The 72089-nt window shown below is 37.7% G+C and overlaps 3 protein-coding genes and 1 long non-coding RNA gene across 7 annotated transcripts; 1 reads left to right on the top strand and 3 right to left on the bottom strand.

Annotated features, from left to right (window-relative positions):
• Positions 1-183: 183 nt before the first annotated feature.
• Positions 184-4971, top strand: LOC104092745 (uncharacterized). 3 transcript variants are annotated; one of them, XM_070195608.1, is made up of 9 exons: positions 184-399; positions 876-1226; positions 1401-2219; positions 2343-2627; positions 2743-2859; positions 2958-3135; positions 3229-3559; positions 3651-3777; positions 4538-4971. In XM_070195608.1, exons 3-9 carry the CDS (start codon positions 1515-1517, stop codon positions 4577-4579), a joined length of 1785 nt encoding a protein of 594 aa, XP_070051709.1. In that variant the 5' UTR covers positions 184-399; positions 876-1226; positions 1401-1514; the 3' UTR covers positions 4580-4971. The 3 variants fall into 3 exon arrangements, with proteins under 3 accessions (XP_070051709.1, XP_070051707.1, XP_070051708.1); XM_070195606.1 differs by having other exon boundaries at positions 185-399; positions 744-1226; XM_070195607.1 differs by having other exon boundaries at positions 185-399; positions 744-1226; positions 1445-2219.
• A 414-nt stretch (positions 4972-5385) lies between these two features.
• Positions 5386-6250, bottom strand: LOC104092748 (uncharacterized). The gene is made up of 2 exons (XM_009598414.3): positions 5948-6250; positions 5386-5817 (listed from the first exon to the last, which is right to left on the bottom strand). Exons 1-2 carry the CDS (start codon positions 6248-6250, stop codon positions 5386-5388), a joined length of 735 nt encoding a protein of 244 aa, XP_009596709.3.
• A 411-nt stretch (positions 6251-6661) lies between these two features.
• On the bottom strand, positions 6662-7726 carry LOC108944523 (uncharacterized). The gene is made up of 3 exons (XR_011413482.1): positions 7564-7726; positions 7459-7494; positions 6662-7298 (listed from the first exon to the last, which is right to left on the bottom strand). It is a non-coding gene; the product is annotated as an uncharacterized lncRNA (long non-coding RNA).
• An 8697-nt stretch (positions 7727-16423) lies between these two features.
• On the bottom strand, positions 16424-35645 carry LOC104092743 (mediator of RNA polymerase II transcription subunit 16). Of its 2 annotated transcripts, XM_009598409.3 has the most exons (16): positions 34996-35645; positions 30548-30616; positions 30234-30322; positions 29066-29178; positions 28728-28829; positions 28551-28635; positions 27004-27600; positions 26240-26858; positions 25967-26046; positions 24969-25051; positions 21675-21911; positions 21346-21517; positions 20760-21241; positions 20366-20542; positions 18298-18675; positions 16424-17171 (listed from the first exon to the last, which is right to left on the bottom strand). In XM_009598409.3, the coding sequence occupies exons 1-16, from the start codon at positions 35307-35309 to the stop codon at positions 17025-17027; spliced, it is 3744 nt and encodes a 1247-aa protein (XP_009596704.1). In that variant the 5' UTR covers positions 35310-35645; the 3' UTR covers positions 16424-17024. The 2 variants fall into 2 exon arrangements, with proteins under 2 accessions (XP_009596704.1, XP_009596705.1); XM_009598410.2 differs by lacking the exons at positions 30234-30322; positions 30548-30616; positions 34996-35645 and having other exon boundaries at positions 28551-28630.
• Between the last annotated feature and the right edge of the window lie 36444 nt (positions 35646-72089).

Consider the following 72089-nt stretch of genomic DNA (forward strand, 5'->3'; position numbering starts at 1 on the left):
ATTTTATATGAGAAATATCTTCTTAGTGTTTGACCTTTTGTGGTAATCTTGTAATTGTGCTGAGTAATAAAAATAACTATGTTGGGCAAATGCTCGTGCACATCACGGGCACGGGCTCTCTAGTATATATATATATATATATATATATATATATATATATATATATATATTCAAAAATAGCCCACATTTGAAGCCCTAACCTGGTTTAGCCCAGGTTGTATATGTTTTGAAATTTTATTTTCACCCGGTAGCCCACAAATATTATTAACGGTGTTTTAGTTTTCTTTTTAAATTTTTCTCTCTCTCTTCTTCTCACGCTTTTTTCACGAAAGTACGAAGGCAACCGTCCTCCATTGTTGTGTCTCAAGTGATTTTTCGAGCTTTCACTCTTATTTTCAGGTAATTTTCATTTCATTTTATGCCTTTTACCACTGTTTTGGTTTTAAATTTTGTTTTATTTTTAATTTTTTGGCTTTTCTAATTTTGATTTTTTTTTTTTTACAATGTTGTGTTTTCCATTCGATTTTGTGTTCCTTCTATCTTCGTTCTGGGCCTAAACTTGGTGTTTCAGTTTGCATGCTTTATTATTTCGACTTTTAGGGTAGAATTTATTTTTTGAGTTTTGTTACAATTTGGAAAAATTGGCCTCTGCTTTGTGTTCATGGCCTTTATTTTTTGTTTGATTTTTGTGTTTTCCTTCACTTGTCTTCACTTTTGTTAAAGCTTTATTTATTTTATTGTAGAAAATGCGTTCGAAAATGTCTGCTTCTAAAAGTCGTATGAAGGTTGCTGGAAGAGGTGTTAAGCTCGATTTTGCGAAAACATTGAGGGACTTGCCCTCAACCCCTGATTCTGAAGCGAATGGGCATGTCCAGGGCCCCGATGATGATGATTTTGAGTCTCCTGCTCCTACAAAAAAGTCGCAACAAGAGAGCAGTCGAATGACTCGTTCGCAAACGAAGAATACTCCTACTCTAGTTAACATTGTTAGAATAAGGAGTAAGAAATGTGGGAGACATGAAAAATTCAAAGAAAAGCTGAAATTTGATTTGGTTGATGAAGATAATGTAGGCCCCAGTGTTAAATTGAAAAAGAGAAAGATCGAGGACTTTAAGCATAAAAAGAGCAAGATCGAAGACGATGGTGAGAGTGGTCTTGATTGCATATCCAAAGAACAAAGGATTGCTACTCACCGCAAATTCAAGGAGAGAACAGCTAAGCTGAAGGTATTCTCTGTGTTGCTATTAATTTTATATATCCTTATACAATTTCATACAAAGTTATACAGCTGTTTATACATCTTTATACAAGTATTGCTACACTGATTTATACATGTTTATACAATATTTTAGTATAGTTTTTGTTCCTGATTTCTTTCTTGTTGTTTTTCCATATGCAAGGTTGGAGACTTCTATATACAATCAGCTGATCATTTTCACAACAGGATTAGTTCCCATACCGAGACTGATATTGTTAGCATTTTGAAGCAATGTTTGACTGACACACAACTTTAAATGTTCTGTGCTAGCTGTTTTGGATACTTCTTGGACCTGCCTCAATTTAAAATTCAAAATCAACTTATTCATTGTATACTATTGAGGGAAGTCGTCCCGGGGCGGGAAAGGGAGTTGTGGGTTAAAACATTGGTTGTTTGTTGCGGTTTTGGAATTGGAGAGTTTGTTGTTATCACTGGTTTGAAGTGTGTAGAAGAAGATGCCACTGTCTATGACAAACCACATATCAATAGGTTACTAAAAGAGTATTTTCCAGGAGATGGAAAAGGGGCTATAACGAGGGGGCAGTTTCTTGATCACTTCAAGAAAAAGGAGTGGAAGTCGGACAAAGATGCGTTCAAGATGGCCTTGATGGTGTTTGTCCATCATTTCATATTCTCAGATGCTAATAATCATGGTATCAACAAAGATGATTTTGATATCATTGAAAGTGGTCAATATCACACGTATGCTTGGGGAAAAAAGTCATTTGAAGATATTTTAAAGACAATGAGGGACAGACAGTGTGACTATTTGACAATGTATAGGCTCGGAGGTTTGCCACTTGCGTTACAAATATGGTTTTTTGAGTGTTGCTCTATGGTTGACAAGCATCTAATTGTTCACGTTGGCACAAATGTGCCGCGCATTCTTAATTGGAAAGTCACTGAAACTCCAAAATATACGGATTTGACTAACGGGGTGAACATATCTAGTATCGACCTAGTAAATATTTTGTACCATAATACTTCTTCATATATGATTTCAGTTTTTCTGTAAGTATGTATAATTATGAATATGTTACAATTTCCTTTTTCTACTATTGTAATCTAGTTTTTCTTATTGTAGTTGAATTATAGGAATATTTCCCCTACTCGTGAAGAGATGTCAACGCAGAACATCGCCACGCTTTTTGAAGTTAATGCCGATGATGTTGCATCAGGGGAGGTGCCTGCCTTTCACACTGATAATTCTGTCTCTGAATCTCCACCTTATCCTCAGAATATGGAGCAACAGTCTAAACGACCTTATCCTCAGAATACGGAGCAACAACCTAAACCGAGTTATGATCCTTCGGCGCACATTGATCAGTTGAATGCTGAAGTTGAGAAGTTGAGGAGTGTTGTTGGAAAGGTGCTGCAGTTTTAGCTTTCTGTAGTTTATCGGTACTTTTTGTATATATATGATTTTATGGTTATAAACATGGTTGTTGATTTACTTTTGTTGTTTTTGTTATTTTTTGTTGTAGTTGACTTATACAGTTATGACACTCAACGGTTATGTAGTTTCTTACTTTGAAAAAGTGTTCAGTTTTCTAAATATGAAGGAAACCAAGCAAACGAGGGAGGAGGTTCCTGATACTAAGGTAATGTTTTACTGATAAAACTAAATCACTCAATAGTTATGCCTTCTCTGAATCATCACTCAACAGTTATGCCTTCTCTTTCTATTATTTTTTATTAGATTCGTCAGTGCGTGTCTGATGACAATACATCTGGTCTCGGCGAATATAATGGCTATCGATATGATGTTGTTCCTGACTTTGTTGAGCAAATGAATCAAGATAACACGCTAGCTGACCAAACAAATTTAGGTGTCAAAGCAATCGAGGGAGTTACTGATGGTGTTGATCATGGTATTCGTTTTGTATTTTATCTTTTTTCTCTGATTTATCTTTTCTTCATTTTGAAAGTTTTTTATTATTGGTTTTCTCTGTCTAAGGGGCAGCAGGTAGATGTCAAGGGTGATACATTTTGGGATGACATTGGCGATGAAGATTTAGCTGCGATACATATGTCAAAAATTGTGCTTCACAGACCACTTGTCATAGACGTAGAAGAGGGCTACATTTCTCCTGAACAGTCGGTTCGACAGAAAATACCAGAAAAATATGCCAAATCTCCGTATTTGCCAGTTTTTGATTCGAGGGCATCAGGATCGGTGCACAAGCTCATTTTTGATATCAAGCATCATTTCACGATCGAAATTGATGATTTTGATCCCTTGTCGCCTTTGGCCAAAGAGTTTTGCGCGTTTGTTGATAATGGGATGGATACGAGGCGAAGGTAGCTTAATTTTCTTTAAGCTTTCATGTTCTGATTTTATACTTGTCAAGGAAGGTAGTTCTTATTACTTTTTGTCTTTTGTGATTTGAAGTGCCAAAAATATTTATACCGATGAAGTAAATAAGCTTGCGGAAGCTTTTACTTTTGGCTCGTGTCATGTGACCACGAAGGATTGGTTCCACTCACTTGCGTATTGTGGTCGACCTTTGATTGACACGGTATTTAATAATTTTTTGTCCTAATGCCTTTTTTTTATGTATCTTTATTGTTTGAGACCCCCATGGTGTATACATAACTTTGTATAATCAAATACAAGATTTTTGTATAATCGCGGTATAAGATTGTATAACCTTGTATAAATATGTATAAATCTGTATAATAGTGTATAAATTTATATATTTAAAAAATCTGCATCATATATTGACTTTTTTTTAGTACTTTGAATCATTTAGTAGTGGTGGTTGTTTTTGTTTTATTTTTCTTGTCTCATCACTTGGATGTCATCTTTTACTATTTGAGGAAGAGGAAAAAATATGGGCCGAATATTGCCATAAAGTTTACTACAACCGACTTTGCCTTTGGTAACAAGATCAATTCACTGTATAAAGATTTCAAAGTGAAGCAAGATCCTTCTGTGATTCTTGAAGGGCATGAAATAGAAGATTACTTAGAGGCTTTTATTGTGATGCAAATGTAGCGTAACACACTGTTAACCACGTGTTCTTCCCTATTTATGTCAAGCGTGGAAGAGCTAAATTGGGCCACTGGGTTTTGGGGTTTACATTCATAGATAGGTGCATCCATATCTATCACTCTAACCGTGGAGCTATTAATGATAGACTTGCTTTGGATGCTGCATTACCTTATGCAATTTTGATACCTTACTTCTTCAAGAGTTCTGATTTTTGTGTCGAGAAGAAGGGCATTGATTGGAACAATGGTGCATATACCGATAAATCCAATTCTGATGCTTTGCAGATTAATCTGGTTAATAATGTGCCACAACAGATCAAATGGTAGGTTAATCTCAGTTGTTTTACTATTTTACTATTTGTGTATCTATTTACAGTAACGTACAGAGAATCTGATTTTTTTTAATTACAATGATTGTGGCGCTTTTGTTGCTGGCTTTGCTGAGTATTTCATCCTGGGTAAGGAAATCCGAAAAGATAATTTTGACATTGAGACACTTCGCACCAGGTGGGGATCTCTGTTGTGGGATTATGGAAGGAAAAAATAACAGTCCGGTGCAATTAGTGGTGATGAAATCACAGGGATACTTTTCAGGAAGAGGGGACGACCGAGAAAGTATTTTTTTTTTCATTTTAATATAGATGACTTTATTTTTGTGTAGTTTGTGGTAGTCATTACACATTGTGGCTGTGAATGAATTACATTTTAATGAATATTTCAGTTGCTTTTTTCTTTAACAAAGTATGTATTTTCGTTATTGTTACAGTTTTGTCAATGTTGCAGGGTTTATACATATGTATATAATTTTATATAAACTTATACTCTCATTTATATATCTGTATACATATAATGACACTGATTGTTTGTAGTTCTGTTTTGCATTTGTACAATCTATTAATATATTTAGCACCATTAAAAACAGTAACACACTATTATTGGATAATCAAAACATGTATAATGAAACATATTTAACATAATTGCAACATATAATGTAAATTGTAATTCTTTATTGACATTTGTAACTCAATTGTTTGTGAAACTTAACTACTCAACATTTGTAACTCTATTATTTGTGAAACTTAACTACTCAACATGGCAACATGTGTAATAGGAAGTGTTATGTTTTCAACTATTTATTTTGGTCGATTCCTATATGTTTTTCTATTGTGACCACTTTGTCCACATACAGAACATGAAAACCCCCTCTTATACTCTTTCTCTGAAGCCGGTTTGAGTCTTTCCTTTCTTGGCCTTCTTACATTTCTTCTCCCTTTAGGTGGTAGGACCACATCTTCCAGCACCTCTGTTGGGATTACCCATAAACTCTCATATGGCATCGGATTCACTGAAAATTCATAAGTTCTAAGAAGGTTATCATTCTTGTAGTAAAAAGAGCAATACTGGCCAGCTTTTAGCTGCTGGTTCTTAAAAACCGCCCAAGCATGCAGACATGGAAGTTCATCCATTTGAAATCTGCCGCAACTGCATGTTCCCTCTTCAAGGCACACTATGTTTCGCCTTACCCCTTCAAGCACAGTATATAACTTCTCCGTAGCAGGCCTCACCTGCAAAAGTTGTTTTTTTAAAAAAAAATTAAAGCACATTATACATTATTATACAAAGTTATACATCCTTATACAAGCATTAAAATGCAAGTCAGCAGTGCCATGCATCATTATATTTGATTCGTTTTACCATCATTTGCTCCGATGCAATCAGATTTTCCCGAAAGAGTTTGTCGTACTTTTTGCCAAGCTCTGTAGATGTCTCCATTGCACTTTTTCTGTTTTTGTTGTTCCACTGTTGTAGCAAATTTTTCATGTACTCTAGAAATTGCATTATTGGTAGCTCCCTAGCATCTTTGTTTGTTGCATTAATTGACTCTACAATATTGGAAGTCATTACCATCGACCTTTTCACTTTGGAGTATGCCCTAGACCACCTTTCGTAGCCAATTTCGAACAAGTAAGGCTGCATCCTCGGATCAATTTTGCACATCTTTGTCATATGGTAGTCAAACTTCTCTATCGTCTAAGCTCTAGCCAAAGCGAAGAAGATATCCTTCAATTATTTATGATGTTTCTTGAATGTGCGCTTGACATTCTGCCACAAGTGAAATATGCAAATACAATGTGGAACTTCTAAGTATACAGCTTTGGTGGCATTGAATATGCTTTCATTTCTATCTGAAACTATACGTATCCCTTCCCTAACACCAAAAGTACCTTTTATCTGGACGAAGAACCACTCCCAAAATTTATTATTCTCTAAATCTATAATTGCATATGCAAGTGGAAGGATTCTTCTTGTTTATACAAAGTAGATATTAGGATTCAGACAATTATACAAATCTTATATACAGTTATACATAAATATACAACTTTATACATACTGCAAATCTTATAAAAACAGCAGCTCTTAAATCCTATACACGTTTATACATAAAACTACAACATTATACAAACTGCAGAAATAAGGTAGATGCAGTCAACTCACCAGCTCCATCCTGTGTGCAAGCAGTCAATATGGTACCCTTATATGCTGCTTTAAGAAAACTTCCGTCAACAACCATTATCAGCCTACAATGCTCCCAACCCTTGATAGATGCATATAGCGAAACAAATGCGTAAAGAAAGCATCCATCTTTTGATTGTGCAACTTTGTAACCGTTCCTGGATTTGTATGCTCCAACATATACAAATACCTCGGCAACTCCTTATATGAATTGCTCGGATTCCCTCTTATCATTGCCATTGCTATCTCTTTAGCTCTCCGTGGTTTTATGTAGCTCACTTTAACCCCGTGTTGCTTTTGTATGTCCTCTATTATATCATTTGGGGTGTAAACTCTTTTTGAATTAACATACTTGTCCTTGACTATACTAGCAATTACACCTGAAGTAGCTTGACGTTGTGTTAAGTATCTTTCACCATAGCCGCATGTGTGATTATTATTGTAACTTCTCACCTTGAATATGTTTGCCTTGTAAACGGGAGAAGATTTGAAACTCCAAGCATAATTGTCATCCACACACATAAGGTGATAACTATGATTAAAGATCATTCAACTTCTAAATACACTTGTATACAAAAACATAACTAGATATATACTAATTTTAATACCTCTATACAAATATATACTACTGTATACATATTTATACATATATATATATATATATATAACAGAATATACAACTATTGTCATACCTTGTTGCGCTTGATCTCTTCACCTTGAATTGGAACCTCTCGCGTACAGCCAAGTTTTTGTTGTCATACCTTGTTGCGCTTGATCTCTTCACTTTGAATTGGAACCTCTCGCGTACAGCCAAGTTTTTCATCACACTGACAACTGTCTTTTTATCTTTATAAACTTGATCCTCCTCAACCAATTCGTTTAACATATTATCTATTATACCATAATCGGTGTTTTCAATAAATTCAATATCAGGCATAATCTCAGTGCTATCAATTGTGGATGCATCTTCAATATCATTTACAGATTTTTCTTTATCTATACAACTGGAACTTGTAGCAACCAAACAACTGGAACTTGTAGCAACCAAACAATTATCATAAATCTCTTTCACAGTCACATACAACGGGTACTCAGTGAAATCCAAGTTTTTCTTCTTTATTTCAATATACACTCGAACACTAGTATCGTTGTAAATCAGGATCGGTGGCAAACCATCCTTTGGGAGAAAGTTAATCTCTAATGTATTTAACTCAGAATCGACTCTAATCTGTTTCAAAATTGCTTCAACTAAATTGTTGTAGCTGAATGTCGACTCGATTATTACACAATCGCTGACAAAATTGATAAACTTGTTGTCATCCCATTCACCACTATGAAGAACGTAAACTGGATAAAGCTCCATCGAACAAAAAGCCGAAATCAAAATTGCAGCAAAAATGAAAATCACGCTGATTGCAGCAAAAAAAATTCACTTTTCGTGTTTGATTTGCTGTTAATTCGAGATAAAGAAGAATTTCTAGGTTTTTTGGAGTTGCATTGAGTGTAAGATCGCGTTTTTGTAGATTTAGGGAAGAAGAATGGAAAGAATGAGAGAAAATCCCGCTGAAAGATAGAAAATTCCGCTTCTGAATCTAAAAAAACGGAAATAACACCCCTTTTTCGGATATGGGCCTGTTATTTTTGGGCTACTCAATTATAAATTGAAATATGGGTTATAAAGTTGAAAAATAGGGAGCCCAGTTATTTTTATATGAAATTTTCCATATATATATATATATATATATTAGTATTTGGGGTTTTAGATCGTAAACCCTGGCTCGAATTTCTTTCTTTGGAACAGCTCGTTGGTCTTCTCTAACCCAAATCAGTAGCTATTTTTCTTCGTAAGCAATGGGAACTTACATCCAAGAGGTGTTAATTACGGATATCCTCAGCAGGCTACCGGTCAAGTCTGATTCAAGTGTGTTTCGAAAAATTGGAAGACATTAGTCACTGAACCTTGATTTAAGAAGCAGCATCTCAATCATGCCAAGAACCACGAAAAAGTCCAGAAAATGCTTATTCAACAAAGCTGCAAAAATGATGGTACATATTCCTTTTACTATTCTTCTTTGTCGCGGCGTCGAATCGTTAAGGATTTAAAGATATCAACGTGTATGTCTGGGTGTTACGATATCCATTCTAGTTGTGATGGGTTTGTTTTACTTGGGATTCATTTCCCTAGGGATTATTTGTTATTGCTATGGAATCCGTCGACAAGAGAGTCAATAGTGCTTCCACAAGAGAACTTTATTCAAGATCATATGTATGCATTGGGATATGACTCAACTACTAATGACTATAAGGTTTTTAAGTTTTCCCTCGAGAATGAGGTAGCATCCAGTGAAATTCTTGCGCTAAAAAGTAGTTCTTGGAGAGAACTTGACGGTAACACTTGTTATGATTCGGATGGTATGAACTGTTTGGCATTTGTCCAAGGAGCATTTCATTGGATTGGTTTTCCAGTGACGTGCCTTTGCCTGGGTGTGATATCTTTTGATATTTCATATGAGGTGTACGGAGAGTTACCGTACCAAAGGAAATGGTCTCGAGGTTTGGCATGACCTACCAAGGTGTAACAGAGTTTGGAGGAATGCTTAGTATACTTTGTGTTTATAATCGCGACAGGACTACGTCTTTTAATTTGTGGGTAATGAAAGAGTATGGTATTGAAAAATCATGGACTAAATTATTTTGTATCAGAGATATCAGGGTTTCTTCAATCATACCAATCCTTCCGATATATATGTTTGCACATGTGAAGTGCTACTCAAGAAGGAACCGTATTTAGGACATCCAAAGGACCGTATGGAATGAGCCATCTAGTATGGCCGTTAGTTGGTGATGAACAGTACGATGAAGATACCTTTCTGCTGATGGATGGATTAGCTTACACAGAAAGTTTGATCTCTCCAGTAGTCAATCACTAGATTATGTTCTTGCTTAGGACTAGTATTTGCTTACGTATGATTAACGCACTTTTAGTAGACTAGCTTGTTACATATTTGGAGTATGTTTTCTTCTTAGTAGGAGACTAGCTTTTGTAATTTGGCATATTTGGAGTATGTTTTCTTCTTAGTAGGAGACTAGCTTTTGTAATTTGGCAAACACACCCTATCTCTCTTTCATCTAATTTTTGCTTGCATCTTCTACTAACGTGTCACGTTACTAAGATAGACACGTTGTGGTCTATCTTGTTTGAGCATATTAAATCATATTATTTTAATAAATTTTTTACTAAAGCTTGGTTTTACATCTCAAGTTCAAATATGTCTTATCCTTTTATATTTTTTTCTCTTTTTGTGCTTTGCTTATAGTTATTGTATTACTCATACTTAATATTGTCATATTGTCATGTGATTTTTTATTAGTTTACCAACTGACTTAATGTCTTGATTATTTTCCTTATAATAATCATCCATAATTATAATTTTTTTATTCTTGAAATTTAATATATTTTTATACTTTATCCTCTTACTCGGGACTCTTTTTTCATTAAAATGTATCAATAATATTATATTATCTAGCTATTTAATTTATTTATTTAAATTAATTCAAAGTATAAGTATAATTCAAAGTATATATTTAAAGTCTAATATATAGTATTATCACATTTTCGTATGGTTTTTCATTAACTTGTCACTTTATTTAATATCATTATCCAAATATAATATAAATAGATATGTAAATTTTTGATCTTGCATAAATATTTATTTTATTTTTAAACTATTGTTCTAAAAATTATTTCAATTAGTCAATAATTTTTTTAAGTATTGAATATTTATTTTATTTTATTTTTAAAAATAATTATTAGTATAAATATCCTCACATTATTTCTAATTTATTTTTATTCTTCAATTTTTTTGTTTTATCTATTAGACTTCAGTTACACGGCCTTATCCACGATATGACATTTCTTAGTAATCTACCAATATAAAGTTCGCTATTACGATTGTTTATTTTAACTTTCTTAAGTCTGGTATGTAATAGCCTATCATAAGACATGAAAGTTGAAAATAATTTTAAAAAAAAAAAAGGAAGAGGGAGATAGAAGATTTACGTTAAAATTAGGATAGAGTTGATATTAATTACTCCCATTAATAATATTTTTTTGTAAGTATTAATTATTAATTTTATCCTAAAATTTCCAAATGACTTCTTATTAGCTTGCCACTTGATTTCACCACATTACAATCCTCTTATTTTATGTATATAAAAAATATTGACATAGATATGAATATGGCTATGGATATAGATATATTAATATAATTTATTAATTCAAAAAAAATTATTGCAATTTTTATTAGCTTTGTTCTAATTTGAAGAATTAACCCAAATAGCCGTCCACTTAATCTCTTAAACTAAAAATAGCCGGCGAATGTATTATATGTATATAATCTATGTATTATATATGTATAACTGTGTGCAATCAATGTATAATCTATGTATACCGGCTAGAAAAAGTAAATATTAAATTTGGCCGGCTATTTGCGTAACAATCCCTTCTAATTTTGCTATGTGTCTTACTCTTAATATGTTTCTCGGCTTAACCACATTGTAAATTACCTTTCTCTTATTAAAATAATATTTTAGAATATAAATATAGATAAATAATGACGTTGCATATATCATATCAGCCAAAACAAATATTTTGTTATTAAATAAGCACCTAAAGGGATAATCATAAACTAAACCTTGAGTTGGAAATGTATCATGAAGGAAAATCAGTCCATATGAACTCCTTTCGTTTATCAGTTGGACCAAAATTAAAGGGAGAATATTCCTTAAATGGAACTTTTATTATAGAAATATTTCTTGATCAATATAGATTGGATTTTGTCATAATCTTGTTAATCTATATTAGATTTTGTCATAAAATTTATTTAATTTTGTTTTAAAAGTGCCAAGTGATTTTTTCTCAATATGTCACTTTGGCTTAACCTCATGCTTCACTACCCTTTTTTTAATATAATATAGATTAAATTTTGTCATAAAATCTATTTAAATTTTGTTTTAAAAGTGTCAAGTGGCTTTTTCTCAATATGCCACTTGGCTTAACCTCATACTTCACTATCATCCTTTTAATATAATATAGATAGCGGAAATTATTCTTCTTGAACATTTCTTTCTATTTTCTTATTTAATGGACAAGAATATTTCCATTAGTAGTACTAACTCCAGTAAGGAGTAACTTTCTTTTGTGTTGGGAGAACGACAAATCTTAATATTTCTATATAATTAGTAGATATTATTTCTCAATTTCACATGCATGAGCTGAAGCTTCTTATTTAAATTTTATTTGCTTTTATAGTTAGGTGTTATTTAATTTTTTTAACATCTATCTATTTTGTATTACATATTAACTTCTTACTAATTCTGTAATCGAGAGAGGCGGAAGAAGTAATTTAATTAAATTTGGTATTGATAGATGTTAACTTTTATTTAGTGACATCTAGCTCTTATATGTTAAAATTGATTCTACACTTATTTGTAATCGAAAGAGGCAAATATTGTAATAGTCAATTATAACAAGTAGGGGTAACCGGAAGGGACTTACCAAAAGAGTATGTTTTAGTTCAAGTATATATTCCTGGTTCTTTAATATTACCATTTTTGACGATTAATTTGTATAACCGAGAGGAGTGCAATTAATTGTTCAACTATAGTAATAACATATAAATGTAATCGTGAGAGGCATTTATAACATTTATGAGAATTAGAAATTGAAGAATAAATATATCTACTATATAATAAAATTATTAAGTGAAGTCAGTATCCCAACACCTTTTTATTATATTTGTGAAAAACAAAATATTTTCTATTGCTCTATTCGTGCATTTTTAGTTAGTTATTTCACAACTCAACTCTTTCTGACTTTCTCAAATAGTAATTAAAACAATAAATGTTTATAGAATAGATATACCAATCTCTGTGGGTTCGACATCTTTCTATACTATTATTTGATAGAGTACGAGTTTAAACTATATACATGCAAGACATTCGTCAACCATACTCCAAGTTCATGGCTGGAAATAGGTCTAATGGGACAAAGCTTGAACATAAGACTACAAAACAGGAAATACATGCTCTAATCAAAGTAAGTTATTCCAATTCTCCATGGTTACTATCTATGATTTATGCTAGTATAATGTTATCAAGTTGGCCTGAAAAATTGTCATAAGCGGGCAATGTTTGAATAGGAACCATAAAAGAGATCAAGCCTCTTAAAAAATACATGCGGAGAAGAGAGATTAAGTGTAAATTATTTGTCTGGAGAAGTTGGCCGAGTTACCTGTTGGTTGTGATATGCTCAAGTGCTGTACTAGCGTTAAAGATTACTTTAGTATGTTTATTCTTCAATATAGTTGAAGATGCAACAATACTTCTCTTGTTCATAAAGATTTCACTATTTTTTGGGGTACTCGCCTTACTTCATCCATTTATCTAATTCCTTCTTTTTAAAGTTTGTAAACATGGTCTTTAGTTAACCTACATGCGGTCCTTAACACGCCTCAAGCTAAATTTTATTCTCCACAAATCCAATTTTTTCCAACATACTTCTCTCCACAACTAAGAAGAATCACCTCAGCACCGTCATGCTTAATATGATTTTCATCGACAAAAAGATTCATTTTTCGTTTTGGCTCCTGCTGCTATAGTTAGTTTCTTATTATATCGCTTATTTATTTATTTTGTATTTTCCTTTTCTTTTGTCTTGTCCGGAAAAACTGGAACAGTTCTATGACATGGATTTCTGTCAGTGTGTTTAGTCGTTCAGCATGTGCAGGATCTCCGCTAATCATATAAATTTATAACGCAGAATTTCTACGGGGCATCCAAGTTTTATGCTTTTGAATTTCATTTATGATTTTTGAAGTGAGGTATTTCATTGAATATGTAATGCATGTTCTAAGTACCTTGGTTATTTGTTTAGAAGTGAGGTATTCAATTCTTATGCTTTCCTCGGCCGAGGGTATATTGAAAACAGCCCTTCGATCCTCACAAGATAGGAGGAAGGTCTGCGTACACACTACCCTCCCCAGACCTCACGGTGTGGGATATTATTGGGTATGTTGTTGTTGTTGTTGTTGTTGTTAAGTGAGGTATTCAATTGGATATGTTATGCATGTTCTGAGCAACTTGGCAATTCCAGGTTTTTAGTCCCTTTTGTTTCTCCTCTAAGTTTTTCACTTTTAAATAAGTCTACATTAAGGGTGTGTTTGGTATGAAAGAAAATATTTTTCAGAAAATATTTTTCAATTTTTACATGTTTGGTTGGCTTGAATGTTTTGGAAAACATTTTACTCATGAACTCATTTTTCTCCGGAGGAAAATGTTTTCCTGTCAAAAGAAAGGAAAATATTTTCCAAAACTCTTTTCCAATCTTCCTCTTTCATTCCCCATCCCCACCAACCCACCCCTACACCCCACCCCACCCCGCCCTCACCCACCCCCACCCACCATTCCAACTTTCTCGATCCATGCTAAGGAAACTCATCAAATGAGGAGGGCTTTCAGAGCTAGCAAACAGATCAAGCCTACAGGTTAAAATAATTCTACTTCCATTTTTTTCGTCGGGGAAAGATCTTTTCACATCATCCCAAGCCTCAATACTCCAAACATCATCCAAAACAATAAGAAAACGCTTAAATTTCGGGCTTTTGTATAACTGTTCAGCTAATTCATCATTGGTCTTTGCATTGGCATGAGAGAGATCAGTGACACAGCGCAAAATGCCCAATAGCATTTTCCTAACCTGATACTGTTGGGAGACAGTAATCCAAGCGCGGATATCAAAATGATTCATCAAGCAAGGATCACTGTAAGAGGCTCTGGCAAGAGCAGTTTTGCCTATTCCACCTATACCCACTATTGGGACAATATTGAGTTCAGATGACAATCTAAAGAGTCGACATCTGATTCTTCCCAAGTGATCATTAAAGTCCCAAAATCTGTTTTCTTGATGTGAAGCTTGTTCTGATGAATTACCAAGTAAGGACTCTCCTGCTTGGAAATATTTGATGAATTATAAGCCATATCTCTTATCAGCCCCTCCCAAATTCTCATCTCAAGTTTTGTTGCTGAAGGTAGTTGAATAAAAGCCTGCAAAGAACTAACCTCATTATGAAGAGCTTCAAATGTTGCTCTTCTTTCAGGAAATAGACATATATCCTGATTCAGCAGCTCCTCCAATGTCAGTCTAACTGAATTTAGAGCAGCATAGATCATCCTTTCCTCCCCTTAATAATCTTCTGGTTAACTGGGAAAATTCCTGTTGTTACCTCAATTAGGCCTACAAATACTCAACAAGACAATAACAATCAAACGGGAACTTAAACAAAAAAGAAAAGAAAAGCTGCACAAAACTATGAAAGAAATGAACATTGCAGAATATCTGGAAATGAAAAAGAGGCGATCTTGCTGGCGTTCCACAGTTCAACAAATTTCAAGGTTTTTATTCCATAGAGAACAGTTGGGGTTGGCTTTAATAAAGTCAACTTGATCATTGCTATACCCACTGGGATTAAAATAAAAAAGAACTTATTTTATCTTAAGCAAACTACAACTACTCGGAAAATTATATCTTGGAATGAAGAGCTAGAGCTACTAAACTTTTAATTGGTAGCTAGGATATAAAAACAATAGTTTATTCAGGACAATAGCTAGCAGAGTTGATTCCAGAAAAAACTGAACTGAAACTGGATATATATATGGAGTTAATTGCAGTAGTTTATTTTTGAAGCTCATGCATGCCATCTGCTTTTGACAGCATAGGAATTTAAAAAAAAAAACAAGAAAAGACTCGTATCTCGTGGAATTTAAAGGACCGCAGAAAATGCTGCTATGGAGAAATGTATAACAGGTGAAGCCCGTGACACCACGAGTAGTATTTGCATGCATGTTCAAGAAGCATAATACACTTATACAAGAAATTTGGAAATAATAAAATTAATAATAAAAACTTCAGCATATAGGGGGTGATTGAATAAACATGAGGAACGAGAGAAGACAGAATATGAAGCATTATCTTTTCCTCTCTTTTTTTCCCTTCAAATCATTTATTATGACAAAGGTTATTGCATATGAAACCTGGAGTTCCTCTCGGATGGGGATGAAGATGATGAAAACCAGACAAGTTTTCAATTGTCTCATTTCTTTCTTCAACCTTGTGAAGACATCTGGTTTAGATTATAAAATGTGTTTCCATGAAGACTTAACTGTCTTAATTATAGAAAAGAACGAAAAAGTGCAGCCACTAAATTCTGGTCCTGAATTGCTGCTACTACAAAAGTACAAATTTGCAGTATTCAGGAAGGTTTCCTTCAACTTTAACAACCAATATATGGATTTTTGTCCAAAAGAGAGAAACTAGATTTCAGCAGTAACTACCCACTTTATCCCTATTGATTGGCATATTCCTCTCACGGCTTAACTGTGTCCTTTTCATAGTTTTTAATTAAGGAAAACGATTAAAAAATGAATAAACGAAAACACCGGGAGCAAAGCTCTGAACGACAAAGTGAACTTCTGCAATCATAAGTTCAAACTTAAAATTGAGCCTTACTTCTTTGTTTGTGTGACCGAAAATAGTGAAGCATATGATTTCAGTTTCACTCATCATTCATACCATATGGGCTAAGAAACTTAACCAGAAAATAAAGGAATATCTAAGCTAGTTGAGACACATGACATAACCCACAAAAGGAAAGCGAAACATTTGTACAGGACCACAACTATAGTCACAACCATAGTCGACTAACGAGAGAGAGACGCATTTTAGTTTACAAAATTTGATTACTCGACAGCTACTCAAGGCAAATGGATTGCCCCCATACAAACAACAAATGGACTGTTATTATACATAACTACAACCCCAGAAATGCTCTGGTTTGGGAAGAGAATCTAATATATTCAACTCCCGCTGGCAAAAAGACCTTTGCATACATATGTGGGGGGATTCATTCTTAGTTCCAAAATTTGATGTCTTTGACTAAGGAGTATCCCCATTTTCAGAAAACGGGGTTTCAATCACCTTGACTTCTTTCCAAAACTTTTCATAGTAAGCTCAGGCCCCATACCAATTACCCAACTTCAGGCCCTGCCTCACTAGTCACACTGATCTTTAAGATATAGTACATGACCAGAGTGATGAATAGGCAATAAGCTGGCAGAGTCCAATGTGTTTGTATCCATGTGGTGAACCATTACCGTTCACAAAAAATGGGAGCACAATTGTTGGTGAACTACTCTCAATGCTCTATACAACTCGAACCCAAGTCCCACCACACATGGGACAGCCATATGCCCACCGGCTGATCCACCATACTTCCTTCTCATTTTGAGTGGCGGAAGGGTTGCCACCAGGTGAAGTAAAAGCTGAAGTCTGTCTCAAACATCTTATGCACTGCAAGAAACAGTCAACATCGTAAATTGAGAAACTAAACTTAGACTACAATCAAATTATCTTGTTACGCTACTCATATCAATGAGGTCTCAACAAAATATATAGGAATAAGACCATGTTTGCTTACCATTTGCTACTAAATAGAAGAGAGCAAATAAATTGAAACTAATGCTAAGCGGGATTAGACTAAATCTGGATGAAAAACAGGGTTCGAGTGAAGCTCGCTTTGCTTTGCTTTACTTTTCCCAAGATATACCACTCATTGGGTAGATATTGGACAAATTTACTAACTAATGATTATAGCAGATTTCATCAGAAAACCCAAGGACTGATCAGCAAGATAAAGTATGATGTGGCCTACAGCCTAATTTCCATTATTTGATCAACAATAAGTAGATTCTAAACCAACATACAAGTTGACCTCAGCAGCATTAAGTACACTCACCTACGAAAATCTAAGACGTGACATGAGGATACTAGATTGTACACATGTGAGTGAGTCATATACGGTAGGTAAAAAACTGAATTATAACAATTATCATTTGTTATGCAACACTCGAACATCGAAACGTTTTGATCTTAATAATTTAGCATTTTAAAATCACTTCTCGAAAAAACGATTCAGCATTTAAAAAACATAATTAGAACTTTTATGCAACATAGGTAGCAAATAAAACGTCTAAGACACAGAAATACTTCCAAACACAACGCAAAATAAAAAGACAAAATATCCCTAAACATTTTGGTGAAATTAATGAAAGTATCCGTATGATACGGTATTACAGGAAACTAAAATACCAAAACACCAAAACATTAAATCAATGAGACTTTTAGAAGAAGGAACTAAAGCCACATTGCAATGTTAGCATTACCTTACAATGGATTCTTACAAGAAATTTATGTCAACTTTATCCAAGTAAATATGTGCATAAATTTAAATGCTAGCGTTGACTTTTATTCTTCCCAAGTTAGGGACACTGGCCTAATTATCTCTCCAGTACACAATCCAACTTGCTTAATTATAACTTTATTTATGCCTTCATGCAAAGAGATGCAATAAAAAATGAACTATAACAGCAATAAATTGAATCTAGGAATAAATAGAGATCCAAATGTTTAGACAAACCTTATACCAAACTCCTTCAAGCCCGGTCTTCCAAACAGCTGTCACAACATCTCGTCGAGACCCCATTATACCAAGATATGCACCCAGGCCCACTGAAGTATTCAACCCAAAAGCAGCGTCTCGTTCTGACATCCTACGTTTCCTTGGCCACAAACCATGAGCTCCATAAGATACGTCACAGTTTTCTGATGAACTGCACTCAGTCAAGTCCCTTGATGGGCTAAGCTTAGAATTATCGTCCACGCCCCCCATATCTTCTGAATCAGACCAAGGTCCACCAAACATATTTCTCCTGTGCCATTCCTCAGCAGGTGGATGGAGCTCTAATTCACGCAATAGCAGCCCAGCAGCATCTGCACCTCTAGGGCGAGGCATATTCTGCAAGAAAAGGGAATGAGATGAGAAGAACTGTAGAAGTCTAAGAATTCTGGGGATTCCTACCCAAGCCTACATAAGTCGTTTTGTTTATGTTTGGTGTTTTTTTTCCCAATAGAGGAGGTTTGATGTACCGCAGTGGCCCAATTGGAGTCGACAAATATAAACGGCTGATCCCAGCCCATCCGACAAATATTAAAAAAACAAAAGTTTCCTGTTATTTTCTTTCACATCTTATTTTCTTGTATAAGACATAATTAAAATAGGATGACTGGAATAGAGGAGCTCTACAGAAGTGCTATGCTATAGAAAGATACCTAACACAAGTTCTACAGAATGATTCACTAACAATGTTACATAGGGGTGTATGTTGCCCAAGATATTTACAAAATGAGTAGTAGAACTCTGTAACTGGTGCGATAGATACAATGGACTTGTTTGAATCCCTAGCTTTGTAGGTCTGACCAAGTCCAACTTATTATACTGTTCACAGTACCTTCTTGATACTCATTTGAGTAGTATTACCTAACCTTATCCCTAAAAAGAAGATGAATGTTGTAAAAATCCGGATGTGAAAATGGATATATGGTTATACAAGATTAGACAAGAGTTAGAAATGAATAAAGAGGATTTGGTCAAATCAATGTAGACCTCTCTCTAGTTGCACTAACCACACATGTTATTGATAAAAGGGAGAAAAGTTTTCTTAAAAAAACCTTAAAATTTTGCAAAATCCGTGGACTTAGTTGAGCAGATTTTTAAAAAATTGCTAATTTGCTTTAAAAGGCAAATTATTTAAACATTAAAATGAGATTTAGGATTGAATTGTAATTGATTGATATTTCCTTTCACATTGAAATCTAAGGTGCCGTTTATTAACATTTACCATGATTAAAAAGTTAGCATGTCCCTTAGTCAATCATCCATAATAATTTTCTCATATCTTTGTCATCAACGTTTCTCCAGATACAGGACTAGTTTTTGTTTTTTCCACAACTCATTCATGCAGTTCTACCAGCCATCCTTTAGAAACACATGCATACTGTTAAAGTGTGTGACCATCTCATCCAAAAGCTTAAATAGAACACATTTTCTTTTGATAAAATTATGTCTTCAACAGGCCTCCTCACGTGTGGGCCTGATTCTTTTTCATGAGCCAAGCACGTGAAAATTCTTTTTGATAATGGGTGACAGTGAGACTCAAACTCACAACTTCCACCTGCTTTCGTACCATATTGAGTGTGTGGCCACCTTATCTCAAACTTAAACAGTTAGAGCGAGCACACTTTTATTTCCTTATAATTCAACACATGTAAGTGATTTAACATATTATTGATGCTAAACATATATATATATACATATGCTTGCACTGTCAAAAGTAATATTCAACTATGGCATAGAGGACTGGAGCAGAACAATAATAGTATCTTTTGAAGGACTTCAAGTGGTATAGAAAGAGAATGGGACTAGAACCGTAAGGAGGAATATTATTGCAACAATTTGTGATAAACTGATGAACGGGTATAGAATGTTAGGAAGGAAGCTCCAAATACATATCTAGCAGCCAGAACAACAGGAATCATTACAGCTATAAATGTTGAGTTATGTAAAAAAAACAAAATGCAAGACATGTTCACTCTTACATGCATTGCACATGTACCTCAACAAATAGAACTAATGACAGTAGAATTACCTGCATGTGAGGTCCGAGGGAAGCTTCAACTACTTCTGGCAAAACAGTGTAGTTCCCATCAATGTAATGAAGGCGGACCTGAATGTTGCTGCTTCCAACCTGAGAAACTGGCAATGGATGCACCAAACCAGCAGTCCGACGACAAAGATCCATAAGAATAAGAAAGAGGACCCTCACCTGCATGACAGTTTCAATTTAATTAATATTTCATCCACATAGCGCATAAGTTCGCGACTTCAAACAGGGAAAGAATCTTATTTGATAAGTTCAAACAGAGAAAAAAAACTCAGATAGGCTTTCATTTTTTGTGGGGAAGGTGTGTGTGTGTGTGTGTTGGCGCTCCCCCCCCCCCAGGGCGGGGGTGGTTGTAATCTGCTGAGAAAGAACCCCTTACCTCCTCATATGTGTATCCTTGACCAGCATTGCCAGAACCTATCCTAGACCGTTTAGATGGACCTTCTTCGGACCCCTTTGCTCCTGTCCCAACCTGACCACCTGGTGTTGGTTTTGCACCAGAGTTGGAATCTTCTGCTTTGCCTGGAATACTGGGTTGAGACTTTTGCATTGAAGAATCTGCATTCCTTTGAGCAGCCCCCATAAAACGCGGTAATTGTGTTCCACGGAAGAAAAAACAGAAATGCAAAAGTTGACATAGCCGATGCAGAAAATGGCAGTCCCCTATAAGCCTAACAGCCGGAGTTCCAGGGAAAGTGCCTGTGTTGATACTTATGGGCATAAAAGTAGAAGGACCAGTTATGGGGTTTGGGGCTGAACTAGGAACACTGTCGGCCGTACTACTAATTTTTGCAATAGCTCCTTGTACCCAAGCTTGCATCTGAGTGCTCCCAGTGGAACTTGCAGTACCACCCTGAGCACCTGAAAAGCATAGGTCCGTGGTTTAACTAAGAGAGAGGAAGTGAATTCTTGGATCCAGAAAGGGACATCCTTTAACAGCACATAATATAGCAAATTACACTAACCCTGAGAAGTCGCAGGAGATGTAACACTTTGAGTTGGACTAGTCACCATACTCCTACTCCCACCTGTACCAGCAGTAACAGCATGACTAGCCAATGTACGGCAGAAACTTGCGTAGCGTCGTAAACGCGTGATGAAATGGGAGGCCAGATCAAGTATAGCATCTACATATGCCTGAATTAAATCATCCCAATACTTGAGAAACTCAAACACTGAATGCAGAAATAGAAGTATTTAGTCACACACAGAAAGATGACAATCACTAAGACATACTATTCACTTGTGGAGGCCTGTGGTTGGGGAGGAACACTGAACAAGTGAAAGTAAATACCTGGATACTTGGCACCAGTGCTGGTTCAACGGCCATCGCCTCAGGATCAATGCCAAACAGTGTCTCACTGGAAGCTTGCCATGGCTCTGGAACCAATGCTGATGGGTTTGTTAAAGCTGATTCAATCCCCTTGCCAAGCATATCTAGCAACAATCTTGCTTGCATGTCAAGCACCATTGCCCGGACTTCTTGAGCATTTGTACCTTCTAGAAGCCTGCATTTTATCCTGTCTAGGCTCTGCATTATATGGACCAGATCTATCAGAACTCAAAGAAATCCAAGAACGGGTCCCTGAGAGTGAACTTTGATGAAATAAACAAACAGGTTTAAAATTCAAGAACTACGTGTATGCAAGTGAGCACAGATTCACTGAAAGGAAAAGATGATCATATAATCTGACAAAAATGCACACACCACATGTATATACACTCACACAATCTTCCACATGACAGACTACTAGATTAATATTAAGTTGAGAGAAATAGAAAACCAACTGCATTGCATATCTATTTTAAGGACTTCACTAGAACTACAATACTTCGTTGTGTCATCTTCAAAAGATACACATTAACAACGGCATCTAGAAATTGGGTGTATAAAAGAAAGACTAGTTTTGTGGATCATTTTAATACATACAATTCTGTAACATTTGACTGTTTCTATGCCCTTCCGCAAGAGCTGTACTAAGTTTGATGCAACATGCAATTCCTTCTATTCAAATTCATTCAGATGTTCATTTTTCATTTATGGATCAAAAGCACAGAAAGAATTAGTAATTTCTCACAAGACATCTTCAGGCAGTGTCAGCCTTCTGCTAAAGAAATCATTTCCTCTCTTACTTCACATTCTCATTTCTCCATTGTTTTGACTTCTCACAATAACCTCTTCTCAATTGATGCAATCATTATCTTAATCTCACTTCAGTTTTCTGGATTTTTGTAAAGTTTCACTGTTCAGATACTGTCACATGGTGTATAAGTTTGGGGGAAAGGGTTGAGGAAGACCCCCCACCCCCCACCTCCTTGGCACCTACATCTTTAATGATAAGTAAGACCTCTGCAGATTGATTTAATTACTTTGTATCAAGGTTTTCATTATATAAAACTGTGTCCAAGATTTTTGTCATGACAGGATTCCACAGGGAGAAACGTATAAGTAATTTGACCATGCTATTTATTTAATAAGCAAAAAACACGTCTTTTGCATATCCTAACATGATATAATATTGTATTTTCTGATTGTATTCAAGAAAGCGCTGTAAATCATATATTAAAATAAGCAAATAACATCAAACAGAGGTTTGCACGTTCTCATGATATAAAAAAAATATTTTTTGATAAGGATATAAAAAAATTATATACTTAATCAATACAACAACTATGCCTCAGTCCCAAACAAGTTACGGACTTGCAGTCGGCTATGTGAATCCTCACTTCTTCATTTAAGCTCAACTCATATCATCATACTAAATAAATAAAAGTGAAATAAGTTAAACACACACACACATATATAATAGAATTAATAATAATAACAATAATAATAATAATAAATAAATAAAAAGTTTCCTACAAGTCTAAAACCTGTTTCCAACCAGAAGATAGCACATATATGGATTTTTTCTTCCATTGTGCCCTATCTTTAGCCAAGTGTAATACACTGCTCCAAAATCTTCTCCAAAGCCTAATTCACACCCCCAACCCCACTCCTTCCCACAGAGATATGAATTCTCCATCCTGAGTAAGCGGAAGTCAGAATAATATCATGCAAGAGCAAAGCTCATACGGAGAAAGGCAAAGCATATAAAAGTATGAAGCAGAACGTGAAATCCAGTGTTCGATATTTGCACTAAATTGCTCTATATTACCAACAACAACATAATACCTAGTAATATCCCACACTGTGGGGTCTGGGGAGGGTAGTGTGTACGCATACCTTACCCCTACCTTGTGAGGATAGAGAGGTTGTTTCAAATAGACCCTCGGCTCAGGAAAGCATAAGCACCGCATTAATGAAAATATAAACAAGAAGAGAAAGTACCAAAAAGCCATATAAAAGCAGAATAAAAAACAACAAGACAGTAAGGTGATCAACAATGAAAGAAAACAACGGTTAGTCATAAAAACCTACTACGAACAGAAAGCGAGACTGCGTGCCAATACTACTGTTATGAACACTCTAGACTACCTACTCTACTACCCTCAACCTCCATATCTTCCTATCCAGGGTCACGTCCTCGATCAGCTGAAGTTGCGCCATATCTTGCCTAATCACCTCTCCCCACCTCTTCTTTGGCCTACCTCTACCTCTCTGTAGGTCCTCCAATGTCAACCTCTCTCACCTCCTCACCGGTGCATCTGTGCTCCTCCTCACATGACCAAACCACCTAAGCCGCGCTTCCCGCATCTTGTCCTCAATAGGGGCCACACCCACCTTGTCGCGAATAACCTCATTTCTGATCCTATCTAACCTGGTGTGCCCGCACATCCATCTCAACATCCTCATCTCTGCTACCTTCGTCTTCTGGACATGAGCGGTCTTGACTGGCCAACACTCAGCACCATACAATATCGTTGGTCTGACCACCACTCTGTAAAACTTACCCTTAAGTTTCGGTGGCACCTTCTTGTCACACAAAACACCGGAAGCGAGTCTCCATTTCATCCATCCCGACCCAATATGATGTGTGACATCTTCATCTATCTCCCCATCCCCATGAATAATAGACCCAAGGTACTTAAAACTCCCTCTCCTAGGGATGACCTGCGAGTCCAGCCTCACCTCCCCTTCCCCTCCTTGAGTCTTGCCACTAACTTACACTCCAAGTATTCAATCTTAGTCCTGCTCAACTTGAAACCTTAAGATTCCAGGGTCTGCCTCAATACCTCTAATTGCGCGTTCACACTGTCTCGCGTCTCGTCAATTAGTACAATATCATCTGCAAATAGCATGCACCACGGCACCTCCCCTTGGATGTGGCGCGTCAGTACGTCCATCACCAGAGCAAACAAAAAAGGGGTGAGTACCGACCCCTGATGCAACCCCATCATAACCGGAAAATGGTCCGAGTCTCCACCCACCGTCCTCACTCGGGTCTTTACTTTATCATACATGTCCTTAACCAACCTAACGTAGGCAACAGGTACACCTCTAGCATCCAAACATCTCCACACCTCTACCATATGCAAGTCCTTCTTTCTCTCCCTATACCTCCGTCAAATTTGATACACCAGGATGATAATGTCCTCATTATGAAAATGATAGGCTTGAAGATAGATTTAAATAAAAGAAACATACCGGTCCATACTGCTGTCTATGCTGAGTTGAAGGAAGGGAATGGAAATCTGCATCCAGTACAGCAATGACACTGTTCAAAGCAACTGAAATAAAAGCACACATCATTAGTGATTGCCTGATCCTTCACGCACGCGCCTGATCCTTCCAGGATCATGTAGTCAAAATTACTCAAACAGAAAAAGGGCAGAGATCAACTGATAATTATTATCAAATCCTCAATTAAGAAAAAAGCAAGGCCAGGTGAAAGCTCAAACTCTAACCAAGGCCTGCAGCAGAACAGGTCAGACATTATATCAGGCTGAAGCAGAATCTCTTCAAACACCAATAAGAACTAAAGCTACTCATTTTAATAGACTTTGTGAAGATGGAGGACTTTCGGAAGACAAAACAAAAGGCACAACTGAGGATGTCATGGAAGAGGAATAGCCGTCTTCAATTTCAGAGTTAAAGCAGAAGAAACAGAGGAAAACAAGGAAAACAGAGCATCTAAGGACCGATGGTACTCTTCAACTACACAAGAATTTCAACTAAAGATGCTATGTTTTTTTCCATTTTGCAGTTCCATGAAACACAAGAAAGGATCTTCCAGCAGAATGACCATGGATTAGACAAAAGATTACTGCTATCAGCTATGCTAGGAACATGAATGCAACTTTAAAGTGAAGATATGGCATTTCAATTCTTTAGGATACCATCTATTGCACAAGGGTGGGGGTTATGATACTTGAACCCGGAAATTAGTACAGAGAGAGACCTCAATAATTAAAACAGGAATGGAATTTTTAATTTCAAAGCTCTTCATGGCTTCTTATGATTTCATATTAACGCATCAAATAGAGAACAATCATAAATCCTATCATAGAGCTCCGCTGAAACCTGGTTAGATATCAGAGGTCTGAAATTCTATTTTAGCTCTTGATCATGATATCAAGTTTGAAGTACTTTCCAAATCCATTCAGCAGTTCAGTTCTAAATCTGCCAACAGATTAAGCTCTTACCAATACCATCCTCCGCAGCGCTTTGTGTGCATCCCACGGCATCCCACCAATCAACTCCAACCAAAAGACTCCACCAAAATCTTCCAATAGAAAGAAAAATATGTCATCTCTGGGAAGACGGTTTAATATCATAAACCAAATACTATCTAACTTTTTTTATAAGGTACCAATACTATTCTAACTAGATGTAATAACAGTCAGATTGAAATGTCTTAATTGAGCATATTAACATGATTCAAAAATTTTAAGTATAGTGCGCAATAGCACATGTACCTCTCAGCAATTGCACGTTCCCAATTCGCAGAGTTAGCTTTCACCTGATTACTTGGAACAGCAGGAGGAAGAACTCGAATAATCTTCAATATTGTACAATCTCTGCTGGTATCATGCCAAACAGAAGCTGAGCAGCAACTTGTTGAAGAGAAGGCAGGAGCAGAAATGGCAGATCCAACATCAATATGGTAGTTATCAACAGGGGTGAAGCTTGGACCTGAGAATACATGGACGCCACCTCGTAGAAAAGCGACAGCTATCTCACCACCATGAGCAGAATACACAATACGGGCAAGAGTTCTAACATCACTAGGAAGATCAAAGGGATCAAAACTAACCCTCTTTCCCATCTCCACACCAGAGTCAGCCATGTTTCTTCCATCAGAAACTGGTCCTGCTCCCACTGCTAGGGGTCTCTTAAAATCATTTCCTGCTGGGATACATTTAATTACTTTACTCACCCATACTGTCTGTTTTGGCGCCTGGCCACCAAAGCTGGATGTAGGATTTCCAAATATTTGGTGGAGGACAACATCCTCCACAGATGATTCCCAACGTTGAACCCTCCATCCTGTGATTGAAGGACCTTCATCGGGATCATAAGGCGACATGTACTGACCTACAGCAACAAAAAGAAAAAATATTAGCTAACAAATATAAACTTCTAAAAAGTTAGTGCCAGAAAGAAAACCAGATAAGGGAGAAAACCATCCTCACTAGAAAAAATTGAAGGGCAAAGAGGGACATTAGGTCCGTATCCGTACCCTCAACAATCACAACAGCTATAACAGAACCACCACGGGTCGGATCAAAAGCAACTGCAGTAACACCAGAACCCCATGTCGTGGTAGCTGTGGATTGAGCTGCTGCTTCAGGACTAACATATGCAGAAAAGTTGGAAACTGGTGAACAATGAAGTGCGACCATGTCACTGTAATGTTGCTCCGTTAGTTTTTTGCCTTGCTTAGCCTCTTGTAATAAATACTCCTGCCAGCTAAACAAATATGCAGCCAAAGGGGCAAATCCATCCCAAGAAGGTGGATTAAGGGACGGTGGAATCCCATTGCTCACACTTGTCTTTGGAGTTGCTTGAAATCCATTACCAGGGCCAGGTGTCACCTCCCAGACGACAACAGTTGATGGATTGACAATGGGAACTCCAGCAACATGCATTGCTCCAGAGTCTGTTATGATAGCATCAGCAGCCATGATGCCACTAGGACCCGCTCCCAATAGCCCTTTGCTTGTGCAAAACCATTTTGATGGTGTACCATTCTGATTAGGCGGCCATTGAGACCAATGGAGCTGAACAGACCCTGATGAGAAGACAGAGCATACACACAGAAAATTCGGCCATCCAGCTGCAATCAAAATTAAAATAAAATTAATTAAGGAAAAATTTCCATTAAAATTGATACTTTGAATATGAAGAACTCCACGGGCACATGATGGCAGAAGTAGCAGGATCAGCAGCAGAACAGCAGTGTAGTGCTTATGGGATTGACTGAGGTCGAAGGTCAATTATTTTAATATGGTATTAGAGCCAGACTCATCTCTATTCTTGGTTTACCCACCGTTGGGCCCCCATGTTGTGTTGTTCACGTTCCAAATATCCTGTCTTGGGCATGCAAGAGGGTATTAGAGTTCCATATTGGTTGAGAATATGAGCTGTCTCCCCATATGGTCTTGGGCAATTCTCGCCTCATGAGCAAGTATTTGGGATTGAATTAGGCCCAAAGGTCCAGTCTTAACAACCTTAAACGTTGGGGTACGCCATCTGGAGTCGAGCATCCCCTGCCACTGGTAAGGCAGTTTCAATGCGCCTTGGGTTCATTTGAGGTTGCTCAAACCTCGAAGCTAAGCGAAATATAACCATACTTCTCCTCACTTAGGTAGAGCTTCTGTCTAGGCACCAAGATGCTAAGGATGTGTCCCACACCTATGGACTATTAAAACGAGCAGTACTGAACAATAACTATTTCACTTAATTATAATTTCATCAATTCCTTTATCCACATAATTGTTGTTTGTGAATATAGTTATTATTTTTGAATTACATATATTTTTTTCTTTTACTTTTCTTCAGTTGTGCACTTTTTCATAAAGCTCGCGCTTTAATTGAGCTATATGCATTACTTGCACTTTGTGCTTAAAGCCCAGCAGATATCAATGCTTTTTTTTGGTTTTTGCCTATGACAACATTGCTTGTAACACGCACCATAAATGTTTTTGAATCACTTTACATATATCCCTACTAACTACTCATTTGATGGAACATATATAAAAAGAGATAGAGAAACAAGGAACCTACCTGGAGATTGTGGTTGCTGTGAAAGGAATTTCTCCTCAAATGTTGACTTAGCGGAACCACCAGTTCTTGTTGAAAGCCACCTATACTAATGTTAGGTAAAACAAAAACAAGATATGAACCAATCGAATTATGCAAATTCTTAAATCCAAATTTCGAGATATCATAACAATTGCATACCGGAGAAACTCCTGATAACCACTTTGTAACAACTGCAATATCTTGACGCCATTCATACTCTCGCTGCCAACAACTGGCATCTCGTACCAGATTAGCTGGACCCTGAGTAACCAAGCATACATGTTAGGTAAGAATACTTTTTTGAAGCAACAATATAGAAATAATCATGAACGTGTAGCATATGGGAAAAACCAAGACTCAATCAGGTATTGGCTACCAGGTGTGACATGGAAAAAGTGAGAAACCCCACACCAAGAACTTGCAAGTCACCGAAAATACATGCAAACAGAAAGTGAAGAGGGCAACAGAATGCACTATAATCCAGAAAACCAGCATACTTGAGAAGTCTGAGTCCAGATTGTTATTCTCCCATGAAAGTTAGCTATGAGCAGCGCACGCGGACAAGAAGTAGGAGACCATTCAATGAATTGGACAGAATCACGAGGGGAATCTGTAGAACATAAAAAGTTGTAAAATACGAAATATCAAAAACATACCACCAGCCATAGATGAAAGGTAACCAATTCTGCACAAAAGTTAAAGGTGTGCATCTCTTTAGACAAAATTCAGTTCAGTGCAACAACAACACGATGTACCAGAATTTTTAGGGCCCATTAGTTATGTGAAAAAAAACGCCTACCCATTAGAAATTAAAACAGCCCAAGTGCTCTCGAAAAGACACTCGGTTGTTTCAAACAGTCAAACGTGGGCTTCAAGGGTGTTTCTTAACTACATGCAACCATTTTCTAATCCAACGCAATCTTGTAAAAATCAATTAACTGCATTTTCAATGAATAGTTCTGAATAATATGCCATAAGGTCTTAGCTTGATTCAGGCTTTGCGTGGAAACTAGAAGGATCATTTTTGTCGAAATGCAATTGTACCAGATATTTATGATCATTAAGATAATTCAAATGTTCGGTTCAATTGGAAACTCCCAGATATTTTAGTATGAACACTGATTAGCAATCTAGCACACATGCCAGTAGATGTATGTCGGAAAAAAAAAATTGAAAAGAACCAATCTCAAAAACAAATGAAAAGACCATCAGAATTCTTCAATACTCTGAAGGTACAATCTATATGTTACTCAGAAAGTTGAAAACTTAATTAGTTGCCCCTACATGAAGAGCTGTTTATCCACCACAGCTTTGCATTGCACCATCTGTTATATATTCTTCTATTCACTATTTCTAAAATATCTCTGATTTTCCTTCTATTTGCAAGAAAATAAAAAAAGGAAAAGAAAATCCCATTCATAAAAGACTGCTGACTCTAAAGCAGCGAGCCTCATATTTGAGGTTCTAAATGCGTTCGCAAAAGGAAGACAAATCCTTGGCCATTACAAAGGTGAGTACAAATTGCAGCTATTCAATGCACATAAACAGAAAAAATGAACGAGTAACAAAGTTGGCCAAATAAAACCTCCAATTAAGGCACTCAAGCTTCAGAACATGCAACAATATTACCCCAGTAATCAATACCGGAAAGTTATTTTACAATACCTGCTATAACATTGAACACAGTGCACTCAGTTGGTCGCTCTGGGATGACTATATGTATAGGGATCCAGAAAGGTGGGTTTGCATTTGAACTACAAAAAGTTAGACACTAATAAGAAGAAAATAATACATGCAAAGAAATAAAGTGATATCTCGAGAATTTGACTACATTGAATTTGTTGAAAATTTGCACAGCCTTCGCATTTTTAGTGGAAACACTGAAAAAGTTCTTGATAGCCAAGCGCAATAAATTACAGTGTGCTGAAATAATTTGAACAAATTATACCACTTACTATGATGGAAATCAAACCTCTAACCTTGGAATCCTTGCACATGTTTCGGAAGCACAAGCTATTGCATTTAGCTTGCCGCACCAAGCAACAGCACTGAGAAAACAATCAAACAAACAAGTCAGAAACAAAAGACAATAAATCTACCCATTTGAAATGAAAGCAATTACCAGAGGAACAAAGAGACTGACTGACTGACTGACTGGGGGGGGGGGGGGGGGGTTAACCATCTGACTGTTGGAGAATGGAAATAACATCAAAGGCATGCTCTTGATAGCAAATTGAAGGATATACACATTCTTGATAGCGAATTGAAGGGCATACACATAACATTAGATGTATGATGAATCATGAAAACCCAAGCATCAGTAGTTGAATAGCAAAATAGACGTCATCATTTACATGTTGATACAAGATGGAATTTCAGGCTCACCTCCATCATAGCAGCATTGAAAGGAAAAAACATTCTTATAACGACAAGTATAAGTGTATAATAATGTGCACAAGCACTATCTGCAATGTCAAAAATTGAATAACTATCATGGAGACAAAGCTCCAACACCCCGGGGTTTGAACATGGCATAGCCTAATATTGGTCCAACATAGTTATGGCAGATGTGATTTATCCAGTGAAATCAGACACATGCCTACTTTATTGCTTAATGCCTAACATTCTAGAGAGAGATGGGGCTAGTGATATTAAACATATCAGGCATATCCGATTGCAGGGACTCCTGTGAGACAATAGCCAAGCTTTTTTCTCTTATATTAAGAATAGCGCTTATGGGGATTTTTATCTGGCACAAAAAAGGCATTTGTGGGACAAAACAAACTTAGATGCTACATTGCAAGTTGATCTTGAGCATGCTTATAGTTACATTAATATGCCACCCTTGATATCATATGGCATTTGGGAGAAGACGGATCTGACGAACTAGATGATGTCTTTCCACAATTAAATTCTCTATTCTCATCCTATCAAGTCTATTCATTTCCTGCGTGTTCTTCATCCAAGCCCCATAATACTTCTAAAGCTGTGTTTTTAAAGATGAAAATGCAAAAGAAAAAATTATCTATGGAGCTATAAGCAAAAAAGCGAAAAGCAAAGTGTATGCTCTTTCGAAGTCAAACTTCTCTTAATTTTTTGAAGATACAGATATTACCTGACTTCAACACTTGTAACATCAGATTGAATTGAACTTACTAATTTCAGCATTGATCGTACAATAGTGAGAATTTTCTTTTTATCAAGACGATAGTGACAATATTAGCACAACTTGTAGTATTAAAAATAATTAAAATGCAGCTTCAACAAGGTCATGGAAAGATAAATTTCAATTGCAAAATTTAAAATTCAATATTCGACTAACCAATGATTGAAAAAGAATTTCTTTGCAGCATTCAGTTTCAAGTTTAATTAGTTTAACAACTGTACCTAAAGAGTAGGAAAAAAAGAAGAAAAGGGAAGTTCCCTATTGGAAACAGCAGAAGAATTCGAAGTGCATCACTCCACACATGAGGTGATAACCCCTCACTTCAATTGTTTTGTTGCTCAATGGCTTTGACGATAATCTTAAGCAGCTGCATATATTTGTTTGCTGCTGACAAAAAAAACATTTGTTTACTGCTACCAACAACTGGTTGAAGCCAACTTCCATATAATTCTTTATTAATCTTCATATAATATATCTAATTGTCAATCCAAATGAAGATCAAACAACCCCACCCCCAACCGAATACCAAAAAAAAGGATGATAATGAGTGAGCAAAAGAGTGAGTTATTCTTCATGATTGATCTAGCAACCATAGCCGCTAGACCATAATTGGTTCACTCATTAGGTAAATATTCATTATGTGGTCATGGTTGCTCCTTAAGACAGTGACTTGATTGATTCTCTGTCTACTAAACAGTTCCCTGGTTGAAGAAGATATAAATGTTTTAATAAGTTTAGGATTAGGATCAGTAAACTCTTCTTTTCTTATATAGAAGCAACAACTTTTTCACCACTCAACTTCTTCAATCGTCCAGGAAATCTTGTCTTTCACTTTCATGTTCTTTTACAATAACCTCCAAGATATGCCACAATCACCCTTCCTATTCTTGGTTTTTCCATAACAAACTAAGGCACTGATACAAAAAGGAAGGAGAACTCCTTTCCCTGTTCTCCGAGTCAAGACCAGTCTACACCATCATAGCAACTAGCAAACATGGTCACAGGAGTCGGAAATTTAAAAAACAAAAATAGATCTATTGGCAGCCAATACACTCAGTTCATACAGGAGATAAGATTTTTTGATGAAATTGATAGGTAGCTACACAACTCAGATATGTTGGAAGGTTAGTCTTCACAAAATGTATGTTCTAAGCACTTCTCAAAAAAAAAAAAGATATCCTTCTAAGAAAATGTATGTTCTTAACATTACAGTGTGGATATGCAGAGAGATGTTAAACCAGGAACCTTCACCACTTTATGCAATGTAGCGAGATTTATTACTTCTCTGTTAGGAATAAATAAGAAAAAGAAAAGAGGTGCACCCAAGGGTGTCACCTAGAGGTCAATCAAGTGGGTTGAGAAACCTGAGGTCTCAAAGTTCCAGTCCCAACGGAGGCAAAAACATCTTCCCATCTATCCAAGCCTTGGTAGATAGAGTTACCCGATACTTGTATTGGTGGGAGGTAGCAGGTACCCTGTGGAATTAGTTGAGGTGCGTGCAAGCTGGCCCGACAATTATAAATTTAAAAAAAAAAGGGGGGGGGGGGGGGGGGTGTTCTTTCATCTCTTCTATATCAAGAACTCCTCTCGTCTCTTCTTAAAAATACTTAATCTATCGTCTTACTACCCCACTGAGAAAGAAAAGATGAATACCCCATTGAGCACATAAGATGCTATGGCAGAGACCAGAGGAAATATAAAAAATTTCCACACTAGTATGTTTCAAATACTGAAACTAGGATAATTTCAAATACCAGGATAATTCTCTCTCTATCCAGAAATCACAGATGTTTTGATGAAATATCAACTGCTAACCACTCACTTAAGGCTAGATGTCTTTTACTTTTACTTGTATTTTAGTTGGCAAAATCTTTCTGTTGTAACTTGCCCTATAGATATTTTTTTGAGAAAGGGTAAAAATTTTATTCATCGGTTTTCAATCAGCACCCAAAATAATGTTGGTATCTAATACTTACAAGAAGAAAACGCTTGCAATTCTTACAAGGAGTCATAAAAGTCAAGCAATGATTCTGCATCATCTACCAGCTGTTAAAATTAGAGGAAACTTGCCCTATAAATATTCTGGACTTTCTCAGCTCCCTAGCAGTCTAGGCATATGTACTGGAGCTGTTTCTTCTTTTTGAAGTCCTTATCTTTGAAACTTGCATCTTCTTGATGCCAGTCAAAGAAACTATTTACTTAATCAAAAAAAAAAATCTCTGTATCCAGAAAATGAACAGAGAGAATCAAAGAGCTTTAGGAACAATGAACACTGAAACTAAAAGAATACATCAAAGTTCCTTCTATCGTTCTTAAGACCATATTGAAAATGCAATTTTGTTTTTTCTCATTTCTTCCACATTCTAGTGAAGAATTTAATTCAAATAAAGCAGATTTTTGTCTAATTTCGTTATGCATAGGTGAATTACTGCATATATGAACAAAATATACTGTGCAATTCCTTATGATATATCTGGAAGTTAAACTTTTAGCTAGATGATTACGAGGAGCCAAATGTCTTAGTAGTATGGTCTAGGTAGGAGACAAATGGTCGGACTAACAAGTCAACACTTTGATTAGCCCCCTTGCTATCATTGAAGCAGTGTTCGATACTCTGCAACTTTAGAACTCAATTGAGTGACTTTCACCAATTCAAAAGTTAAACTGGGACGTCCCAGCATGTTTTCGATATTCAGCATAACTAACCCCTTTTAACTATGTAATATTCAATAAATGACTAATGATAATTTTTCCTGCTTTTTCCTTCTCAAAAAAATATTTTTTTCTGCTTTTCTCAAATTTGGTCATTTCCTTGCTTCTTTAGCTTCATTACAAATGTTCAAGCTAAATTTGATAAAAGAGAACCACTCTAATCAAGGTAAAATTATTATTATCCTCTTCTAATTAACTTCTCCAGTATGAGCTTCACATCTTATGTAAACTCACATTGCTGGTATAAGACTAGTCAATTTATGATGATCTATTGTTAAAGGCGCAATTAACTCCATAGGAGACAATATGAGCAAAAGACAGGAATCCCTAAATCCCGCAGGAAAGAAGTAAATACAAGTGTATTCCCCCTACTCGCTTAAGCTTTTAGATTAGATGGTCAGGCGTTTCAACATCTATCACATCATAGGAGATTCGTGTAGCCGGAACTGAGACCTAGTTATTATTGTTGTTTTATTCTCACTAAGATTACAGAAATATACAAAGAAGCTGTGATCACATCAGAAAAATTCAGCAATGAAAAAGAATCACCTGAAATTGCGGCAAAGTTCAGGAACACTCATTTTATGAAGCAAATTGGACCTAGGTTGTTTAAGCCTAATGCAAAAAACGGTAGCAGGATTCACAGAATCCTCCTCCATGGGATCGTCGTTGTCGACAGAAGAAACCTCCTTCTCAGTCGCCACGATTGCAGCCCTCGGGTGATCGTCTTCACCAGTATCAGGTTTGTCCTGAACCTTATTAGAAGCTTCGAGAGAATTCGTAGTAGTAATAGCAGAAGAAGACTCCTCTTCAGAGTCTTTAACAGCAACAGGTGGAGGAGGTGGTGGTTGTAGATTATTCATTTGAATAAACCAAAAAGGTACAAAAACCCTAATTAATTTATATATTTTTGTTGGAATTGTATACGTATATAGTGAGAGAAACAAGTTAGAGAGAGAAGTGGGTGGCCTAAAGTCTTAACAATTGAAGGCGACAGGAATCACTATAGTGTGCGAGTGTGTGTGTGGGGTTAGGGTTTGCGTTGGATCGGAGAAATTGGGGGGAATGTGAAGTCACTCACAACAAGTGACGAGATTCCAGGTGGTGGAATTGTTTTAGCTTTTCTTTTAAGCTGGTGTCAGTGTTTTATTACCACAGCATTTTTAAGGCCAAACTCGCCCAATCGCTGCTTGTTTTCTGTTGTTTCTAAAATTTTTGGCTCAGTTGGCTGAGTGGGGCGTTGGTGCTGCTCTTGTGATTGGGCAGGTTTCATATAATAGTGGTAACAATATGTACTGTACCCCTGCTTTGTCTCTAACTTGCAAGTACCAACACCAATAACAACAACTCAGTATAATCCCACTAGTGGGGTATGAGTAGAGTGTTATTTTCAATAGACCTTCGCCGTCCTTCCCTCCAAGAACTCCCCACCTTACTCTTGGGGTGACTCGAACTCAGAACCTCTTTGTTGAAAGTGAAGGTTGCTTGCCGTCAGAGCAAACCCTCTTATCCTATACATCTCCAATTTTAATCAGATTATTTTTTTTCCTTAAATAAATTCCTTAAATTCTTTCATAAGCTACATAATTAAGTGTATCAGAAAATAAACTTTTTTTCCTTGATGTCATATTAACAAATATTTTTCATATTTATCGCATTCATTTGCTAGAAATTAAAATAATATGTATAATAGTGGTCTTGTTCATATCAAGGCTAACTTTTAACTTCAACAAATATTTACAATCTTAATAGTAACCTTATACGAACAAAATTGTATTATGTCCTGCTCTTTGATAAGTTTAACATAAGTAGTTATTCCGTGTTAGAAAAATAGTAGATATGATATCTCAAAGGAAGTGTCCGGATTCATATTTTCTAAAACTGTCTAGATTCATTTTGTTGGACATTTAGTGTCTTTATTATTTCATATAATAATGGGTCATTATTCTATATTTGTAATTGTTGGACCATTATTCACTCATTATAACATCTTGATTTCCTTCGCTTATACACATTCTTTTGTGGTAGAGACTAAGTATATAGAAAACGCTCTCCTTCCTTCTGTTGGATTTTCTACCAAGAATAAATCTTTGTTAGTTTCTGCTCCTAATTTTATACTATAAGAGCTTGTTGAATCCTAACAAGGTGAAATATCCTTAAGGACAGAGTCTTTGACACGCTTCAAGCTTAAAAGAATTTCGTAAATGTTTTGTGATCAAGTATTTTCCGTAAGATTTACAATAATCTTAAGGATATTTTACTTTGTTATTATGGAGAATACTACTTATAGAATTTTGATGGACTTTAAAAACATACGGTAATATCTTCTGCTTGATAGGTTATTGCGTAACATTATATCTAAGTGTCAGATATGCATAATTGAACTAATACCTCCTCAACATTTATTCTTTCATGATTATTCTCGTGAGAATATAATTGGCAAATAACTCTGGCCTTAAGATGATACATATAATCTCCTTCTAATTTTATTAGTGTTTCGGGTTGTGCGTTATTAGATGTAGTGGATTTGTAGCGTGTTATTATGTATGTGCATTTTGTATTGTGAAAGAAAATGCACGTTATTTTTTTTTTAAGTCTTATAAGAGATGCTTTTGTAGTTCTCTTTATCTTGAGTGTTTTAAATTTTCTCTCTTAACATTTTAAAGAGGCAATATGTTATGGTAAAACTTAATCATTTAATGCATCAATATTTTACCGTTTACTTATGTTTCTAGAGATCATGAATGACCAATTGAGTGCTGCTAGATATGACTTTATTAAAATGGTTATTATACATATATCTAAAAGAACTCATGTATGTATATTATTGACAATTGCTTTTGTCCGCCCTTAAGTCGTTGACAATAATAATTTAATGTCAATATAGAAGAGCCTTACGAAATTTATGATTCTTGTGGCGACAAGTATATATATCGAAGAACCAAAGTATATTGCATTTTGGTGAAAGTACTTTGTGTTCTAAAAATAATATTTCTTTATCCCTTGATCATTTGGGTGAATATTTAATAATGACTAATTTTTCTTCATATAACTAAGAGTTATTTATTTGAGATCAAACTTTATTGAAAATAATTATTATTTTGTGGGGGCACACTAAGCCATTATATATTTTTCAATGTAGAAGAGGATTCGATAGAAATGATAATCCTGCAAAGTCAAAAATAAATTTAACTAAGCGGATGATATAATCGTTGTGGTCATTTCTCAAGCCGATCTTATGTCTCACGACCCAATTCTATTATAGGTCGTGAGGGCGCCCAACGTCGCCGCTAGGCAAGCTAACAGTGAACTAACTAGGGAATTTCTCTTTTTAATAAATTTTAACGTAATTAAACTTTCCTTAATTTAAAAGATTTAAGAAATACAGATTTAAAATAAATAAAACGGAAGCAACTGAGTGCAATCATAACCATAGAATGAACCAAAATCACAAGTCTACTAGTGTGTGCCAAGACCCGGTGTCACAAGAGTATGGGCTACTAGTAGAATATACAAAAGATTACTACTCTACTGTTTCAAAATGAAATAGACAGGACAATAACAAAAGAAAGACTCTGGCTGCTGCAGAACGGCTCAGAAGGCAGCTCATCGTGTAGTCTCATAACAGGAATCGAGCATGCGCGCCGGACTGATACCCAGATGCACCTGCCTCAGATCCTGCACATTAAGTACAGAAGTATAGCATGAGTATATAAACAACATGTACCCAGTGAGTATCCAATCTAACCTCGAAGAAGTAGTGACGAGGGGTCGACTTTGACACTTACTATGGGCTAACAATAATATGTAAAATTTATAATTTAAGCATGGATTACATGAAAAATATTGAAAACTCAATAACAGGAGATAGTAAGCATTCCTTTCGCAAATATTAAGTCCCGAATTTATTTTCATCATTTAATAATCTACATCTCGAGTCAATGTTGGCAACATCAATTATAAATAGTCCCAAAGATTTATCATGCGCAATTTATACCGAGGTCGTTCGGCCCGATCCAACATAAAGTATTTAAACTGTGCACTGCTGAGGGTCGAACAACACGAACCATAGATGCATCCATCTGCTGCCGAGGCGTTCGGCCCGCTCCACGAAAAGAAACACTTTATAACAGCCAATTCAAGATTTATTAAGAGGCAATTATTTTAGGAAACGCCAATTATCAATAATAGTCAAGTGGCCCGTTCAAGAATTTAAGTAAATGAAATTTAACCTTCTACCATTCCTTTCTCAAGTTCCAACATACTTTAAGCAATTAAGTTAACACGTAGGGTGCAAACATCGCAAATATAGCATGGTATGGGCCCTAGACTACCCGGACATAAGCATAATTAGTAGCTACGTACGGATTCTCATCACCTCGCGCGTACATAGCCCCCACAAATAGGAGTGCATATTAATCAATTCACCTATAGGTTAATATCCCTCTTACGAGGTTAGAAAAGAGACTTACCTCGTCTCAAAGCCTACTTTTTGGTCCAAGATTGTGCTCAAACCCTCAATTCGGTGCCAAACGACTAGAAACTAGTCAAATGGTATGTAAATTAATCAATACATATTCAAAAGTTCATATTCTAACTATTAAGCTATTATCCAACCCCAAATGTAGGATTCCCTAAATTCACCCCGGGATCCACGTGCCCGGATTTCGAAAATTTTCGAAGGAAGTTGTTACCCATAACCTCATGAACTCAAACATATGATTTTTACTAAATTCCAAAACAAATTTCGTTGTTAAATTCCATTTTTTTAATCAAAAACTAGGTTTTCACCTAAACCCATAATTTTCACTAATTTACATGTTATAATCTACCCATAAGCTATGTATTTAACTTCTTGGGGCGATTTTGGAGCTGGTTAGAGAGGGATTTTCATCAACTAATTGAGGTATTTGGTAGAAATGAGCAAAAATGCCTAAGTCCCGTATTAAATGAAGTGGTCTGCCCTCAGCGATTTTCGCACATGTGCTTCCGCTTCTGCGGACAAAATTGCGCAGGTATGGACCAAGGCCAGGCTGCCTCCTCACGCTTCTGCGCTCAGCTGATCGCACTTGCGGACACGCGCCTGCGACAAAAAAGAGCGCACCTGCGACACTGCCCGTTTCTGCGATGCCTGCCTTCGCAGATGTGGTCCTTCTTCCACTTCTACGATGGCTGGGCAGCCCATGCTGGGACGCTTCTGCGGTCATGGGCTCGCACCTGTGGCTGGCCAGGCGCAGGTGCGATTACACCAGCAGTTGGGATCTTCAGCTGTTGCTCCCAAGTTCCAACTTGGTCCGAGCCTCGCCGATTAACACCTGGACCCCCGAGGCCCCGCCCGAACATACCAACAAGTTTGAAATCATAAAACGGATTCGCTCAAACTCTCGGAACGCCCAAAACAGCATCAAAATTAAGAATCACATTCCAAACCAATTTAATCAAAAATATGAACTTTAAGTTCTTCAATTCACTCCCAATGCGCCGAAACATACCTAAACTACTTGGAATGATATCAAATTTTGTGTGCAAGTCTTAAATCACCGTACGGAACTATTTTCGATCTCGAAATTCCATTTGGACCTCGATATCACCAAAACCTACTCCAAACCAAATTTAAAGAACTTCAAAACCTTTAAAGAACTAACTTTCACTGTTAGGCACCGAAATGCTCCCGGGTCATCCAAAACCCGATCCGAATATACGCCCAAGTCCAAAATCATCATACGAATCTATTAGAACCGTTAAATTCCAATTCTGAGGTCGTTTACTCCAAACATTGACCGAAGTCAAACTTAACCTTTTTAGCCAACCTTAAGGAACCAGTTGTTCCGGTTTCAACCCGAACCCTTCCAAATCCCAAACTAACCGTCCTCGCAAGTCATAAAACAGTAAAAGTACGTATATGGAGTTTTATTTAGGGGAACAGGGTTCTAAAAAGTAAAACGATCGGTTGGGTCATTACATTATGCTAATGTAAGAGATTGGGTGTTAACGCTTGTGCTACTAAACATATTTGTGCTAACAAAGTTAATTTTGTATCGTACACCCAAGTTAAATAACACAAAGAATGATTTATTTATTTTGGTAATACTTCTTATAAGTTAAGAAAAATATTTTCCCCTACCTTAAAATTATTGAAAATGTGGGGGTCACAGTATTTTATTTTGGGTGTCTTAAATATTTGGGTGAAGAAATTGTTGAATTATGACCTGTTTCCTATTTAAGATATTTCTGTAAAAGTTAAAGGTGATTCTATGTTTAGAAAATTTTACTTTGGTATTTGACTATGAAAGATACCAAAAGAAAATAAATTATAACATGTGTTGAATATTCCAAAAGACACTTGTATGGAAGTCAAGTTTCTTTTCATTTGAGATGATTTTATACGTTATTTGAGAAGTACTATGAGTTAGTAATTTGTATGTGGATTTTCAATTATTAGAAAGATATAGTGATGATATTAAATCTCTGATTTAGATGAATAAAAACTCACTAGTGGTTATTTGAACACCTTTTGGTGGAGTGTTGTGGTATTGAAATTGCATGGCAATGAGGCTGATTAAGCAACCTCTTTGTGAGTATTCCACTAGGAATTAAACCGACAATATCTGTGTCGATGAATTGTGATTGCCAAGGCGCAATATTCCACTAGGAATTAAACAGACAACATTTGTGTCGATGAATTATGATTGCGAAGGCGCAATAACCATTATAAGAAAAAAAAATCTTTCAATGGGAAGAGCAGATACATTTTCTTAAGATATAATGTGATAAAGCAATTGCTTGGAGATGAGGATTTTTTTCATACATACAATGTGTAGTCAAAAGAGGTTTGGGCCGATCCTTTGACTTATAAGTAAAACATTGAGGGGTTGAGACTTTTGCCAATTTGAGATATATCAATGATGATGGTAACCCAACCTATGTGATTGGAGATCGATCCCATGAAGTAGGTTCATATGGGTAATAACAAGTCATTTATTGATCAAATGTGCACTATTAAGTTATGTCTCTTCTTATGATGTGTGTATATAGTGCAAGACTGCAAGGAATGTGAGGCTGAGTTATTAAAATCTTAATCCAATAATCCGTAGACTTTTGTAGGTGGTGTATTGCGCTACAGAATACACTTGATGGATGGACCTATATGAGTATGGAATGGTGCCGCTCCTATGAAATTTGTGGCAAATATTTTAGAGCACTCACGAAAATCAGGCGCGCGCATAGCCTTTTAGCGCAAAACCATGATAACGACAAAGATTGTGCGAGTATAATGTGATAGATAAGACCCTGGGCTTGCAAGAGAATTTTTGATTAATAGAAGTTCTAAACTTCACCAACTGTTTTGTAAGTTTAATATAAAGGTGACAGGGGGCCGGGCCGGGCCGAGTTGAAGAAAAATGTGATCAGCCACCAATTCGGGCCGGTACTAGTTTTTCCCAACTGGGTTTATCGGGTCCGGGCCCATCCGGTGATTAAATAAACCGGAATGGATACGGGCCAAAAGGGTCGGGCCGGGCCGGTATTTTTTTTTTTTGTATTTTGTATAACTACCGTAATTTATAATAAGATAAAGTAAAAATATAAAACAAAAAATAATCTTATAAAAAGAGTGTTTGAATAAAGGATGCAAAGACTTTAAAATCCTTATATTTGAATAGTTCACTAAGAATTTAAGATAATAGAATAAAATGAAGATGAAAAAAATTGCACTTATAATTTGCAAGTTCTTTTTTTGTTTCAAACTTGCAAATTAAAGTTTACATTCAAAGGTTTTGCATTGCCTTAGTAAGTTCTTCATAATCAATATGAACTTTTTGGCCATCTTCTGGAGTGTTAAATTCAGATGGGTGACCATGCGTTAATATATCTCCAAGTTCCTCGTCTTCTGGTTTATCAACATCTTCACGTCCATGATTTCTTTGTTCCGGTCTAATTCAATCTCCGAAACATACTAAAACTTCCAAAGCATTAATTCCCAATGAGTGACGGGTGTCTCCTAGTTTTATCATATTTCATAAGTCTTCTAGTACTAGGGTTTAGAGTTCCTTGATTTTCATCTAAATCAGAGCCTCATTCTATAAGATGAGTAATTTTCATATGTTTACTAAGTGTTCCAGTCCCCCCTAAACTTCCTCTAGTCTTATGTTTAAAATCATCTTTACAAACTTTGCATCTAACTCTATTAGAACTCTCTATTTCGTCAAAATATTTCCAAACTTTACTTCTTTTCCTCCGATTAGTAGTCGGGGCCACAAGTGGTCTACTACTAGCGCCACGACTACCATCCTTGCTACCAACTCCAACACTACTAGGTGTAAGTGGTGTCTTATCTTCAATTTCTAATTTATTATCTTCTATACCGAAATCTTTCTGTAATTATTCATAATCTATATTATTATCGGGCGATGTTTCAGAAACATGTGTAGAGTCATTTAAATTACTACTAGATGTTGAAGTAGTATCTCTTTTTCTATTTCCCCGATTACCTCGATTAGCAACCTTATTACACACTCTTTTTACAGCATTAAATATTTTGTGAAAATTTAACTAATAACAAAAATTAAATATGCAAATAAAATAGTAAATAAGAGAGAAGAGTTGGAGGGAGTGCACCAAATTCTGCAATAAATTGAACACTTGATGATTTTCACAACTCCAATATTACTATGAAGAAACGTCAATTGTTTAAAGTTCAAACTTTAAACTTCAAATAATACGATAAATTAAATTCCAAAAAAAATGAGAGCCAAATAGTTTATTGCAATTTAGGTGAAGAATGAGAGAATGATAATTGAGAATTTGAGTTTGAGAAATGAGATATGAGTAAAAAAATAAAGAAGACAGGGGGTGTATTTATAGTTTTTTAAAGGGCTAAATTAGTAATTACTAAAAGTATTATTTTTAAAAAAAATTACCCAAAAAGGGTTATTCTTGCAAAATATCCATTGGGCAACAGTCAAATTGGAAGCTGGCCGTTGCCAACGGTCAAATGAATTTAAAAAAAATAAATAGCCGTTGAACCGATCTGGGCCGGTCCGGTTAACCGGTTCAACAGTGATTTTACTTGAGCGATCTGGTTAACCGGTAAGAAAAATGTAAACGTCCCAACCCCTTACCCCCCCAAACCAAGCCCTACCACCGGTCCGGGCTAGTCCGGTTTAATACTTGTCTGGGCCGGTTCGGAGCCGGGTCAACCCGGCCCGTTAAACATGTATAGTTTAATCTTATTTTTTTTATATCTGGTTCATAGTCTACGAAACACCAGATTCGATGCATTATACTCATATGTAGAAAATCTAACAAAATGCTCTATCCTTCTATTCCTTTTGAAATATGTGGGGGATTGTTAGAAAAATAATAGATATGATATCTCAAAAGGAAGTGTCCGGATTCATATTTCTGAAACTGTCTAGATTCATTTTGTTGGACATTTAGTGTATTTATTATTTCATATAATAATGGATCATTATTCTATATTTGTAATTGTTGGACCATTATTCACTCATTATAACATCTTGATTTCCTTCGCTTATACGCATTCTTTTGTGGTAGAGACTAAGTATATAGAAAAACTCTCCTTCCTTCTATTAAATTTTTTACCAAGAATAAATCTTTGTTAGTTTTTGCTCCTAGTTTTATATTAGAAGAGCTTGTTGAATTCCGGGATAAGGATCCTTTCTCGCGTTTACCACTTTCTCTCGCATGCCTCTCTGGTTTAGTATATGTAAGGATCAAAACACGTGAATTCTATGTCGAATATCGTATTTAAGACTTTGGCCTAAATGAAGCTTTGGTGTAGGCTTTGTCTCATTAAAATACCTCAACATCCATTCCTTGACCATTTTTGAAAAATCTTCCAAAAGTAAAATCTAACTTGAGTCTTGACAGTGCCATCAGTACTAAGTTTAAATATTTTATCATATCTTTCTATCTAACGTATCCCCCATGAGGATGAGTAATTGGCTTCATGGGAGGAATCCTTTGAGCCACTAATATTCAGTAAGAACTAATGACTCTTATGCATGGACTAAAAATAGCAATTCAGCATAATCTCATGCTTTTGAATTTGCTACGAGTAAATTTTATAGATAGTTATCAAACTTTTGAATTCATTACACAAAATCATTATTCTTTGTTTTGTCACACAAAAATTATTTTACTTTATTTCTGTTATCACAAAAATCATTTTGGCTGGATTTTAAAAACTCCCACCTGAAAAGTGACGTGGCAGCCTTAACTAGAGCCCGTTTGGCTTAGCTGATTTAGAGTAGTTGATAAGCATTAGGTGCTGAAAAGCACTTTTAAGTGTTGAAACTGATTTAAAAAATAAGCAGTTACGTGTTTGGATAAAAGTGCTGAAATTAATAATAAGCAATTGAAATTGTTTGATTAAAAAGTGCTGATAAGCTCTTTTTATGTTAAAATGACTTAAATGACCTTATAACAATTTACACTTCTAAAAACGTTATTTTCTTCAAAATTTTAGATTCTACATAGATTCTACTTATTTATCATGTTATTTTAATTATAAAAATAATTAGATAATATTTTTTTTATAAATATAATTTATGTTATGATAAGTATACAATCATAAATTAGAAGGGGTGGAGTATAAATTAACAAAAGTTAAGAAAAAAACCTTAAATAATGCACACGGTGTTTGTAGAGAAGAAACAAGCACTTAATATGTATTGTTTTTAATAAATAAGATTAAAGTATTCAACTATCATAAATATCTTGAGCAATCAGATCACGAATTGCTATCCAAATATTATTATCTCCTTGTTTTTCTACATTTTCTTCATTTGCAATGTTGACTCTTGTGGATCTTCTAACATCAGGATCAACACGTGAAACATATCTCTCATTCTCAGCTTCTTGGAATGCATTGTCCACCTTACATTTCTTTCTAATATAATTGTGAATCGCCATTGTAGCCAATACGATATCTCTTTGAGTGTCAATATGATAAAAAGACATATCTCGCAAAATAGACCACCTTGCTTTCCATACCCCAAATATTCTCTCTACAATATTTTTGCAAGAAGAATGCAAATAATTGAACATTTCTTTAGGTCCATTTGGTGCTCGCAATTGTCGTGTCTCACCTTAACGAAATTCTGCAAGGTGGTATCTCACATTATCCCCTTTATATGGAGCCATATATCCCTTTATGCCATGACCCAAAATTTAACCATGGTCGTGATGGCGCCTATCGTATTACAACATTTGAATTTCTCATAAACTAAATCAACGTTAAATATAATTTTAGAAATACGGAAACGAGCCCCAAACATCGGGATGTCACTAAGTCATGAGCGTCTAAATCTATGAACTAAGAAATGAAATTGTCTAACTGTCAATACAATCCAAAAGAAGAAATGATAAAAGGAGTGACAAAGTCCTGCGGACGCTAGCAGCTACCTTGCAATCTCCACAGATAGTCGACCTGAACTCAACGATCGCCGCGCTGTAACTCACCTGAATCTGCACATAAAGTGCAGGGTGTAGCATGAGTACAACCACCTCAGTAAGTAACAGAAATAACTAAGGAACTGAGCAATAGTGACGAGCTAAGTAAAACAGTCCAATTATTTATTGTCACAATTTTAAAAATAAACAGAAATCAACAGGCAAATTCCATAACTCGGTAAATGCCACAAAGAAGTTTAACAGATAAATGCAGCAACAACACAAATAAATACCACCTCACAGCAGTGTCACTCCATCACACATCACTCGCACTCAACACTCAATACTCAAAACACTCAACACTCTGCGCTCACTATGGGTGTGTACAGACTCCGGAGGGGATCCCAATGCCCAAGCGCTAAGCATGGACAACTCACGTGCCATCATATCAATACCTGAATCTGCACGGTCAACTCACGTGCTACGCAGACAACTCACGCGCTATGGTATCAATACCTGGACCTGCACGGTCAACTCACGTGCTAAGCGGACAACTCACGCGCTATGGTATTAATATCCTCACAACCAGGCCCTCGACCTCACTCAATCATGTACCTCACTAGCCTCATCATCACCAACAAATAAGGGAACACAACCCACATCAAGTATCACCGCATATTAGCAAATAATAGAGACTGAGGTAAACAGGTACAATAATTTCTATGAGTGAGTACAAATAATGTGAGCATGAATAAAGCCTAAGCATGATCTCTAACATGAAGGCAAACAAGTTCAACAAATAAGGGAACACAGCCCACATCAAGTATCACCGCATATTAGCAAATAATAGAGACTGAGGTAAACAGGTACAATAATTTCTATGACCGAGTACAAATAATGTGCGCATGAATAAAGCCTAAGCATGATCTCTAACATGAAGGCAAACAAGTTCAACAATAAATAAACACATAATCACAGATAATAGCCATTATGCCTCACGGGACGGACCAAGTCTCAATCCCTCGCGGTGCACACCCACACGCTCGTCACCTAGCATGGGTATCACTTCCAGACAATCACGTGATGTCAAATCTCCGGGTTTATACCCTCAAAGCCAGAATTAAAATTGTTACTTACCTTAACAACGTAAAGATCCTACTCCGGGATGCCCTCGTCTCTGGACTCGGTCTCCAAATTCTCTGAATCTATTCACAATAAGTACAATACTATCAATATATGCTAATGGAATGAATTTCACAAGAAAAACTATCAAATTATGCCAAAATTCGAAACCAACCAAAACTCGGCCCCTGGGCCCACATCTCGAAATCTGTCAAAAAGGCAGAATAATAGACCTCGTCCTCTCCCGAGTCTAACCATATAAAATTTGTCAAAATCGGACTCCGTTTGGTCCCTCAAATTCTTAAATTAAACTCTTAAAAATTCCAAGCCCTAACCCCTCATTTTCACTAATTACAATGATTAAACAACGGAGAATCACCATATATACAAGTATTAGGGCTCAAGTAACTTACCTCAACGAAATTCCCTTGATTCCCTCTTCAAATCTCTCCCAAAAACTCCAAAAACCGAATAGAAATGGTGAAGAATGCACCAAAATCGCGAAGGGTTCTATTTATGGTTTCTGCCCAGGTTTTTCGCACCTGCGGCCATTTTCTCTCACCCGCGCCACCGTACATGCGGTCCAAGGAGCCGCACATGCGCAACTCACTTAATTCCCCAGCTTCCGTACCTGTGGACAACTTTCTCGCATCTGCGGTCCCTGGTGCGCATCTGCGAAACCAGCCCAAAATCCTCATCTCCGCATCTGTGTTCAAGGCCTCGCACCTGCAGGCTCACATATGCGGCCAATTCTTCGCACCTACGTTCCCAGTCTTGGCCCAGCATCACCCGCACCTGCGCACTCCCCACGCGCACCTGCGAGGCTTTCTTCCGCAGGTGCGAAAATAGCAGCAGCTCCAGCTCCAGCTGCAAATTCCAACTTCGACAAATCAGTTAATCACCCGAAATTACCCTGAGGCCCTCGGGACCTCAACTAAAAAACCAACAAGTCATATATCAACATACTAACTTAGTCGAACCTTCGAATCACTCAAAACAATATCATATCATCAAATTACCCTCTGATTCAAGCCTAAGAACTTCTAAATTTTCAAATTCGGCAACCGATGCCGAAACCAACCAAACCATATCCGAATGACCTCAAATTTTGCACATACGTCACAAATGACACTACGAACCTACTCCAACTTTCGGAATTCCATTCCGACCCCGATATCAAATTTTCTACTGTCGATCGGAATCGCCAAATTTCCAATTTCGCCAATTCAAGCCTAATTCTACCACAGACCTCCAAATCACATTCCAGACACATTCCTAAGTTCAAAATCACCTAACGGAGCTAACAGAACTATCAGAATTCAAATTCGAGATCGTTTACACATAGGTCAATATCCGGTTGACTTTTTCAACTTAAGTTTCTACTTAAGAGACTAAGTATCTTAATTCACTCTGAAACCACTCCGATCTCGAACCAACTAACCCGATATAGCATAATATAGTTGAATAACACAAAAAGAAGTAGAAATAGGGAAAATAGGGCTATAACTCTCGAAACGACCGGCCGAGTCATTACATTCTCCCCCTCTTAAACAAACGTTCGTCCTCGAACGACTCTAACAGAAGAACATACCTGAAATCACAGCATCTGAAGCAATAACATCTGGCCTGGCTGGGAGGGCATAGAAACGGGCCTGACCACCCCCTGATCTGCCTCCCCCTCTTGAGCGACCCATAGCTGACTGGGCTCTGCCCTCTAGCTGGCTGAACTCCAACCCTAACTGGCTGGGCGGGTGGTGAGGTAACTGGTGCTGAAGTCGGAGGCTGAGTACTGCACGGCGGAGTCCCACTCAATATCCTAGGGCAATATCTCGCAATGTGACCAAAATCCCCGCACTCGAAACAACCCCTCCTATGAAGAAACTGTTGCTCCTGATGCCCAAAAGAGTTACCCGACGATACCTGAGCGGGCGGGGCATAATGAGAACCCTGTGCTTGCAATGCACTGAATGATGACTGACTCTGCCGAAACTGGTCCTGCTGAAACTAACCTCCCTGAGGAGCACCACTGAAACCACCCTGACCACGAGGCCTCTTAGCCTCCCTCTCAGTCCTCTCCTGACCTCGAACCATCTCAATCTGTCAAGCAATGTCGACAACCTCATCAAAGGTAACCCCAGATACTCTCTCCCTGGTCATAAGCAATCGAAGCTGAAAACCGAGGCCGTCTATAAACCTCGTGATCCTCTCGGTCTGTGGGAACCAACCAGACTGCATGATGAGATAACTCGGAGAACTGCATCTCATACTGTGTAACAGACATCTCACCTTGGCGAAGCTGCTCATTTTGCCTGCGCAGCTCCTCTCTGCGGGACTTAGGTACAAACTTCTCCAGAAAAAAAATGGAGAACTGCTACTAAGTTAGGGGTGCTGCGCCAACAGGCCTACGCCTCTCGTAAGTCTCCCACCATCTGAGTGCAGCCTCACAAAAATGAAAGGTAGTGAATGAGACCCAATAAGTCTCCAAAATACCAGCAGTACGGAGTATCCTCCGACACCTGTCCAAGAAGTCCTCAGCGTCCTCTCTCTCTGTACCACTGAAAGGTGGTGGATGGAGTCTCCCAAACCTCTCCAAACTATGCAGATCATCCTCAGGCATAGCAGGAACCACATAATCCTGTGCAGCTACAATCGACTAGGCTGGTGGTGCCTCCGGTGTCTGAAGTCCCTGAATAACCTGCTTGGGTGTGCGAGCGACGAGAGTCCGAGTGCCTCCCCCAGCCTGAGAAGTGGTTGCGGCCGTCGAAATAGAGACCGCCTGAGCAAGGCCAGTGCACGCTGTCAGAATCTTAGCTAGGGCCTCCTAAAGGCCTGGAATCACAATAGGCACAGGTGGTGCCTGAGCTGGCGCATCAATAACTGGAACCTGGTCCTGATCTGGGACAACCGGTGGATTTACAGGTACTGCCCCGGCTGTTGTACGGGCTGCACCTCTGCCCCTACCACGGCCTCTACCGCGACCTCAGCCTCTTGCAGCCCGAACTGGTGGCTGACCCTCTTGACCGGTAGCACGAGTCCTCACCATCTGTGAGAGAATGAAATACAGATGTTTAGTTACTAGAATACACCGAACGCACGATAAGAATCCAAGAATGTGAAATTTTCCTAAAGGTTCTACAGCCTCTCGAAGATAAGTACAGATGTCTCCGTACCGATCCGCAAGACTCTACTAAACCCGCTCATGACTCGTGAGACCTATGTAACCTAGACTCTCATACCAACTTGCCACGACCCAAAATCTAACCATTGATGGCGCCTATCGTATTACAAGGCAAGCCCATTCCCCAAAATATTACTACTAAACCGATTATAAGAATTTAATAAAACATTTCAACATTTGAATTTCTCATAAACTAAATCAACTTTAAATATAATTTTAGAAATACGAAAACGAGCCCCAAACATCGGGGTGTCACTAAGTCATGAGCGTCTAAATCTATGAACTAAGAAATGAAACTGTCTAACTGTTAATACAATCCAAAAGAAGAAATGATAAAAGGAGTGACAAAGTCCTGCGGACGCTAGCAACTACCTTGCAATCTCCACAGATAGCCGGCCTGAACTCAACAATCGCCGCGCTGTAACTCACCTGAATCTGCACATAAAGTGCAGGATGTAGCATGAGTACAACCACCTCAGCAAGTAACAGAAATAACTAAGGAACTGAGCAATAGTGACGAGCTAAGTAAAACAATCCATTTATTTATTTTCACAATTTTAAAAATAAACAGAAATCAACAGGTAAATTCCATAACTCAGTAAATGCCACAAAGAAGTTTAACAGATAAATGCAGCAACAACACAAATAAATACCGCCTCACAGCAATGTCACTCTATTACTCATCACTCGCACTCAGCACTCAATACTCAAAACACTCAACACTCTGCGCTCACTGGGGGTTTGTACATACTCCGGAGGGGCTCCCAAAGCCCAAGCGCTAATCACGGACAACTCACGTGCCATCATATCAATACCTGGATCCGCACGGTCAACTCACGTACTACGCGGACAACTCACGCGCTATGGTATCAATACCTGGACCCACACGGTCAACTCATGTGCTATACGGACAACTCACGTGCTATGGTATTAATATCCTCACAACCAGGCCCTCGGCCTCACTCAATCATGTACCTCACTAGCCTCATCATCACCAACAAATAAAGGAACACAACCCACATCAAGTATCACCACATATTAGCAAATAATAGAGACTGAGGTAAATAGGTACAATAATTTCTATGAGTGAGTACAAATAATGTGAGCATGAATAAAGCCTAAGCATGATCTCTAACATGAAGGCAAACAAGTTCAACAACAAATAAACATATAACCACTGATAATAGCCATTAGGCCTCACAGCCTCACGGGACGGACCAAGTCTCAATCTCTCGCGGTGCACACCTGCACGCTCATCACCTAGTGTGAGTATCACTTCCAGATAATCATGTGATGTCAAATCTCCGGGTTTATACCCTCAAAGCCAGAGTTAAAACTGTTACTTACCTTAACAGCGTAAAGATCCTACTCCAGGATGCCCTCATCTTTGGACTCGGTCTCCAAATTCTCTGAATCTATTCACAATCAGTACAATACCATCAATATACGCTAATGGAATGAATTCCACAAGAAAAACTATCAAATTATGCCAAAAATCGGAAACCGACCAAAACCCGCCCCCGGGCCCACATCTCAAAATCCTTCAAAAATGGCAGAATAATAAATCTCGTCCTCTCCCGAGTCTAACCATATAAAATTCGTCAAAATCGGACTCCATTTGGTCCCTCAAATCCTTAAATTAAACTCTTAAAAATTCCAAGCCCTAACCCCTCATTTTCACTAATTTCAATAATTAAACAACGGAGAATCACCATATATACAAGTATTAGAGCTCAAGTAACTTACTTCAATGAAATCCCCTTGATTCCCTCTTCAAATCTCTCCCAAAAGCTCCAAAAACCGAATAGAAATGGTGAAAAATGCACCAAAATCGCGAAGGATTCTATTTATTATTTCTGCCCAGGTTTCTCGCACCTGCGGCCATTTTCTCACACCCGCGCAACCGCACATGCGGTCCAAGGAGCCGCACATGTGCAACGCACTTAATTCCCCAGCTTCTGCACCTGCGGACACCTTTCTCGCACTTGCGGTCCCTGGTGCGCATCTGCGAAACCAACCCAAAATCCTCATCTCCGCATCTGCGTTCAAGGCCTCGCACTTGCGGGCTCGCAGATGCGGCCAATTCTTCGCACCTGCGTTCATAGCCTTGGCCCAGTGTCGCCCGCACCTACGCACTCCCCACGCGCACCAGTGGCCTCGCACCTGCGAGGCTTTCTTCCTCAGATATAGCAGTAGCAGCAGTTCCAACTGCAAATTCCAACTTCGACAAATCATTTAACTACCCGAAATCATCCCGAGGCCCTCGGGACCTCAACCAAAAATACCAACAAGTCATATATCAACATACCAACTTAGTCGAACCTTCGAATCACTCAAAACAACATCAAATCATCAAATTACCCTCGGATTCAAGCCTAAGAACTTCTAAATTTTCAAATTCGGCAACCGATGCTGAAACCAACCAAACCATGTCTGAATGACCTTAAATTTTGCACACACGTCACAAATGACACTATGAACCTACTTCAACTTTTGGAATTCCATTCCGACCCCGATATCTAATTTTCCACTGTCGACCGGAATCGCCAAATTTTCAATTTCGCCAATTCAAGCCTAATTCTACTACGGACCTCAAAATCACATTCCAGATGCACTCCTATGTCCAAAATTACCTAACGGAGCTAACGGAACTATCAGAATTCAAATCCGAGATCGTTTACACATAGGTCAACATCCGGTTGACTTTTCCAACTTAAGTTTCTACTTAAGAGACTAAGTGTCTCAATTCACTCTAAAACTATTCCGGTCCCGAACCAACTAACTCAATATAACATAATATAGCTGAATAACACAAAAAGAAGTAGAAATAGGAAAAATGGGGCTATAACTCTCGAAACGACTGGGCGGGTCGTTACACTTAATGTGTGAATATCCTACATCAACAAGATAATATTTGTCCCCGGATGGATGTGAAAAATTCAGATCGGGTCTACGAAGTGCCTCACTAAATATACAGGAGCTACTCCTTCCCACCTAGACCATGCAAATGTAAAACACGTATTAAAGTCGACAACAACAAGAATATTTTGAGTAGAATAACCTTTACGCCCAATATATGGTATCTCTTGACCTTGAGGCAATCTTGCTTTCACATATGTTCCATCATTCTATGTCTTTATCATAAACATCATTTGTTCCATCATTATCTTAATCTAACCCAACTTCCGACTCTTGTTCTTGATTTGTTGCACGTGCTCTCTCTCTGATGGCAATGATATCAGTAAATAAAGCATCGTAACGAAACCATATCAACGAAAGGTCTTTGTTCCTAAATTTTTTATATTTAGAACTCTCTTGTAAAAAAGAATTTAAAATTACTCTAAGCAAACAAATGAAACTAATAACTAAAAGAGTTATGAAATAATTGTAGAAAAGGGCAAGCAATGTACCTTAATTTTTTGCTCCCACCAATCATCATCTGCAATAATTATTTTTCTTGTGGGATCTCATCCTAAACCTGTCTCACCTCTCATCAACTGCTTAAAAAGAGTCCACTCTGCTTTCATGTGATCCCAATAATTTTTCATTTATTTTCCAGTATATTGTAGTCTCGTCTTCTTAATGAACTCATTTACCATATTCTTCCATCCATCTTTAGACAAGTAAGTGTTTGGCCTATTTCCTTTTCTAACTTCTTGCTCACACAATTCAATGAATTTAATATGTGCATATTCATCCCACTTAGCATTATGTCGTTCCCCCATAATTGAATGTTAACAATCTGAAGAGATTACAAGATTTTGCTATAAACGTACACATATAATAATATTTGTGCACAACTCAAAATAAAACAAAGTTCAAAAGAACGCCTTCTTATTTTTGTATGTCACATAATTTTGAAGTAGAAATAATATTCAATATTATAATGAGACCAATTGTCTTAATTACTAGTTCAGAATGCTATGTGATGAATTTCACTGGAGCTTTGTGTCGGGTGTGATTATTATATATGGTATTAATCAGGTATTGAGTATAGGTCTAAGCAAGATTAGTACTCAATATTATATGAAGGACGAGCAGAAGCTACAACCTCTGAAGCTCAAATATACTCAGGAATAATTCAACTTCCTAGGATTGTGAAGTCAATTTGGGACATTTTAACTGATACTCTTCCCATTAGAGGATACAAAATGAGGCCTTACTTCAATCTTGTTGGTATGTGATTTAGGTGGCAATAAAAATTTACAAATTATCTTTTGTATTTTTTAAGATAATTCATGATCTTAACATTAATGATATCTGATTTGTTTGTATTTAATCATCATCTTTGACTGTATATATGATTTTTCAAAGTTGCTTAAAAATATAACACAACTGTATGTCATATTTAATATAGCAATCACTCTTGAAACAAAGTAGCCTTAAATATTACTGTTAATATCCAATAGCATTAACACAACAATCAATACAGTTGAAACAAAGCAGCCTTAAGAAGACAAGTGAATTTCATTACCACAAGATATTTATGATAGCTGCAGAGGCACGACTGCAGATATTTAGAGAGCTTTCCTTCAACAATGAGAGCGCGAGAATTAGAGTTACCAATGGACAACCCACGAGCAGAGAAGAACGAAAAAAGGGAATTCCACGTAATAGAGGAAGCAATAAGATCAACCCTTCTACTATTGCAGAGGCACAGCTGGAGAATTGCAGAGGCAACAACTGTTTAGGTTTTGAAGAACTGGGATAAAGTAAAACTATACGAAGAGTTTTGTTTTAAAAAGAAGTATTTTAGGGATAAAATAGTAGATATTTTGGTCAAACCTAAAGTGCTTATAAGCTGAAATTTGATAAGTTGAGGGAGACCAACTTATGGCTTTTGGCTTATAAGTACTTTTAATTTTACCAAACGCGTAAATAAGCCAAAAAGTACTTATAAACCAGTTTGACTAGCTTATAAGTATAGCCAAACACCCTCTCAGTGTATTTACTTAATTAAATATGATTAATGTACTAAAAGCATTATACCCACATAATTTATACCCGGCCCAGTATTGACTATACAACAAAATTTGACCCACCCATTCCCCTTGAAGTTTGATTCTCCCAATTCTCTCTCTTCGTTACTTCCTCAGTTAGGACTCAATGTGTTCAAACAAAGAACATTCCTTGAAAAACATGGACTCCTCTTTAGGGAATAAATTAAGCAAGTCTCTGATAAGCTATTTGTTCCCATCATCGTGACACGTTACTATCGTGATTACAAAGAAGTCTAGGGTCTCTAGGAAGTTGAAAATTATGAAGGAGTGTTTTTGTATTAAATTTACAGTTTGAATGGCACGGAATGTGCATTTGTAATTTCTAACTATGAGATTCATTCAAAGTGTTTGTGTTAGCTTCTTAAGCGGTATTTTGTTTGGGTTGGTCTTGCTTAATAGCCAACACTTGGACATATATTAGAATGCAATGTTATGAAATTGTATCACTTTATTTAGTCCCTTTTTATTTTGCGGTTTAAGGTATACTATTTTTGCATTTTAATTAGTTTCATTAAATTGTATAGGGTAAAATATGATATGCCATGTGGCTGACTAAAATGAGGATACGTGAAATCCGAGATGAGATGGCTGAGGACCGAGCGCAGCCACTCTGCTTGTCATCGGAAAGGATAACGTTCATGAAGGTGTATTAAATGCTCCGTGCCCGGTGGCATTTACTAAGGAATATTCTGCACCATTATGAGCGACGGTCCGTTATAGAGAATTTGACATTTATATTCACTGTTACATCTTCATCAATGACCCTCATAATTGGCATTAAAGGAGGGCACGATCCTAGGACCTCTTTCTCTAGGCATAGCTATAAATAGTGAGCTCAGTTACCATTGTAAGGGACACGAATTTTCTGGCAAAAACATAGACTATATTCTATACAGAACTTTATAGAATTTCACTTTCTTGCCTTTTGATCTCATTATTGCTGTGTTCGGAAACCGTGTTCACGGAATCACCATCCTTGCTATTTCATCTATATTCTAAGGCTAAGTATTGTGTATTTTTTCGATTATTATATTATTTCAGGATCAAATTAGTTCACTTTTCTAGAAATCACGTATAAATTCAACTGTATCGTTTTACAGGTAAACAGTTTGGCGCCCACCGTGGGGCCTAGATAACCGTGTAATTAAATTGATCCTTACTTTTTTTACTAACGTATTTTGATTATTTTGTCTTAGAAACAAAATGACAAAAAATGGCAGATAACATTGTTAACGATACACACAACCCTGAAATTCGAGGGGATCAGCCTTATTTCAAGGATTCAATCAGTGACACCCGCAATAAGGGGAATGATACCACACTGGTGCATGACAGGCGATACCCTCGACGTGTTCGGGAGACAACTCCCGATGATGCTGACAAGGAGCAAGTAGCGGATGCTGTGAAGATTACGCAAGAGCAACAAGTAATCATTCTAGGCCATCTCACGCGGCATGATCAGGTTATGACGAAACTGAAGCAGGCGCTATAAGGTGCTTCGAATAATTCAAACATGCGCGATCCAATTCCTCCTGTTATTCTCGCAGACCAAACAACGCAGAGAGTCGACAACAACACTCCTAGGGATAAATTTGTCCACGATAGGGCTGGGGGGAGCATATCAGGTCATAACAACGAGAACTATTCATTCAAAGATGAGTTTTTACGTTTCATGAGGGAAGTAAACGCCCGCATAGATCAAATCCCGAGCGCACCACCAGTATTGAAAGGCTCGAACTCGAAGAAGTATGTTCAATTATTGTACAAGCGAAGTGCGGCACCAGAATCCCGAAGTGTTTTAAAATGCCTGAAGTTCCAAAGTATGATGGAACTTCAGACCCACAAGAACATATTACCACCTACACAACGACAGTGAAAGGAATTGATCTAGCTCCTCATGAAATTAAATCTGCGTTGCTAAAGAAATTCGGCAAAGCTCTCACGAGGACAGCCCAAACGTGGTATTCATTACTGCCCGAACATTCCATAGATTCCTTTAAGATGCTCACGGATTCTTTCATTAAAGCTCATGCCAGGGCCCGAAAGGTGCAAGCCCGGAAGTCCGACATATTCAGAATCGCACAAGGAGAATCAAAATTATTACAAGAGTTTGTTACGCGATTCCAAAAAGAAAGAATGTTGCTCCCAGCCGTCCCGGATGAATGGGCAGCTGATGCATTTTCCAAAGGATTGAATCCGAGAAGTTCAGACGCTTTCCGGAAGCTGAAGGAGAGCCTGCTTGAGTTTCAAGCAACAATCTGGGTAGATGTTCACAACCGATACGAGTCAAAGATAAGGAATGAAGATGACCAGGTCGATTCTACATCATCGGCCAAATGACGGGAGAAGAATACAGAAAAATCAAAGGATGACTACGACGTGGATAAGCGGACTTTGAGAGGATGGTTTTTGCCATACGAGCATACCGAAGGCCGTGGCAGAATCTTCGAGCAGTAAATAAGTTCACCGTTGACAGAGGGACCGATCATGGTCGAAACAATAGATCACTTCAAGATAAACAAATGTCAGGGTCTCGAGATCTTTCTTACCCTAGGTTATCAGAATATAACTTCAACGTCAGTGTAGTGGAACTGGTGTCATCCATGAGGAACATTAAAGAAGCATGATTCCCGAGAACAATAAGGTCTGATTCCAGCCAGAGGGATCCCAATTTATGGTGTGAATACCACGGGAACGATCGGCCACCAAACAGGCGACTGCCGACATCTTCGGGAGGAGGTGGCAACGCTATTGAAGAATGGTCATCTCCGAGAATTCTTGAATGATTGAGCTAAGAACGATTACGGTCGCAACAGAGACAACGCAGGATCTTCGAAAGTTAGAGAAGAAACCCCACGCCAGTCGATCAACATGATCTTTGGGTGGAACGAGATTAACGAGGTCACCTTTTTGATGGCAAAAAAGACTAAAGTATTGATAACTCATAGCAAAAGACTCCGGGAGGACGATATTACTTTCACGGAGGAAGACGCAGACGTATTGCTATTACCACACAATGACGCACTGGTAATGTAATGACCCGACCAGTTATTTTGCCTTTTAGATCCATGTTCCCCTAAATTAGTCTCCCCGTATGTGCTTTTACTATTTTATGACTTACGGGGATGATTCGTTCGGGATTTAGAAGGGTTCGAGTTGAAATTGGAACACTTGGTTTCTTAAGGTTGGCAAAAAGGGCTGAGTTTGACTTTGGTCAACATTTTTAGTAAATCACCTCGAAATTGTGATTTGACGATTCCAATAGGTTCGCATGATGATTTTAGACTTGGGCGTATGTTCGGATCGGATTTTGTATGACCTAGGAGCGTTTCGGCACTTAATATTGATATTTGGCAACTTTAAGGTTTTAAAGTTCTTTAAAATTGGTTTGGAGTAGGTTTTGGTGTTGTAGAGGTCCGTTTGGGATTCCGAGCCTAGAAATAGATTTGTATGCTGATTTAAGACTTACACACAAAATTTGGTGTCATTCTAAGTAGTTTAAGTACGATTCGACGCATTTAGAGTGAATTAGAAGAACTTGCAGTTCATAAGTTGATTCTATTTGGTTTGGGGTGTGATTCTTAGTTTTGATATTATTTTATGCGCTTTGAGAGTTCAAGCGAGTTCGTTTTATGATTTCAAACTTTGGACGGAGTCGCATGTGCGAAGAAGACGATCGCAGAAGCTGTAAAGGCGCAGATGCGACGAGTTTGCCACAGAAGCGGTCTCACAGAAGTGAGCCGCTGGTCGCAGAAGCGAGGAACCCATATGAGGGGGAGGATCGCATCTGCAAGGCCCTTTCCGCAGATGCGGAGCCGTAGATGTGGCCAAGGAGCCGCAGGTTCGGAAATCACTGAAGGCAAAACCTTCATTTAAGTCGGGGTTTGAGCATTTTTGGGTTCATTTATTTCATTCTTGGGGCGATTTTGGAGCTAGTTAGAGAGGGGTTTTCACTAGCTATTCGAGGTAAGTAAATTCTACCTAATGTGAGTTAAATACATAGTTTATGAGTGGATTTTAACATGTAAATTATGAAAAATTATGGGTTTAGTTGAAAAACCAGGTTTTGATAAAAATGGAATTTAACCACGAAAATGGATATTGAATTTAGTGAAAACTATATATTTGAGTTCGTGAGGTTATGGGTAACAACTTTCTTCGAAACTTTTTGGAATCCAGGCACGTGGGTCCCGGGGGTGAATCTTAGGAATCCTTCAAATTAAGGTTAGGTAATCACTATAATAGTTTGAATATAAACTTTTGAACATGTATTGATTATTTTATATAACGTTTGGCTAGTTTTGGATTGTTCGGAACCGAGGTGGTACTTTAGAGCGGAATTTTGAACAGAAAGTGAGCCGTGAGATGAGGTAAGTCTCTTGTCTAACCTTGTAAGAGGGAATTTACCCCATAGGTGATTTAAATTAATGTTTGCCTCTAATTTTGTGGGCTACGTATGTACGGGGTGACGGGAGTCCGTGTGTAGCTACTATTTATGCTATGTACGGGTAGTTTAGGACCTAAAACATGGTTTTATTTGAAATGTCGCACCCTATCTGTTAATTAAAGTGCCTATAATATATTAGAACTTGTTAGAGGAATTGTGAAAGATTGTTAATTGAATGTGTACTACGTTGTGTGCTAGCCTTTAATAACGTTAAGTCAAATGCTTATAAAGTATCCACTCTTCTTATGAAGAGGGACGAACGCCTTGTCAGTAGATAGATGTATCTATGGTTCATGTCGCTCGACCTTCGCATTGTACACATTATTCTGGATTGGGCCGTACGACCTCGGCATAATCGTGTGTGTTAATACTAAGAGTTTCATTATATATTTTATATTATTTCATGGCTTGAAAGGTTAAAAGTATATATGATGGAATTAATCTGGGACTTACCATGTGTGAAAGAAATTCATGGTTTCCTGCTTGTTATTTAGTTATTATCTTGATTACATAACCTATGCTATTTAGAACTTCTGTACTTTTATTGGTAGCCCATAGTAAGTGTCGATGTCGACCCCTCGTCACTACTTCTTCGAGGTTAGACTTGATACTTACTGGGTACATGTTATTTATGTACTCACGCTACACTTCTGCACTGACCATGCAGGATCTGAGGCAGGTGCATCTGGCGGTCCTGCATCCCCTAGAGTCTCTCTTTTGTATTTATATTTTGTCTACTTTATTTCGGACAGTAGTTAGAGTTTTGTGCATTCTACTTGTTTCTCATACACTTGTGATACTAGATCTTGGCACACACTCTAGTAGACTTTATGATTTTGGGGTATTTACATATTTATGCTTGCATTCAGATGTTTTCATTTTAATCATTTGACTCTCTATTTCTCAAATTTCTAAAACAAATGGGAATTAATTTCTTGAAAATTGTTTAAAAGAAGAAATCACGTAGTAAATCCATCATAGGTTTGCCTAGCGGTGACGTTAGGTTCCACCATGGCCTATAGGAGAAATTAGGCCGTGACAGGTAATCTCTTTAAATGTGATAGATTTTAAAATTTAACGTGTTATAGTGGATCCAGGAAGTTCGGCTAATATCATACAATGGAGAGTATCGGAACAAGCTAAACCGACAAAACTCCTCGCTAGATTCAACCTTGCTAGTGTGACGACCTGGGGAGAGATCTTGCTGCCCACGAATGCTGAATGAGTAATGAAAACAACTCTCTTCGAATAAGTGGATGGTGATATGGTATACAACATCATCTTAGGAAGGCCATGGTTACACGAGATGAAAGTTATACCTTCGACGTATCACTAATTACTGAAGTTTCCAATGCCCGAAGGAATCAAGCAGATACGAGGTGACCAATCGGCATCGAGGGAGATGAATGCAATCTCAGTTTCCGGTAGCAAAGGGAAGGAGCGCACGACATAGCAATTACATGAATCGGCGCCTACTCTCGAGTTAGAAGAGGTTATTCCAGGGGCAGAATCATCAGAATAATATCAGGTGCCGAGATATTTCCAAGTTCTAGAAGAAACAGACGCAACAAAATCCACGACAAAGGAACTAGAGCAAGTGTCATTGTTCAAAGAATTTTTAGAAAGAAAATTTTACTTGGGAATAGGACTACACCCTGAGCTCAGGTATGGTTTTATTGAATTCCTTAAAATTAACGCTGATTGTTTTGCATGGTCGCACGAAGATATGATAGGTATCCCGACGGAAATAGCCATGTACAAGCTGAGTTTGGATCCCAACGTATCACCGGTATGACAGAAGAAGCGCCCTATTGCCAAGGCCAGGAATAAATTTGTCAAAGAAGAGGTAACCCGCTTGCTTAATATCGCTTCGATCAGAGAGGTAAGATATCCAGACTGGCTAGCTAATGTAGTAGTAGTTCGTAAGAAGAACAATAAATTTTGTATGTGTGTAGACTATAAAGATCTCAATGAGGCATGCCCGAAAGATTCATTTCCACTACCAAATATCGATCAAATGATTGATGCCACGACCGGGCACGAATTAATGAGTTTCCTTGATGATTATTCCGGGTACAACTAAATTAAGATGAACCCGGAAGATCAGGAAAATACTTCATTTATAACTAATTTCGGTACATATTGTTATAATGTAATGCCTTTCGGGTTGAAAAACACCAAAGCCACTTATCAACGGCTCATAAATAAGATGTTTGAAAAGCAAATAGGAAAAACTATGGAAGTTTATATAGACGATATGCTCGTTAAGTCTTTGAATGTAGGTAACCACCTTAAGCATTTACAAAAATATTCGATATCCTAAGGAAACATAACATGAAAGCGTTCGGGGTCAGCTCCGGTAAGTTCCTGGGATTTTGGGTCTCACAAAGGGGAATTGAGGCAAACCCCGATAAAATCAAGCCCATAGACGATATCCTGGATCAATTATCAAACGTAAAGGAAGTCCAAAGACTCACACGAAGGTTAGCAGCTTTGAGCAAGCTCATTTTCCGGTCGTAGGAAAAGTGTCATCGCTTCTTTACATTGCTCAAAAAGAAGAACAATTTCGAATGGACGCCGGAGTGCTAGCAGGCTTTGAGGGACCTGAAGAAATACTTATCAAGCCCTTCATTGCTCTCGAAACCAAAAGAAGGCGAAACATTGCTAGTCTACCTCGCGGTTTCAGAAGTTGAAGTAAGTGCGGTTTTAGTCCGGGAGGACGAAGGTATGCAGTTTCCTTTTTATTACGTTAGCAAAATTTTAACAGGAGCAGAAACTCGCTACGCACATTTGGAAAAACTGGCCTTAGCTCTCGTAGTTGCCTCTCGGAAGCTGAGGCTCTCACGACCCCAAACTGGAGGGTCATGACTGGTAACCGGCCATACTTTCTGAGCACCGACGTACACTTTATCTAACCTTTCTTATTATTTTTAAGGTCCAACAAGGTCAGCATAAATGGTAGACATGAATCACAAATAGCCAACAATGATAGATAGCGACATAAACACATATAACATGGGCCGACAAGGCTATCGTAAAGCTATATGCAACAAAATCGATCGACAAGGCTATCCAAAACTATACATGAGACAACATCTGTCTATGAGTCTCTAAAGAAATATAAGTGCTGGAATATTGTCGGAATAAGTCCCCGACCTACCCATAACATCTATAACAAAAATGTATATCAAGACCACGGCAAGTGCAGAGAAGGGGTCTCGCCAATAACGCTGAACTGAGCAATCTACCATGGTGGGGGAGCTTCGTCTACTTTTCTATCAGGACCTGCAGCACGACATGCAACATCCACAAATAAAAGAGAAGTCAGTACGAATAAAGTACTGAGTATCTAAGTTAGGATAACATAATTAAGAATAGTAATGTAAAGAGAGATAGAGAAAATGCCACCTGTAACATCTGAGTGCCCTCATATATATATATATATATATATATATATATATATATATATATATATATATATATATATATATATATGCATACATTGCTAAGGAATCAAACTGCATACAATATTCTTGCACACTCATATTACCTTGCCAACGGTTCAAGAACTTATCATCTCTAGCTCGTCGTATCTCAACTGGCATATATATATATATATATATATATATATATATGTATGTATATGGGGAGCATACATTTCTAAGGAATCAAACTGCATACAATATTCTCGCACACTCATATTACCTTGCCAAAGGTTCAAGAACTTATCATCTCTAGCTCATCGTATCTCAACTGGCAAGTAGTGACCAAGAAAGGCCTCAGAAAAGAAGCCAAAAAATAGCTAAATCCCGTAACCGATAAGAAGCCAACTCTACTGCCTCAGTATCACTAGCGTGCATAACCCGTAATGTATGGTGAACCTTATCAATAAAAGTCTGCGGTCCTCCTTGGGGTCTGATCTGATAAATACTGGAGGGTCTAGATTAATAAAATCACGAACTCTCGCACTAACGGATCTGTTAGCAGCAGCAGTATTCTGCATCTGAGCCTGAGCAGCTACTAATCTAGTTAACAACTGCACCGCACTCCGTGTATCTGGGTCTGTAGTGCCAGACGAAGGAACTGGAGGTGCTGGATCTATCCTCTCATCTCGAGGGGGCGGAGTAGATGAGGTCTGAGATGGCATCTCGCCCTGAGCCTCATTCTGGCCCACTCTAGCAAGAGAAAACTGACCGGTACCCTCTCCTATAGCTGTATCAATCCGTATATGATGTGTCTACTTTCTAGTCGAAGGCATCGTTGAAAGAAAACATGGTGAATATTAGAGATGAACACTTACGGCTCTCTAACGCACTATCTAGATTCAGAAGGAAGGTAACAACCCTAAATGTCATGTAGCCTCCTAATTATAAATATGGTGCGCTACATATCTATAATCAAGCCTCTACTAGACACGGCTCATAGACAACCCCTAGAACAGACTGGCTCTGATACCAAGTTTGTCACGACCCCAAACTGTAGGGTCATTACTCGTAATCAGCCATACTTGCCAAGCACCGACGTACATTTTATCTAACCTTTCTTATTATCTGTAAGGTCCAACGAGGTCAACATAAATGGTAGACATGAATCACAAACAATCAACAATGATAGATAGCGACATAAACACATATAACAAGGGCCGATAAGGCTATCGTAAATCTATATACAACAAAACCGACCGACAAGGCTATCCAAAACTATACATGAGACGACATCTGTCTATGAGCCTCTAAAGAAACATAAAGTACTGAGTATGTAAGGCGGGATAACATAATTAAGAACAGTAATGTAAAGAGAGATAGAGAAAATACTACCTGTAACATCTGAGTGCCTCTGAGGGAGACTGACATGAAATGCATGATATATATATACCATTAAAAACATACACCTGTGTGGGCATCATTATCATCATATCGTACCCGGCCGTAATAGGCTCGGTAAAAACGTACCCGACCATCATAAAGCTCGGTAAAACCCAACTGATTAGTGGTTGCACAATAGGTGCCATACCTGACCGACTATAGCGCAGATCGGTAGAGTAAAATAGGTACATACATATAATGCATACAGGACTTATGGAATCACATTATGAACCTTTCGGAGTGACGTAAGGTCAGTAACCTTCGTATACGTTATTAGAGGATCTAACTCGCCATCATACATATTATAGGATTCAGGGAATACTAACAACATTTGTTACATAAAAATAAGAGAAGCAACATCAACATGAATCTTTCCATAAGAAGGGAAACAATGAAATTACTGTTAGTGTCACGACCCGAAATTTCCCACCGACGGGACCTGATGGCGCCTAACATTTCACTTGCTAGGCAAGCCAACACTAGAAAATCATTTACCACTTTCTTATTTCCATTCATTAATTAACATTAATTAACTACAACGAAATATAACAAGTGCGGAATATCATAAATCTGTATTAACTACTACCACCCGGATATGGAGTCGCAATTCACGAGCATTCTAGAATTTACAACAAGTAATGGTCTGAAAGAAATACAACTGTCTGAATGAAAGAAAACAGTAAAACATAAAGGATAGACGGGGACTTTAAGATCTGTGAACGTCGACAGATCTACTTTGAGTCTCCGGACAGTGGACCCATAGCAAATCTCGATCAACCTGAGCCGGTATCAAAATCTACACAGAAAGTGCAAAGTGCAGCATCAGTACAACCGATCCCATGTGCTGGTTAGTATCGAGCCTAACCTTGGCGAAGTAGTGACGAGGCTAGGACAAGACACCTAAATATAACCCGAACAGTATAATCATGCTAGTGACAACAACAGTAAATAAGAAATAACGCAAAAATAATGGGAGGGGAACATACAGTGGGGAAATACAACATAAGGAGTGAGAATAATGAAAAGACATAATTAAACCGGAAATCCTTAAACGAATTGAGCAATTAAGACAGCAAGGAAAACTGCACGGCATCACCCTTCGTGCTTTTACTCTCAACCTCACCAAATAAAAAATAAGACTGCACGACATCATCCTTCGTGCTTTTACTCTCTTCCTCACAATATAAATAAATCATGCACGGCATCACCCTTCGTGCTTTACACTCTTCCTCACAATATAATTAAATTATGCACGGCATCACCCTTCGTGCTTTACACTCTTCCTCACGATATAAATAAATCATGCACGGCATCACCCTTCGTGCTTTACACTCTTCCTCACAATATAATTAAATTATGCACGGCATCACCTTTCGTGCTTTACACTCTTCCTCACAATTCACAAAATCAATAACAACAGATAGAGAAGAGTTTCACAAGAAAATTAATATTTTATAAATGATTACTTTCACAATTTAACATCTCAAACTCTAATCAATATTCACAATTTTATCGACCTTGGTGGAACCGGATACAAGTTTCCCAACGTTTCAACAACAATAATAAGCATGTATAACAAGATTTAAGACTACAAATTTGCAAGAATGGAATTTCACTCGCGTACTATGACTTGACCACAACGTATAGATGCTCGTTACCTCAACTATATGTCATATTCAACAACAAAACACGTAACAAATACTCACACAATACCAATTCCCTCAAGCCAAAGTTAGACACAATACTTATCTCGCTCTGAAGGCCACTTAATTCTCAATCATAGCTTTTCCTTTGGAATTCACCTCCAAACCACTCGTATCTATTCAAAAATGACTCATTAATATCATATATTGCTAAAGGAATCAATTATATTTCATAAATTAAATTTTCTAATTTTTCCTCCAAAAAGTCGAAAATCGACCCCCCGGGCCCGCTTGGCTAAAACCCGAGGTTCAGACCAAAATCTTTTTACCCATTCACCCCCGAGCCCGAATATGTAATTAGTTTTGGAATCCGACCTCAAATTGAGGTCTAAATTCCCAAATTCCCGAAATCCCTATTTTCTACCCTAACCCCTAATTCTACCATGAAAACTCTAAATTTTAGGTTGAAAATTCAAGAAATGTAATGGGTAATTGAAAGAAAATGGTTTAGAAGCACTTACCAACAATTTGGGGAAGGAATGACTCTTGAAAAATTGCCCCTCACCGTTTGGTTTTTGAGAAAAATGAGTTTTTGGCAAAAATCCTGTTTTGGATTCTGTTAAGTGCTGGGTGACATTGTTCATCGCGTTCGCGAGAGCACTGTCGCATTCGCGAAGTGTATGGGATTCCAAGCCTTCGCGAGGCAGTGCTCGCGTTCGCGTAGGCTACCCTTCCATGGTCTTCGCATTCGCGAGACATTTCTCGCATTCGCGATGAAGAAAAGGCTGATCCACCCCAGTGCCTAGCACTACGCGTTCGTGATGGGCTTGTTGCGTTCACGAAGGGTAACGCCCCTATCGCTTTGCGTTCGCGACCAATCCTTCGCGTTCGTGAAGAAGAAATCCTCAGCTGCCCAGTTTTACTCTTCACGTTTGCGAGAGTACCTTCGCGAACGTGAAGAAGGACATGCCAGAACACAGACTCTGCAGAAAAACCAGATTTCCAAAGTCCAAAACATCTCGTGGCCTATGCGAAACTCATCCGAGCCCTCGGGGCTCCAAACCAAACATGTACACAAGTCTAAAAATATCATACGAACTTGCTCGCGCGATCAAATCGCCAAAATAACACCTAGAACTACGAATTTAGCACCAAATCAAATAAAATTCTCTAGAACACTTTAAAATCCATATGTTCTCAACTGGACGTCCGAATCACGTCAAATCAACTCCGTTTGTCACCGAATTTCATAGACAAGTCTTAAATATCATAATGAAACTGTACCAGGCTCCGTAACCAAAATACGGACCCGATACTAACAATGCCAAACATCGATCAATTCTTAAAAATAATTAATTTTCAGACTTTTAATTTTCATCAAAAATTCATAACTTGAGTTAGGGACCTCCGAATTCGATTCCGGGCATACGCCCAGGTCCCATAATTCGATACGGACCTACATGGACCGTCAAAATACGGATCCGCGCCCGTTTACCAAAAATATTGACCTAAGTCAACTAAAATCAACTTTTAAGGCAAAAATTTTTATTTTCATTAGTTTTCAACATAAAAGCTTTCCGAAAATCTGCCGGACTGCGCACGCAAATCGAGAAGGATAAAAATGAGATTTTAAGGCTTAAGAGCGTATAATCTAGTTCTAAAATATAAGATGACATTTTGGGTCATCACAATCTCCACCTCTAAAACAACCGTTCATCCTCGAACGGACATAGATAAGTACTTGGGCTGGTGAAAAGGTGGGGGTATCTACTCTGTATATCGGACTCACTCCCAAGTAGCTACCTCAATAGGCTGACCTCTCCACTGCACTCGAACTGAAGGGTAACTCTTTGACCTCAACTGACGAACTGTCGGTTTAGAATGGCCACCGGCTCCTCCTCGTAAGTCAAATCCTTGTCCAACTGGACAGAGCTGAAATCTAACACGTAGGACGGGTCACCATGATATTTTCGGAGCATAGACACATGGAATACCGGATGAACTGAGTGTCACACCCCTTTTCTACCCCCAAAAGATATATATGTCATATGGATTGGGTTAAAGAGTTTTTCCAATTAAAGTGACAAACTTGAGTAGGGATTATTTTACTTACAGAGTCGCCACTTGGAATTGAGTTTTGGGGTGTTCCAAGTCACCTTTTATTTGAATCCCTAGTCAAAGGAAGGTTTGACTCTATTATTATTGGTCTGCGAAAACAAAGTCCGGGTAAGGAATTCTGTTGACCGGAGAGAAAGTGTAAAGAACTCCCCGAGTCCCGTAGCTCTAGCACAGTCGCTTTATTGACTACATTTGACTTATATTATTTTTGGATAAACTGTGATTTATTGGTTTTCATATTTTATCTATTTGCTTTCAATCATTAAAATTACTAAAAAAATAATTTGAATAATACGTTGTCATAACCACGCCTCGCAAAGGAATGTGTGATCGAGACAAAATCAATTAACTTATCATAATCGCGCCTCATAAGCGAATCCGAAATCATGACAATCAAATATTTGTACTCTTTTGAGAAATTACTACATTTATGCTGCAAGCGAATCCGTGAATGAAAAAAATTAAAGCGCGCCTACTAGTTGCCTAGCGTTTAAATTAATTAAAAAAAGTGACCAAGTTACTAATTTACTTAGTATTATAAAGGAAAACAAAACAAATTTTTGATGAGCTTATTTGACTAAGTTAATGTACAACAACTGGGCCAGCCTATAGAATTTGTATGTTTTACCCAAAAGAATCAAGTTCATTTGACCCATTTATTCACTTTGTGACCACATGGCCCAATGACTTAGTTGCCCTAGGTTCCAATCTTATTTCTCAACCCAACCATATCAATTATATCCCAACAATATTTTACATTTTTACCTAACTGTAAAACTTAACAAAAATCTAATAATAAGCATACCCATCTCTACACATATTCATATTAATGCAAACTTAAAAAGAGGAAAAAATAATTATAGGTTGCAAATGTTAATCCTGTTTTGAAACTATCAGACAAAGCAACTATCGGTGCATTTTATTGGACTGACCATATGAAAGAATATATATATTCTATCAGTTTTTCAAGAATTTAACAATGGTAAGCTGATGTCAATGCAGTATCCAAAAATAGGCATCAACATAACAATGACAAGAATAAAAATCAAAAGAAAGAAAAGACTTTAAGTGAGTAAATTAAATTTTTTACTTTACTGCTCACTATTTTAGCCATGCCCGTGCCTCAAGAAAGTTGAGCTTTAACTATTCAAAATAGTCTATACAAAGAAATATTTTTTATAACTGAGATTACTTTTTGAAGTTTAAACTAGTTGACTGGAGATCTAAACATGGACATGACTTTCACGAAAGAAAGGAAACAAACTAACATTAAAAACATGCAAAACAATCAGAATAAACTCAAAATATCTTCTTCTTTTTTATCATTCACTTACATAAAAACTACATAGATAGAGTTCCAAAGGGTACCTAAGGTTCAGAATGTGAGACGACGAGCTATGAAGTTCAACTTTGACTCAAAGCTAGCTTGCGAAAATTCGAGAACGGACAACAACAAGTAAACCGCAGCAACAGTGAACAGACCCAGCAAAACTCAGAGAAATTCAGTAGAAAAATAGCAAAATAAAATCCCAAGAATTAATACTTCAAAACTAAAATGCAAGCGTTTAAGCTAGACAGAAACCTTCTCCTCTCCCCCCCCCCCCCCCCCCCTTTTTTTTGGAAAATTTCACAGGTGAAAGACTGTTGAAATTTTATCTTTAGCTCTCAAACATTCTGACCCTTTTTCTCTCGAGTTGTGTTCTTTCTTAGAGTGTAAAAGATGTCTCATCTAAGTGTCATAGAGTGTGTGTCTATAGGAGTGAGTTGAGAGAAGCGAGTGTGTGGAGGGTAGGCAGATTGGAGGGAGCCAACCAAGACTGAGTGATAGCTAGGGATTGTTTTGTGTAAAAAGGGAGAGATCCGTTCTTTCTTCTTTCCTCCTCTTTTTTTGGTATGTTATATGTGTGTTTTAATGGCTGAAAATAGGGTATGGGTATTGTGAGTGGGGGACAAAGTGTGGGGGACAAGTATGGGGGGCAAGCGTGGGGGACAAGGGAAAGTGGAGTTGGGACAAAGCGTGAGGGACAAAGAGTGGGGACACGCGTGGGAAGATGGGAGCGGAAAATATTCAAGCATGGTAAAAAATTAGGTGCTCACATTGAGGATAACCCTGGAGGCAGCACAAGTCTATAAGCTACCTCCCCCACTCTCTCGAGGATCTCAAATGGTCCGATATATCTAGGGCTCAACTTGCCCTTCTTTCCGAACCTCATTACACCCTTCATGGGTGATACCCGAAGTAACACTCTCTCTCCGACCATGAGTGCAACATCACGAACTCTACGGTCGTCATAACTCTTCTGCCTGGACTGAGCTGTGTGAAGTCGATCCTGAATAATCTTGACCTTATCTAAGGCCTCCTAAACTAAATCTGTACCCAATAACCGAGCCTCTCCCGGCTCAAACCACCCAATTGGCGACCGACATCGTCTACCATATAATGCCTCATAGGGAGCCATCTGAATGCTCGATTGGTAGCTCTTATTGTAGGCAAACTCTGCTAACGGCAAAAACTGATCCCAAGAACCTCCAAAGTCAATAACACAGGCGCGGAGCATATCCTCCAAGATCTGAATAGTACACTCAGACTGACCGTCCATCTGAGGATGAAATGCTGTGCTCAACTCAACCCGCGTACCCAACTCACGCTGAACTGCCTTCCAAAAGTGCGAGGTAAACTGCGTACCTCGATAAAAAATGATATACAGGGGCACACCGTGAAGACGGACGATCTCCCGAATATAAATCTCTGCTAACCGCTCTGAAGAATAGGTTACTGCCACAGGAATGAAATGCGCTGACTTGGTCAGCCTGTCCACAATAACCCAAACTGCATCAAACTTCCTCTGAGTCCATGGGAGTCCAACAACAAAATCTATAGTGATACGCTCCCACTTCCACTCAGGAATATCTAACCTCTGGAGTAAACCACCAGGTCTCTGATGCTTACACTTCACCTGCTGGCAATTTAGGCACCGAGCTACATAGGTAACTATGTCCTTCTTCATTCGCCTCCACCAATAATGCTGCCTCAAGTCCTGATACATCTTGGCGCCGCCCAGATGAATAGAATACCGGAAACTGTGGGACTTCTCAAGGATCAACTCACGTAGTCCATCCACATTAGGCACACAAATACGACCCTACATCCTCAAAACTCTGTCATCTCCAACAGTAACCTGCTTGGCACCACAATGCCGCACTATGTCTCTAAGGATAAGTAAATAAGGATCGTCATCCTGCCGATCTCTGATGCGCTCAAATAAAGAAGATCGAGCAACTGTACAAGCTCGAACACGATTGGGTTTAGAAATATCTAACCTCACGAACTGGTTGGCCAAGGCCTGAACATCCAATGCAAGTGGTCTCTCACCAACTGGAATATATGTAAGGCTATCCATACTGACTGATTTTCTACTCAAAGCATCGGCCACCACATTGGCCTTCCCCGGATGATACAATATGGTGATATCATAGTCTTTCAATAGCTCCAGCCACCTCTTCTGCCTCAAATTGAGTTCCTTCTGCTTGAACAAATACTGCAAGCTCCAATGATCAGTGAATACCTCACATGGTACGCCGTAAAGATAGTACCTCTAAATCTTCAGCGCGTGAACAATGGTTGCCAGCTCTAGATCATGAACATGGTAATTTTTCTCGTGAACCTTCAGCTGCCGTGAAGCATATGCAATAACCTTGCCACCCTGCATCAATACTGCACCCAGACCAATACGAGATACGTCACAATATATTGTATAAGATCCTGAACCTGTGGGTAACACCAATACCGGTGCCGTAGTCAAAGCTGTCTTGAGCTTCTGAAAGCTTGCTTCACACTCGTCTGACCACCTGAAC

Source organism: Nicotiana tomentosiformis, chromosome 2 (assembly GCF_000390325.3).
Source record: "Nicotiana tomentosiformis chromosome 2, ASM39032v3, whole genome shotgun sequence".
Taxonomy (NCBI): Eukaryota; Viridiplantae; Streptophyta; class Magnoliopsida; order Solanales; family Solanaceae; genus Nicotiana; species Nicotiana tomentosiformis.

Coding starts and splice junctions, on each gene's coding strand:
- LOC104092743 (XM_009598409.3), bottom strand. CDS start 35,309: ATGAATAATCTACAACCACCACCTCCTCCACCTGTTGCTGTTAAAGAC. Junction 30,323..30,547: donor ACATGTGCAAGGATTCCAAG/GTTAGAGGTTTG, acceptor AACTTTTTGTAG/TTCAAATGCAAACCCACCTT. Junction 28,636..28,727: donor GGTTATCAGGAGTTTCTCCG/GTATGCAATTGT, acceptor ACCTAACATTAG/TATAGGTGGCTTTCAACAAG.
- LOC104092748 (XM_009598414.3), bottom strand. CDS start 6,250: ATGTGCAAAATTGATCCGAGGATGCAGCCTTACTTGTTCGAAATTGGC. Junction 5,818..5,947: donor TTGCATCGGAGCAAATGATG/GTAAAACGAATC, acceptor CAACTTTTGCAG/GTGAGGCCTGCTACGGAGAA.
- LOC104092745 (XM_070195608.1), top strand. CDS start 1,515: ATGTTCTGTGCTAGCTGTTTTGGATACTTCTTGGACCTGCCTCAATTT. Junction 2,860..2,957: donor AGGAGGTTCCTGATACTAAG/GTAATGTTTTAC, acceptor ATTTTTTATTAG/ATTCGTCAGTGCGTGTCTGA. Junction 3,778..4,537: donor GTCGACCTTTGATTGACACG/GTATTTAATAAT, acceptor GATGCTTTGCAG/ATTAATCTGGTTAATAATGT.